Genomic DNA, 72,089 nt, shown 5'->3' on the forward strand with positions numbered 1-72,089 from the left:
TAAAAATAGTAAAATATAATTTTAAAAAGTAAAGGTGTCACACCTAGAACAAGGTAAAGAATATTTCCCCATTCTCTGATTAGATGACAACCTTTATTACTTATCTATGTGTGCCCTTATTGCCCTAACTGCATTGAGTGGGGGAGGAGAGCAAGAAGAGATGTTGCTCACCACAGAGAATTGTGGAGACATTCCTCAACTCCAGTATAACAATACGATGGCTGCTTGTGTTCTAGAAGTTCATACTCTTCTTTGGACCTAATACATAGATAGGCTAAAGAGCAGATACCTTATATAATTTCCCTAACTTGTAACTTCCTCCCCCATGAGAGTATTTGTAAAAAAATATTGCACAAATTCTTTAAACAATTGTCAGAGCTAAGCTTGTTTATAAAGTCCAGGCCACAGCTGAACTTGAGGTTAATGGATAGAAGAAGTTTTCTACTTTCATTTGCTAAAATCATGAACTTGGATTTGGTCCTGGGCAGAGAAGGTGTTTTTTACAATGACATCTATAAGAGGAGTTTGCTGGCTGGCTGGCTGGCTGGTTGGCTTGATTGATGTTGATTGACGGTTTGCCAAAAGTCTATCAGCTGGCATCAGATAGGCTCTCTGATTAGTCATCTTATAAAGTTTGCAGTCATTCTTTGTTTCCTCCCTCCCTCCCTTCCTCCTTTCCTCCCTCACCTCCCTCTACCTTTCTTTTTTTTTGTCTGTCCCCCTCCGCTGCCCCTCTACCTCTCTCTCCCCTCTCTCTTTTTTCCTCTTCCCTCCCTTTCTTTCTCCCTATCATCTTTCTATAGAGTTGGAATGCTAAGCATAAAATAGTTGGTGACTGATAGTAATAGCCCCAATCTTTATATAACTGTGGCCCCCAGGCCAGCCTAAACTACTGCAAATCCAAACATGCTTAGCAAGGTTCCAGATCCAGGAGTATTTTATGAGGCTGAGGACTCCCCTGGGAAAGAAAACTCCCATGGTGGGACAGTCAAGGCCAGAGGCTTGGTCAAAAGATAATGTGCTAGACCAGACTTCGACCCTCCCTCCGCCAAGGACACGCAGCAGCAGAGTTAACTTCACGGGGCACAGGGCCACCTAGAGGCAGCTGGAGGAAATGCGTGTGGGAGCCTGCGCTGCAGGAATAGCAGACTCCCAGAGGGACACAGGAGGCTGCTCCTGGAGAACTGGCTCCGAGCCCTGTAATTCTGCAGGTGGGAGTAAAGCCAGCGGGAAACGGTGTGGTCTAGGGAATCAGAGTGTTTTGAACTATTATGAAAAATCTGAAAAGAAATGAGAGGCACTTCAATGAACATAGTTTCTTCTCATTCATCGTGAGGAAATAGTGATGAAAGGCAACTCACCTGTGCTATAGTAATATCCTCTGTTTCAAACACCACCTGTTTATTAGAGAGAACCTACACATTATTCATTCTAAAGCTACTAACATGGGCATTCGAAAGGAAGACTTTCTTCCTAAAAGTGCACCACTAAATCTTACAAATCTCTCCCATAAAGAAATCGGAGCACAAGGTTTGCCTAATCGAAATAAGCATGTTTTCCAAAACATAATTAAATCTATGTTATAAATACTTCTTGTATTTGACAAAAATGTATGTGCTTGTTGAAATGTCTCTCTTATAATTACTATCTTCTCCAGCCCAAAGTTAACAAGAAAAGAAGTAAGCAGATTTGAGGAAAGATTTTATTGCCATTATTATTATTATTATTATTATTATTATTGTAAATATATAAAATGGATTCTTTGTAGTATGTGTGGGCTTAGTGGGTCATGGGCAGGCATTTCTAGTACTTTAATAATATTTGACTTCAATAAGCTTTTTAGTAGCATATCTGTACATCAGTGAGCACACCCCCAAGCTTCAGCTCAGGCCCTATCTGACCCTGCTGTGGGCATTAAAAGCCCATGGTTTATCGTTGACCAAAAAAAAATGCATACTGTTGGGTTCTATAATGTTTTCCAGGTGTTTTGTTTTTTTCTATTTCCTAGACCAAGAAAGGAGAAAAACATGTAAATTGTACATGGCATAAAATTATTGTCTTCCGCGGATCATGGCTTGCCTTATCATTCATCGTGAGGAATTTGTCTCTAGTACTCAGAACATGTACTGATTTTAATGTTTATAAGAGCTATTATTAGGAAACATAGAATAATAAAACATGAAATGAGGCAAAGGGTAAGAATTTGGTTTTTACTTTGCCTTTGGTAAAGCGATTTTGTCTCGATCTTAGAATGAACTTGAAATAGAGATTGTTAAGCTAGGCTGGAAACAATTTTTAAGCAAGAGCAGGGCCCATATTCAACTTTCTGGAACTATGCAAATGAAACCTGCTAGGAGGATAGGAAGGGATGGAAAAGATTAGTCCATGGCCTTAGAGGAGCCCTTTCAGCAGTTTTTAAACATGCACACACACACACACACACACACACACACACACACTGGCTGGTGTGGCCCAGTGGTTGAATGTTGTTCTATGAACCAGGAGGTCGTGGTTCGATTCACCATCAGGGCACATGCCCGGGTTGTGGGCTTGATCCCCAGTGTGGGGCAGGAGGCAGCCAATGAATGATTCTCTCTCATCATTGATGTTTCTATTTCTCTATCCCTCTCTCTTCATCTCTGAAATCAATAAAAATATATTAAAACACACACACACAGCACCACCGCCCCGCCCCCCCCCTGCCCCCCGCAACTTTGGTCAATTTAGCATTAAGAAAACCAAAGGTAAGCATTTTATGATTTGTGTACGTGTGTGTATGTGTGTGTGTGTGTGTGTGTAAATGGTAAGCCTATTTTCAAAGCCCTTAGTATGTCTTACTCCCTACACACACCCCCATAGACGTACCTAGCCGAGGTCCCTATAGAAGTGGGTCTGACTAAAGACGGCAGAAACTCGCTCAGGCTACCACTCTGTGCTTCTCCTTACTGCCACTGGTTAAACACTGATTTCCAAACGGAGTCTTTCAAAAATTCTCCCCCCTTTATAGGAAATAAACAATTCTCTTAACACATAAACACCTCACCCCAAGTTTACAAGAACATGGATCAGGAATTTGACCCATCACTTTAGAAAAGTTGCCCACTTTACTATGGAGCTTAACAAAAGACAGGCCAAAATAACAGTGATTACTACTTTACATTATCATTGAAGGAGAACCTCTGTGAAGAGAGAATTGGAAGAAAAAGTAGGGCTCGCCCTGTGTTTAAATATCCTAAGTGAATATGGTATAAAAACCACAAAGCATAGCTGTATCCTCAAAGGATGTAAAGGAAATAGAATCTTTAGAAAGAAGGTCTGTGTTTGTGCTGGAGAGAGAGGTGAAAAGAACATTTTGTAAGAAAGTCACACTTCAGGCAAGTACTTAGCTCTTTCAGCCTGAGACCAAAACTATCAAAATTAGAAGAAACCTTCTCTTTGGGACCAGATTGAAGGTCTATGGCAGCGATTTTCAACAGGTGTGCCCCGGCACACTGGTGTGCCACAAGAATTGTTAAACATGCAATACCTGACTATTTAGTCAGGGGCATTGACCTCTTTTCCCTTAGATTGTCAAATTCAAAAATGACAACAAGCCAACACAACAATCGTCATCACGTGTGAATGAAAAAATTATACCTTTTAGTTTTTTTTCTGAGATTGGCAAAAGATATATTTTTTGGTGTGCTACAAAATTTTAGTAATTAGTTTATGTGTGCCATGAGACAAAGAAAGGTTGAAGATCATTGGTTTACATTATAGATCCTCGCCGCTAACTTTGCATTAATTATTTCTTTCTCTTTACTCTAAGCTCTGTAGTGTGGTTACGATGCTCCCACTCTGGGGTTCAGTCTCTACTTCCCTTTCTGCTAAAAACTTGGAACTGCTATCAGCATCATTGCTTGATTATTGGTATTACAAATAGTTATTGATAAAACAAACAAACAAACAAAAATAGCATGTTTGGCAACAATATGCTAGACATTGTTTCTTTACACATATTCAGAAGATTTTAAACTCAATAAAACATGATTATAACATATGTGACTTGTAGAATGTGAACAATTATGCTGAGCTTATACTAAATTGTATCCAAGTTGAAAGAACCGAGTAATGACGTTAAAGATTTAAACTTAACAGCTGAACTTTATGTCCTAGATACTTAAATGTGAATTAAAAAACTTGCCCTCTTCCTAAAGTACAAAGGTCTTGAAGCATGACCTGTTTCCCCCTGTGGTGTTATCATTCAGCTTGTGAACTACAGAACTAATCTAAGGAATGACTCATCTGTCACTAGAGGGGGTTAGAGCATTTCCGTCCGTCCGTCCTCCGTTGCCATGGGGAAAGAAAGGTTCTAGAAAGTTGTCCTTTCTCCCACGTGGTCTGTGTGGGAGCATTAAACCCTCAATAGAACAGTGCTAAACTTTTTTTTCATATTTTGTTTTTCTATAAACAAGCTTTATCTGTGGCCTTGGAACAGACAGCCAGTTCCAGGAAACACACAGCTAACAATGTCATTCCCCTTGCACTGCGCATAACATAAAAACAGAGTTTAAGTAAATATTTGAATTAGGACAACTTGAAAAATTTAACTTTGGGGTCGCCTTTCCCTGGCATGTATTGATCACCTCTTTCCAGAGCAGCTGTGTCAGTGGCTTCAGTATGCCCTGCCTACACCATTTAAAAGAAGTTAGTTCAATGAAACATGTAATATTCCAGCAGATTATAATATTTAAAAAAATAAACAACTCTGCATTTGCAGAATAGAACACAAATTAGGAGGCTCAGCTCCTGTTGCATATCAAAGAGACGCTTGTCTATAAATAGCAGAAGAGCAGCACCTAGTGCTAAACGCAGATATAGCAGAAAGATCTCGCGTCCCAACTGGCTTATTACATTTTAGGTTAATGTTACCATTAAATGCCCCCCCCCCGACCCCCCTTGGTATTTTAACCACAGAATTATTCTGTGAAATGACAGGTATGGACTGGCTGATCTTTCAGGTCCTTTCAGCTCCGTTTGTAATTCTCCATTTGGGTTATTACCGTGTACTTTTCATTCTCATTGCCCCACAGTCTTTTTAAGTGAACGTGTCCATTAGATATTGGGAACTTGCTTAGGCCTAGCTTTTATCTTATATGTCAACTAGAGGCCCAGTGCACGAAATTCGTGCACGGGGGTGGGGATGGGGAGGGAAGGGGGCCCCTCAGTCTGGCCTGCACCCTATCCAATCCGGGACCCCTCAGAGAATGTCTGACTGTGGGTTTGTACCCGCACTTTTAACAGATGACAGCTCCATTGTTGTTTCCTTCTTTTCATGCTTAAACCCATTGGAATTAGTTAGTATTCAAAGTGTGTATACATTTTGGGGGATACCCTGTATATCTCTAGTCCGCGGTGAAAAGAACCAATGGTGGATTTGGAAACCCCCAACAGGGAACCTAGCTCACTCCCTGCATGTCTCCCCACTCCACTTTCCACCTCCGCGGGCAGTGGGAGAATCAATGTTTTCTCTCATTAACTCGGAAAAGCAGGTCCTGTCACCTACTGCCTGGCAGGAGTGCCCTAGGCCCCAAGCAAGCAAGGCTCAGTCAGGGCAGCCTTTGTTCATGGGTACTGGCACCCAAAGTACACATTCCTACTCTGCAGTTTCCCCGACTATCCCACCATTTCACTGAGAGGACAGAACTCCTCGCCTCTGGGTTCCTGATCTTGAACACTGACCGAAGACACCTGAGCAAGGGCCACCCGCGCCCACCAGGTGTGTCTGTCTGCACCTGCTCCAGCCTCAGCACCTGTATTAGTCCCACGGAGGTGATCTCGTCGCTGCACTGGCCTCTGCAAGAACAGGGCATCACCACTCCGCCCTCTCACTGTCATCTCACAGGCGCCCAGCCTCAGCACCCACACCCAGACACTCTCCAAAGGATGTGAGCATGCCAGAGGGGACGTGTGCATGTCCTGTGGGGGACATAGGCATGCTGGGGTTGATGGAAGTCCGGCGGAGGAGTGGGGGGAACTTGCGCGCGCCTTGGTCCAGGACTGTTGCAGGTGCGCAAGGGTGGCAGCACACTGGGGGATGTTCACATGCCAGGGTGGGAGGAGAGGATGTGCGCACTGGAGGCCTGTGGCTTCACAGATCCATAAACCCCTGTGGCACAGCCAGGAGGACGTCAATCTGGCCCACCACGGTGGCTGTCCCTGTGATCCTGTATCTTCTGGGCCAGGAGGTGGGACTTGCCCAGCCACTCCTCTGGATCGATGGCCTGCAGGCGCTACTTCAGCTCGGCCCGCAGGCTCCGCTTGACGTGCTCACGGCTGCCACCATGAGCCATGTGGGGAGTACAGGTCGCCCTCTGCTGGCCCGCCTCCCCTGCCCAGAGGCTCTCTGCGCATGCTACCCACAGGTCTGGAACAGCCTGGGCGGAGCGGGACGCCAGCGCACGCTGCTCACCTGCCCGGAGTGACAGGGGCAGGGTGGAAGCCAGGCATCCCGCCCCGCCCCAGCCGCTCCTTGCCTCAGTGCCTGTGCACATGCGCGCTGCCCGCAGGCCTGCCATCTTTTGTTGGGTTAATTTGCATACTCACTCCTGATTGGCTGGTGAGCACAACAGAGGGACAGTCAATTTACATGTTTCTCTTTTATTATATAGGATTAGCTTTTTGTGGATTGTGAGGAAGAAGTAGAAAAGGCTTCTGGGACAATGTGATGGGAAGTCCTGAGAAAGTTCCTTCTCTCCTATTGTGTCTCTTTAACAAAATCTCTCTATATAAAAGCCTAAACAACCAGCTGACTGGCCGACTGTTCAACCATCCGAACAGTAGCTATGACACACACTGACCACCAAGGGGTAGATGCTCAATGCAGGAGTGGAAACCACAGGCATGGAAACATGGAACAGACTGATGAATCTGGAGGAAAAGTGGCAGTGGGGAGGGTGGAAAGAGTTTAACCAAAGATCTTACATGCATACTAGAGGCCTGGTGCATGGATTTGTGCACCAGTGGGGTCCCTCGGCCTGGCCTGAACCCTCTTGCAATCTGGGACCCATCAGGGGATGTCAGAGAGCCAGTTTTGGCCCAATCCCTGCAGGCCAGACTGAGGGACCCCACCAGTGCACGAATCCATGCACTGGGCCTCTAGTAAGTAAATAAGTATATCTGCATATCTGTGTTGTTAAAAAGGGAAATGAGACTGTGGGCCTTTATATAAAAATTATACCATTGATCTAACAATAGGTGATATTTATACTATGCTACCCCACTCTTTATGTCTTAAGGATGCACTTCATTTATAAGTTGTCTTATCTCAGAAAAATCAATATCTGTATGGAAATACAATAGGAGCATGGTCAAGTTCTCCCAAGTAAAACTGTTAATATCTTTATTATTTCATTTTTCTACAGATTAGGGGGAAATACTTATTATCTATGGAAAGTGGTCAGATAAAGAAGTAGATAAAAATTTTAGATATGCAGAGACACATGAAAAAAATTACTAAATTAGGTAGATCACCATAAACATGAACTTCTTCGAAAGTTAGCACTGCCAGTAAATTTAAAAGGTGCATATCAGAGCTTTCTCCCATAGGCGGAAGTTCTTGCTGGTCTCATGCGGTTAGTCTGTGACCTGGTGTCTTCCTCTTGTTATCAGAGAGTCCTGCGGCAGTGTGTCACAGGCAAGTCCAAGATAATCCAGAGTGGGTGACTTGAATGCACTTCTCCCATATCTGCACACAAGGCACATGCATTTACAGCACAATCTCCCAGCTTGTTAACCTAACCTGGAAAACCTTCCTTGTGTTTCTGTGTGGATTTTCATGGAAAGATTTAAGGTATAAAGATATTACATGTTTCTAAGTGAAGGCCTGAGGAGATAGCTTTCACAGCAAAATGGTCCAGGTAAACTAGAGGTTGTGATAAGCAGTGACCTCATAAATTCATTCATTCATTCATTCATTCATTCATTCATTCATTCATCAATAATACCTAGGCCAGGCATTGCTCTTGGCTCTGGGACATAGCTGTGAACAACAACAAAAAAGTCCTTGCCTTCATTCTGGTTGAGAAGACATAGTAAGCAAATAGCCAAGCGCTATGCAGAATCAAGTCAAGTAGCCAGTGGTCGGCAAACTGCGGCTCGCGAGCCACATGCGGACCTTTGGCCCCTTGAGTGTGGCTCTTCCACAAAATACCGACTTCTGCACATGGGCCACGAAGTTTCAATTGCACTGTACGTTGCACACCTGCACGTGATATTTTAACCATTGCTTGTAAAACACAGAGTACAGACTTTGTTTCCTAACAAATCAGATACTGGTTTGGAGAGGCTCGCGCTACCTAGTCATTTCTGGCCAGTGGATAGGGATTTCTTTGTCTGTGAATTCTCTGCTGTGTCAAATCCTCATTGAGGCCTCACCTCTCCATTCATCTGTACCAGGAGCTCCATGCCTACAAATGCTACTAGCTCCCTCCCAGCTTTTCATGCCTTTTCAAGAAGCTAGGTAAGAAGAGGAGTTCATTTTTATCTTCCTTCCATTCTTGCCTTCCTTGGCCTCTGCTGTGTCTGTTGACAAGTTTTAATTATTTTATGACACAGTCACCAGAGCTGGGCTGAGATCACCAATTTGTTATTCAGAAGCTGTTAATTATCCAGCCTGTGGATGCTGGCTCCCAGTTAGTGCCGATCTGTGCCACGAGAGTCCAAGTAAGGCCTTCTTAGAGGAGCTGTAGGTGAAATCTCTCCAGCAAGAATTCAACTGGCCGATACCCAGTGTGAAAGTGCTTATTATGTGCCCGTTCATGTACCAGATGGAGGGAGGTCTAGTTGGCGGTTCCTGGCCCTCCAGGACATAACATTCTTACTGATAAAGGCTTCCTGGGAACAGGCATTTTGGCTACAGAGGCACGTTTGTTCTTTAGGAATTTAAGTCATGGAATTATAGATAGGGAAGGAGTCTTAGAAATTATCTAGTCTAACCTCCATATGTTGCTGAGAAGGACAACGAGATTATGAGAGGTTTGGATTTACTCAAGGCCACACAGCCCTGGTCTCTTTCTACTGCACCAGGCTCTTTCTCATCTTAATCGTTTTGTTTTAACCCACGCCTCCTGAAGCAGCCATTTAGCTTGGGACAACCATCCATCCCAGTCCATCTCCACATTAAGGGCAAGAGCCCACACAGGAAGCACTGAAAAATGGAAAAATAGCCACCGCAATTCACTAGTTAGGAATTCTGGGATTTTTACATCAATACTCAGAAATGAAACTTTGGTTTAGCTCTCCCCTTTGTTCTAATTTTAAAATAGAAATAGCAAGAAATCTCTGTGATGTTGTTGTTTTCTTTTCTTTGCAACTGGGAGTAGAATCAGCAGTTCTAATAATGTCTCCTTTGTGCATATGCAGCATCATCTCCCTTCCTGTTATGTCCTTGGTTTGAGTTCAGCCCTGTATGCTTTGGTATACTTTGTGGTTTTCAGATGTATGTATGTTTTAAAAGACATAGTACACCTGTATACTGATCTAGTAGAGAAAAACATTACAAACTTTGAAGTCAAGCATTCCTAGGTTTAAAATCAGGATCCAACACTAGCTGTGTTGCTTTTGTTATTGAACATCTTAAAACCTCAGTTTTGGCTCCAGCCAGTTTGGCTCAGTGGATAGAGGCAACCAATCAATGTTTCTCTCTCTCTCTCTGTCTCTCCCCTCCACTCTTTCTAAAACTCAATGACAAAATAAAAACTATAAAAAAAACAACAACACTCAGTTTTGTCATCTGTAAAATGGGAATAATGTTGACAACTGTGGGGGGCTTCTGTGAATGCATCCTACCATTCTTCCCTCCCTTTGCCTTTTACATAACTGGATCTCTGAACAACGGCAGCCTCATTGTTCTCAATAATTCTCAAGGCTTATTGAGCCAGCATGACTGCATATCTGATTAAAAGGTAGGCCTTCATTTTATGCAGTTAATAAAGCTAAATCTGTTTTTCCTTTTTTTCTCCCACTTGTTAATTTGAAATTTTTAAACCTACAGAAAAGTTGAAAGAAAGCAACTTTTGGTTCTTTTCTTTTCCAAGAATGCCTAGAGAAGGAACTAAATGAATATACATTTTCTGTTTAAGAGGACTTTAAGGTTTGTCCCTAAAAGGGACTTAAAATAAGCACAATTTGAGAGCATTTCAGGATACTTAGAGCTTCTTTCTCATTCTGCTTTTTTTTTTTTTGCCCTCTTCCTCTATTTATTTCCCTTTTGTTCTTCCTACAAACATCTTTCATAAAATGTACACGAACAGCCCATAGCTTCCATCGCTCCTCTGTCCCAGAATCAACTCTGTCCAGACCCAGGCTTTGGATCTGGGAGTGACGCAAGAAGCTGTTTTTGGCTTCAGAAATGTTTTCCTCTGTGTTCTGACTGCTCTCTTGTTGTTCTTCTTTTCTCTCCATCTTTTCTTCACTCCTCTTCCTCAGATACCCCCACTGTTTCTCTCTTCCTGTTTGCTTAGTTTCTTCTCCTCTCCTTGGTGGCCAATGCACCAATCAATCACAGCCACTGTCACCATCACAGTTCTATCCGTGGCTCCTCAGTCTCCAGGATAAAACAAGATAGGAGTGAGTGGCCCTTCCAAAAAAGACAGACAGTAGCCTGTGGGAGGCTGCCTGGCGCAGGCAAGCCTGCCAATAAGAGCATTTCCCTGCAGCTGCAAGGCTAGGGAGGGGGGACCGACAGCTAGCTGCACAAGTTTGCCGGTGACACACTTAAGTTGTTTTGCTTTGCAAAAACATGGGAAAATTCTGATAAATTCCAGATGATTTCAAAACACATTTGAGGGTCAGCTTTACAAAAGGCAGATAAAATCTGAATTAGGTAAGTCCAAGTTGATGCACAAATCTCTATGTAGGCCCAAACATCTTGCAGATGGGAAGGCTTTAAAATTGACAATTCCCAGTGAAGGGTGATAAAAATTGAACTTCACTCTCTTTAAACCCAAGCCATTATGAGAAGAGAGTGTTCACTCCACGTTGAAGTCTAACAGCTAGTAAAAAGCTTGGGGAAATGTGCATTATGAAAGAGCCTTGGAAAGGTTTTTATCCAGTGAAGAAACTGGAATATTTAGAAAGGCAAAGAAAAATATTTTTGTGTCTGCATAAGTGGTGTATCTGCACAGTATAACTTCACACACCTGTTCCATCATTCCTATTCTAGGGAGGCAATTTCTATCTGGTGCTAAAGGAGAGTAGAGCAGTGTTCGCCTCACATTCCTTCCGCTGTGACCTACATTCGGCAATATTCTCAAGGATTATTGAGCCATCATGGCTGTGTGATTGAGTAAAAGTTAGGCCATTCACTTTATGCCATTAATAAAGGTAAATCTTCCCCCCTCCCCCGTTTTGTTCTCCCACCTTTTAATTTGAAATTTTCAAACATACAGAAAAGTTGAAAGAACGCTTAAAGAACATTAACTTACCTACTTTTGCCAATAGGACATTCTCTTACATCACTATAATGGCATTCATACTCTCAAGGTACTTAACATTGATACACTAGTGTTGTCTAACATAAATGTCAGATTTAAATTTTCCCAATCATGCCAGTAACTTTTTTATTATCTTTCATGGCATGGATAATTTGGACTAGTCCAGGCTAGTGAGTTGTAAAATGTCCCTGTAATCTGAATTTGTCTGATTGTTTTTTGGGGATTGGATTCAGGCTAAACATTTTTGCCAAAAACATAATATGGGTGACAGTTTGTATCTCCATTGCATGACATCGGAAGGCAATGGTGTCAGTTCAACCCGATATTAGTGATATCAAGTTTGATCACTTGGTGAGGGTGGTGACTGCCATATTTTCCATTGCGAAGGCATCCTTTTCCATTGTGTTTGAATCAGTTGCTGTATTGAGGTTAGCAAAGTATTGATATATCAGTTGTAATCCTCACTATCAAACCCAGGTTTTTGTGATGCCAAAGCTCACACTCTTTCTACTACAAGTACCACCTCTCTGATGTGTGAACAAATGACGCTAGCCATCTGAAGCTGTTGGGAAAACAAAGCATCTAAATTTTATTTCTTGTTTATAGCTTTATTTTCTTTTATCTTGGCAAAAACAATGGACCCCTTTGAAACCTAATGAAAACAACAACAACAAAAACACCCAAGACTATCGCACACCCAGAGTTGTTATTCTAGGGTTTCCATGTGAAGGGAAGTGAACAGGTAGAGGTGGTCCATATCAGCTTCTCTCCCTCAGCGTCACTGACATTATCCCAGTTCTTTGGAGGGGCAGGTACATTTTTTTTGCAGGGGATGGATGGGTGAGTGTTGGCATCAAAATGTCAGTTTGTTGGGGCAGAGGGAGTTATTTTTTTGTGTGCGGCAAAGCTGGATTGAAGAGTTTGGTGGAACTTCTACCATTCTTCCCTGAGCCAAGAGTGGGAGTCCCTGGGTAAGGGGGAAAGTAGGGTCTACAAAGCAGCCTGCAAAGACCAGGACTCCACCACTTCTACCACCGAGAGTACAGACCCACCTTCCAGTAACTTCCTGCCAAGTGGGGAGGAAGGGCCCAGAAGAGGGTGGAGGAGGGGCTGTGAACCTGCTGGCTGCTGGACACTGAAAACACAGAGATGAGAGAGGAAGGCCCGCCAGGATCAGAACTACACTTTCTCCTCTTTCCCAGTAGCCGCCCTCCCTGACACCCTGCTTGCTTTAGTGCAGTGGTTCTCAACCTTCCTAATGCCGTGACCCTTTAATACAGTTCCTCATGTTGTGGTGACCCCCAACCATAAAATTATTTTCGTTGCTACTTCATAACTGTAATTTTACTACTGTTACGAATCGTAATGTAAATATCTGATATGCAGGATGTATTTTCATTGTTACAAATTGAACATAATTAAAGCATAGTGATTAATCACAATAAGTAATTATATATTCAATATGTGTTTTCCAATGGTCTTAGGCGACCCCTGTGAAAGGGTCGTTCTACCCCCAAAGGGGTCGCGACCCACAGGTTGAGAACCACTGCTTTAGGGGAAATCGTGTGGAAAGGTTCCTGCAGAAAGGTGCAGCTGGAAAAACACAGAGAGAAATCCCTGGTCCCACCTGTCCCTTCTCTTGGTTATATGAAGTGGCAACGACTCTTCTAATCACTGATAAATTCAGGTTTATAAGTCACACTGGCAGTGTCAGGGTTAGCCTGTCAGTGTTATAAACACTACAAGAGCCCCCGCCCCCCCCCCCGCCCCCCGCCATTAAAACAAAAATATTCTCTCTGTTTGCCATCTTTGTACTGTTTAACATGAGTATTTCAACAGTCTTTATTTTCCAAACATGCAAACAGGAGAGAGTGGTCTGACCCGCAGTATATTGACATACCATGTAGCTATAACCTTGAGATAAAAGTAAAGGGAGAAGTCAAAACAGCTCAAACCAAATACTAACACAAACGAGTCTGTCTTCAGAACAGACCCCTTCCCTCTGTATCAGGGGAACACACTAACATTAGCATACCCTGGCAACATTGGGCACACAAAGATAGAGCCATACTTGGCAGACCCCTCGGGCCCCAAATGCATAGCTAAAAGTCTTCTGTATTAATTAGCTAATTCAACAAATGTATACCACCCAGGGCCAGACATGCTTCTAGGTGTTGGAAATGTCTTATACATCTAAGGGATAGATTTTCAACTGGTGTGCCATGCCAGGCACACTGATGTGCCACAAGAATTTTTAAAACATGCTGCAATACCAGACTATTTAGCCAGGGGCGTTGACCTCATTTCCTTTAGATTGTCAAATAATAATAATAATAAAATGACAACAGCCAATACAATAGCCATCCAATATGAGTGAATCAAAATCATACCTATTTTTTTTTTCAGATCAGCAAAAAATATAATACATTTTTTGGTGTGTCACAGAATTTTAGTAATTGGTTTATGTGTGCCGTGAGAAGAAAAGGGTTTATGTGTGCTGATTTAGGGGATGTATCAGGCTTGCAAGCATCTGCCCTTATGGAATTGATCTAGAGATATTAAAAAAAAATCAGAGAATATACTCCTACAGTGTTGAGAGAAGATGGGGAATAGCAGCTACAGCAGAAAGCCTGAGCTGGTTTCCTGGACTCTGTATATCCAGGAATGCAACTGTTTCAAAATCAGGGTCACACTGTGGACTGGCTATTACAGACAGAAAGAGAGAAAAAGGGCAGCGAATCTGAGAGAAGCTCCTCTCCTCACCATACATGGGAGGGTCCTTTGGGAGCTTTTACCAAATTGATCAGGAAGAGTCAAACCTAATGTACATTAGGTGATGGATAAAAGCAACAATCATGATTGTGCCCCTGTCCCATGCTGAGCCATCCCCAAAGATGAAATGTCCCAACGTAAGAACAGGCAACGAACTACTGGGCATCTTTGCTATGCGGAGCTCAGTGCTGAGCATTTTACATGTATTGTCTCATTTAATCCTCTCAATCACCACCTGGTGAGATAAACACTAATTTAGTCCCACTTCCCATATGAAGAAATAGACCTAGAAAGTTATGTAACTTGACCTTGCCCAAGGACACATACCTGATACTAGCAGAACAGGATCCTAGCTCTGTCTGATGGCAAAATCCATGTTCTGAACCACTGCATTTCCACCCATAAAATTATTTTTCATCATTTTATGTAAGAAAAAAGCTATTAATATTGAATAGGATAATTATTCTGATAGCTTCAGAATGAAATCGGTGTTTTCAAGATATTATCTTGGAAGAGACAGTCTAACATGTCTTATCCGTCAAAAGCCCATATGTGCCACTTTCTCAAAGGCAAAAGATGAATTTGGCAATTGCTTAAATGTACATAAGCCTGACTGCTAAAATTTAAAATATGATTCAAGAATAAATGGCAAATCAGTATTTTTTTCAACTAATAAATTCCTCCCCAAAGTTTATTTTACAAATGCATACATTTCTATCTTTGCACTTGATCATTGAATTACTAATAAAAGGACTAACATAAAGCCAGTTTAGTGAAAACAATGCCTAACTCCAGAAGGAAGCATATGCCTATTTAGGAATAAGTTCATATAAAAAAAATTTTATTACAAAAATAAAAAAATACTTGTAATAGAATTGAACTTTGAAAGGGGGAGAGGTCTTGGTTTTTTGCTTTAAATCACTTAAATTAAATGGAATAAGAACTGATCAGAGTGCTTATTTTTCTTTGTTTTGTGGGAAATTGTGCTGGGAATGTGGATCTATTGTGCACAGAGGATGTTGGCTTTATGCTGGAACCACCAGGCAGGTTGAGTTGAGAAACAATTAGCTCAGTCAGCAAGGCTTTGAATCTGATTAAGCCAGGAAGTGGTCACTCCCCGGGACAGGGCAGAATGAAGGGAATGAAGGCGGTAACCCAAAATGAGGACTGATTTCTCTCTCTCTCTCTCTCTCTCTCTCTCTCTCTCTCTCTCTCTCCCTAAAGTAAACTAGTATGAGAATTTATTTGTCAAATCTATGTCAAAAGATTATTTCATCACGTTTTATTATCAGGGGTCAAACAAATTAGGATCTTGTTTCCAAGTAGATCAACAGTCCACATGTGTCATGGCTACTGTCTCTAAGAAACTTGTGTTTGTTGAGGCCTGACATACTCTCATGTTTTAGTAACAGAACATATTTGAGATTAAGGACCCAAGTCACAGAGGAAAATGCAGGGCCTATACCAGGCTGCTGGCCGGATTCTCATGACTTTAGGGGCTCTCAGTGTTTTCTCTGGAGTTATTGCTTTCTTCCCAGTCTTTTCTTACAAGCTTTGGTTCACAGGATGGAGTGTCTGGATTGCTTGTCCCATTTGGAATGGAGCTTTGGTATGTAAACATTTTATTACCTATATTGAGAGATTACAGGAAGGAGGGAGGGAAAGAGGAAACAGAATAACATATTCTTTTTAAGTTTCCCAACAATACAAAAAAATCAACATTCTACAGAACTCACCTTAGAACATTATTTTCTAAAAGACTCCTGGTACACAAAAATTTGTGCACTCGGGGGGGGGGGGTCCCTCAGCCCGGCCTGTGCCCTCTCGCAGTCTGGGACCCCTCGAGGGATGTCCACCTGCTGGCTTAGGCCCGCTCCCCAGGAGATGGGGCCTAAGCTGGCAGTCAGACATCACTCTGGCAGCCTGGGGGCCCTCAGGGATGTCCACTTGCCAGTGGAGAGCAGGTCTAAGCTGCAGTCAGACATCCTTAGCACTTCTGAGGAGGTGGGAGAGGCTCCTGCCACCACCGCTGTGCTGGCAGCCATCAACCTGGCTTGTGGCTGAGCAGAGCTCCCCCTGGTGGTCAGTGTGTGTCATAGTGACCAGTCATTCCCAGTTGTTCTGGTGTTAGGGTCAATTTGCATATTACCCTTTTATTATATAGGATAGAGGCCTGGTGCACCAATGGGAACCGGCTGGTTTGCCCTGAAGGGTGTCCCGGATCAGGGTAGGGGTCCCACTGGGGTGCCTTGCCAGCCTGGGTGAGGGGCTGAGGGCCGTTTTCAGGCTGGCCACACCCCCTTCAGGGTGGGGGTCCCCAATGGGGTGCCTGGCCAGCCTGTGTGAGGGCTGATGGCTGTTTGCAGGCTGGTCAAGCCCCCCAGTGGGAACCCTCACCTCATGGGCGTGTGGCAAGCCTGGGTGAAGGGCTGAGGGCTGTTTTCAGGCTGCCCACACCCCCTTCAGGGTGGGGGGTCTCATTGGGGTGCCTGGTCAGCCTGGATGAGGGGCTGATGGCCATTTTCAGGCTGGCCATGCCCCTCAGCGATCCAAGCTCCTAGCCTCTCCTTTTTTTTCCAGGGTGGCCTGAAAGCAGGTATCTGGGATTAATTTATCTTCTATAATTGAAACTTTGTAGCCTTGAGCAGAGCCCAGAGCCGGCCAGGGCAGGCAGGAAGCTTGGCTTTCTCTATCACCGGGGGGCAACTCAAGCCTCCTGCTCGCTCCAGCTCCGTGTCCCCGGCCAGCTTAGTTGGGTTAATTTGCATATTGGCTCCTGATTGGCTGGTGGGCGTGGCTTGTGGGTGTAGTGGAGTGATGATTAATTTGCATCTTTCTCTTTTATTAGTGTAGATTATTTGCATTTTAAATGTAGGATTTTTCTTAAAATCATTTTATCATGTATACTGTATCTTATGTAAACTATAACAGAAATACTGTTCAAGAAATTTCTTAAAAAGTTATTTTATTTTAATCTCACCTTGATATTCTGAGAAACTGAAATATCTTGAAGTTGGAATTAAAAGTATATATATCAGGGGTGTGGGGGAGGTAGAAGAGGGTAAAGAGGAGATAAATGATGATAAAAGGAAACTTGATTTGGGGTGGTGAGTACACAATATAATATCCAGATGATATATTATAGAATTGTACACCTGAAACCTATATAATTTTATTAACCAATTAGAGGCCCAGTGCATGAATTTCTACATGGGTGGGGTCCCTCCCGGCTGATTGGGGCCTTCTTACCCAGTCCCAATTGGGGCCAGCCTGGGGGAGGGACCATGGGAAGTTGGCCCACCATGGGAGGTTGGCTGTGGGAACTCACTGACCACCAGGGGGCAGCTCCTGTGTTGAGCATCTGCCCCCTGGTGGTCAGTGCATGTCAAAGCCACCAGCCGGTTATCCGGTCATCCAGTCGTAATGGTTGCTTAGGCTTTTATATATATACTAGAGGCCCGATGCATGAAAATCATGCAAGGGGCTTGACTCTCGCAGCCCCTGCTTCATCCAGAAGGTCATCTGGAAGGAGCTCCAGGAGGTCGTTTGGCTATCCAGTCTTATTAGTATATTATGCTTTTATTATTAAAGATAGATGTCTCCCCAATAAATTCAATAGAAAATATCAACCATGAAAAATAATTTTAAGAAGGAAAACAGGTGAAATAACTTTCAGACTAACATTTTTATTAGAAATGCTGACATGTGTCTACATCACCCAGATTTGCAAGCCAAAAATCTTAGTTCTCTCTCCTTTTTCTCTCCACACAATTGTTTGACCTGAAAATAATTCAAGAAGTTGGGTGATGGCCCAGCCAGCATGACTCAGTGGTTGAGTGTCAACCCATGAACCAGAAAATCACCTTTCAATTCCTGGTCAGGGCACATGCCCAGGTTGTGGGCTCGATCCCCAGGAGGGGGCTTGCAGGAGGCAGCTGATCAATAATTCTCTTTCATCATTGATATTTCTATTTCTCTCTCCCTTCCTCTCTGAAATCAATAGAAATAGATTTTTTAAAAAATGTTGTGTGATGAACTTCACAAACTTCCCAGTTCCCTAGGGGGGGTGGGCATGAGCCAAGTACAAATTGGCACCAACTAGGTGCTCAGTGTCTGCTCTTTGGCTGATTGACAGATGAAGGATCAAACCAGTACGTCAGCTTCATGGGTCAAAGAAGTGAGCATGTCTTACACTAAATTCAGGGTGGTGTGACTTAGGAGTTACAGAGGCCCACAAGCACAACAAATCCTTCTCTCATTATTTCCCAAGTTACCTGACATTCACCACTGAAGACTAGAGAATTCAATTTTGAAGCTTTTTGATCCTAAGAAGTTTTCTATTAAAATGTAGCCACCCTGAGGAGGGGCAACACTTTAAGTCTTTTTTAAAAATCAGACTTTAACTGGGGTAGTACTTAAAAGTGAGATTCTAGGAAATATAATTTTAATCTAGCTATTAAATAAATATGTGTTGATAGTCTCCTACATGCTTGAGTTACAATGGAGCATAATGCAAGGTCCAGATGCTAATGGAACTTGGTCCAGCCAGGTTTAACTATTGTGTGTGTTCAGGGGCAAGCCGGGTGGTGGGAGTATGGAACTGAATAAGGAGACCATTTGGTGAATTTTTTCTTTTTAAGTACATTATTTTACATTTACCACTCTGGTCTTAGCCTATAAAATGGGGTATTGTACAGGTAAAGAGAGCCTATGTGAAATGTCTAACCTTAAGATATTCAGAAAGAGTAAATGCAACTTGAACAAAGAGCCTATATAATAAAGAGCTAATATGCTAATTAGACTGAACAGCAGAACAACCATCCGGACAACCTTCCAGACGAAGCCAGGGCTGTGAGGGCCGGCCAAGGCAGGCAGGGCTGCGAGGGCCGAGCCCCTTGCACGAATTTCATGCATCGGCCCTCTAGTTGTATAATAAAGAGCTTTGCCAATATTGAAGCCCTCTACAAGTGCTTTAATACCATGACTTTCACTATCCAAACCCTGTGTTCCTAATCCCTTGCCATCCAACTCACTCTTCTAACCCATTCCCTGATGACTTGCTGAGTTCCCCATCCTGTTACCTCCTGGTCTTCATCTCCTGCCACTCTCCCTTAACTAATTTCTTTCCCATCACACTAGCTTCTTGTTGTTCTAAAAAATGCCAAGGGTGTGTTTCTGTCTCAGGGCCTTTGTACTGTGTGTTTCTGACTCAGGGCCTTTGTACTGTACAGCCTGTTTTCTGCCTGAAGCCTCTTCCCACACACAACTCATTTCCTAATCTTTAATTCCTTGAACAAATGTCGCTTTCTCACTAATGCCTAGAACCTCCCCCCAATTGGCATTCCCTGCTCTATTTTCCCCCATACCCCTTATCACCATCTAATCTATATATATATAAAACACTAATATGCAAATAGACCAAACGGCAGAACAACTGAAGAACCAAACAACTGGTCGGTATGACATGTGCTGACCACCAGAGGGTGTGTGCACAGAACGTGGCAGGCGTTGGCCACAGAGGGATGGTGGAGCAGGTGAGCAAGATGCCAGACCAAGGTAGGATGTTGGTTGCTGTCATTCAGGCGAGCCTCTGGTGGTTACTGAAAATTTTTTGCTCCTGTGTGCTGTGGTCGTGCTAGGCGCTTGCACCAATGCCAGCGCCCAGCGCCAGTCCTGATCGCTCAGCGCCATCAGTGGATGCGAGCAGGGCCAGTGCTGTCAGTGCGTGGGAGCGGCAGCAGCAGGAGCAGAGGTGCGGGCAGAAGGGGACCAGGGGCCACGGCAAGAGAGGCTGGGCAGAGGCACAGAGGATGGGCCAAGACCTGTCCCTGTGCCCACTGCAGCCTCTCGGCCCACCGCTCCTTTCAAGGTGCACAAACTCATGCACTGGGCCCCTAGTATACCATATAATTTTACTTATTTATTATTTGTTTGTCCTCCTCCAATGTTTATTACACAAGGGCAGGGATTTTTTCTATTTTGTTTATTGCTGTATTCCCAGCACTTGGAACAGAGTGAGCCACATACTAGATGTTCAATAAACATTGTTCAATAAACATTGTCGAATAAGTGAATAAATCTCATACTGGTGGCACAGAATTCCTTATATAGTTGAACTCTAATTAGGTTGCAAAAACTAAAGGTCAAGCTGGTATTTATACTAAAGCAGGAAAAAAATCCTCATGAAAAGGAAAGCAATGAGATTGTTCACTCTCTTGATAATATTTAAATTTGAAACATAATTTTTTTTTCCTAGTTGATTTTTCTATTGAACCATAGCTCTGCCTGATCAGGGTCAACTTCAAAAGATCTCTGACTCATTTCACAACCTTCTTTGCCAGTCATTTCTCAACTTGCCTACAAAGTGTATCTTCCCCTGGTGAAAAGATAATTTATACACTTCAATCATATTGACATTTCCCTTTGTAAAGAATACATATCTCTTTGGAGACTTGTAAGAGATAGGTTTTTACAAGTGGCTCAGCACTTTGTATTTGTTCAGTGCCTTTCATTCAAGGCTTTCTAAGTTCTTCACAAATATTGGTCCTCAGACTCTCCTACTTCTATTCTGCCAGCCATATGATAAACAGCTTTCCTAGATTTTCTGAGCCAGTTATTTAAAGGCATCGTCTGACAGAAAGTAGGCAGCAAGGAGATCATAGCACCTTACACACTGAGCGCTACTTAAATCCCAGAAAACCTGCCTTGTAGATAAAGTTCAAATGAAGAAACCAAAGTACAATGAGTTTCACAAGATCTGAAGCCTAGAGGGTTCAGTGGCTTGGCCAATAGTGAGCAAAAGTGCTTCACCCAGAACCCTGCTTGGAGAAGGGAACTTGGGAGGAAGGTAGGGCTAGACCTACCCATGCAACTCCAGGCTCCTTCTCTGTTACAGGAGGGACTCAATTTCACCATGGCTCAAGCCTCTTAAGCTTCAACAGTCCTGTGATTTCTAACTACCTGATGGTCAATTTTCCCTTAGATATCCTACGCTTCTTTAAGTTCAGCTTGTCCAAAACAAATTAATTATCTATCACCAAAAACAATAGTTTCTTCTCCTGACTTCCTTGTCTTTTTCTTGGAGCAATGTTTGACTCTCCTTTTATCTAAACTAGTGCTTCTCAAACTGTCATGTGCCTATGAATCACCCGGGGATCGTGTCAACATGCAAACTCTGGTCCTGGTCAGTGTGGCTCTGCTGGTTGAACATCTTCTCATGCACCAAGAGGTTGCAGGTTGGATTCCTGTGTTGTGGGCTCAATATTCAGTAGGGGTGTACAGGAGGCAGCCAATGGATGTTTCCTCTGTCATTGATGTTTCTCTCCCTCTCCCTTCGTTTTTCTAAAATCAATAAAAACATATTTTTAAAAAAATGCAAACTCTGACTCAATAAGTATAGGATGAGGCCTGAGATTCTGCATGTCTGACAAGTTCCTAAGGACCTGTCCTGCTGGTCTAAGGACTGTGTTTGGGTTTTACTGCCCAAATTCAGCCCACCCTCAGCCCCATTCCCACCTGATCACGTCCAGTTGTTACCGGAGCCCAATAATTAAGTTCATTCTATCTGTACGCTCTGGCAAAAAATTCACGGAAGTTGGGGGTTTGCAGCAAAGAAAGCAAATTGTTGATTAGAATTGGCAAATCTGGAGATGAGCAAGCTTGTGTCCTGAAAGCCTACTCCTCCATGGCACATAGGTTGCAGAGTATATAGAGCAAAATCACAAGACACCGGGGGTTAGGAATTCCAGGTCTGTTGAGAGCTGATTGGTCAGAGGTGAAATAAGGGTAATAAATCATTTCTTCAGGTCCTGGGCAATGTTTTTGTTGTTCTTTTTTTTAATTGATTGATTGATTTTTAGAGAAAGAGAGGAAGGGAGAGAAACATTGATTTGTTGTTCCACTTACTTTATGCATTTGTTGGTTGATTTTATTTTTTTTAAATATATTTGTATTGATTTCGGAGAGGAAGGAAGAGGGAGAGAGAGATGGAAACATCAATGATGAGAAAGAATCATTGATAGGTTGCCTCCTGCACGCCCATTAGGGATCAATCCCACAATCTGGCCATGTGTCCTTGACTGGAATCGAACCTGGGATCCTTTAGTCTGAAGGCCAACACTCTATCCACTGAGCCAAACCGGCTAGGGCCACTGATTTGGTTCTTACATGTGCACTGACCAGGGATCGAACCTGCAATGTTTGCGCATTGGGAGGAAGCTCTAACCAACTGAGCTACCCGACCAGGGCCTATTTCTTCTGGTCTTGAGGACACCTCCCATGGTCAGCTCCGGAATCCGGAACCCGGAACCAGTTTCGAGAAGAGGTAGCCAAGGGGGTCATCATGTCTTCCTGGCACAGTAGTTGAAACATAACAGATTAAGATGTTATCTTTTTTAGCCTGCCAGGGGCTTAAACCTTGTGACCATTAGTCAGAACCAAGGCATTGTTTTCTGCTGCCTCAGGGGTGAGAGACTAAGGTCAGGTCAGTAAAGTGTGCTGAGAAAGAGAGGAGGGGAAAAATTATTGTTTTAAAATTACAGTTTAAATCAAATCAGAGTTATGAGGACCCTCAGTTTCACAATCAGTTGCCCAGTAACTTTAATTTTTTCCTATGAGGTGCACCCCTATGCCTTCCTTCCTCCTGTTCTCACTGTGTACCTCACTACTACCACCAACAACAACTTCTTACCACTTCCCACCCCTCCCCAGGTTTTATTCCTGGATAACTTTGATAGCTCAGCTGTGGGACTCTCTCCATCAGTGGATTATAAAATCAATCTGTTATGTAGCTAACAGAATTTAGAAAACATGAATCAAATAGAATAGGAATAGAAATAGAATAGAGTAGAGTAGAGTAGAGTAGAATAGAATAGAATAGAATAGAATAGAATAGAATAGAATAGGATAGAATAGAATAGAATAGAGAATGAGACTTAGAGTATATCACACAAAATAAGGATATTATTATTATTTTGGTTAGCTATAAAAATATTTATTTCTTGGCCATGAAGCAAAATATATTTCTTACTGTGGATAGTGGTTAAAAGCCAAAACAAACAAACAAAAAACCCACACACAAAAACAAACAAACAAAAAACATTTGAAGACCAAGGCCCTCCAGAGACCTCTCGTCCTCACTCCATTCCATTCCAACATGCATGCAACAATGGGCTCATCTTTCTAAACCTCTGCTGTGTCAGTCTATCTCCTTGATCAAAAACCTTCAGTGTTGCTTCACTGTCCAAAGTTTGGATATGTCAGCCTGAACTGTGAGGCCCTCCTCAACCTGGCCTCGTGTGATTTTGAGCCTGATTTCCTACTCTTGTCCGCTAAGAACCAATCCTCCCGCAGGGCGGGGCTCCTCTCTCACTGTTCCCCAAGAGTGACTGCCACTTTCCTGCCTGTGCACCTGCTGCTCCGGCTGCCTGGACACCCTTCCCTCTGATTCCCACTGAAATCACATCTCTCTTTCAAATCTGCTTCAGGTTGTGGGGGCTAAAAAATAATAGTACTTTTCCTCTCACTAAGTTCTTCTAGCTGGGCTAGTAATCAAATTAATAGAGGCAGTGTAACAGGAGAAAATAAAATTTTAATGCATGCCCATGGAAATTAACATAGGCATAAAAATTTCAAAGACAGTGAGGCAACATTGGGTATATATGATATTTTAGACAAAGGAGCAAAAGGGCAGGGGGAACAGGGCTATAGATTTCCAAAGAGAATGGGCAATTTACAGGTAGTTGAGGAAGAGCAGAACACACAGGGCAGGCAAATTCTTGCTAGGCATCCACACAAACATCATGCAGCCAAAGAGTACGTTGGGATCATAGTACTGGTCTGGTGTTATCTCATTGGACATAATTTACCACTGGCCAGCCTCCAAATTCCCACACAGAACTTTGGGAATAGAAATACTGTATATTTTTTGGAAATTTAATGTTAAGATATCTATAATAACTCACTACATTAAAAAAAACAACAACATTGCTAGGCAACCCAGAACTAGTGGGACACGGGGGGTTCTAGTAACAGGCCGCTGACTAAAGCCTTCCTATTCACCATACTTAACTCAAGGTAGGCTACGGAGGAAATCTTAAGACCTTCTTCCTAAAGCAGGTTTTCCTATCAGAATCTCTTGAGCAGAAAGAAAGGGGGATGGCGGGGCAAAGATTCTTTCTGAATCTTTTGTTTCTCAATAAGCACCGTAAAATCAATATCCCAAAGGGCAGCTGGTAGCAAAGCTTTGGTCCCCTTGCAGGTCCTCTCCTCCACGGTGACTTCATCAGTGATTGTTCCCCCTGGAAATGGTGTCTTGTCATTGAGCTCTTCTCACACAGAAAGCACCCACGCTTTTACCTAATTTTGTGGACATTCTCATATTTGCATTATTTTCCTATCTAGGCTGTAAATTGCACTGAGAATTGGAGCTGTTGTTTGTAGAATTATTACTTGGTGAGCTTACTCATCTTATTTAGCTTCTCTGTGCTTCATTTAAAAAGTACGGTGAGCCCTGGCTGGTGTTGCTAAGTGGTTAGAGCTTCGGCCCTCGCACCAAAGGGTTAAGGTTTGATTCCCAATCAAGGGCATGTACCTGTGTTGCAGGTTTGATCCACAGCCCTCGTCAGGCAAGTGTGGGAGGCAACCAATTAATGTATCTCTCTCACATCGATATTTTTCTCTCTCCCCCCTTGCCTCCCTCCCGTCCACCCTCTCTAAAAAAATAAATGGAAATAATATCCCCAGGTGATGATTAACAACAACAACAAAAGGTAGTGATTCTTTTTTAATTAATCACCAAGACAATTACGATTGACTGGGGTAAGGGGTGGAGAGAGAGAAGTTTAATGATACAAAATTGGATAAAATTAAGATTATTTTAACTTATAGTTATGGAAAAGTTATAGGAATTATAATATTATAGTAAAATAAGTGCCATAGCTTCTAAAAAATAAAATAAAAATAAAAAGTAGCAGATCTACATCATAGGGTCATAATGAGTGAACACATATGAAGTGCTTAGGCTAGTGCCTGGCATAGAGTAAGTGCTCAATAAATATTAGCTGTCATCATTCTATCTGCAAAGTATCTATCACATCCCTTGTTCATAACAGACCCATAATCTATATATATAAAAAGCCAGCAACTGGAACCCCATAATGACCAGAATGACTGGTTGCTATGATGCCCACTGCCGCCAGCGAATGGGCCCTATCAGGGGGTGGGGCCGGCTGGTCAACCTCCCGCAGCCCCTCCCCCCACCCAGCCCCACCCCTGATTGCTCCCCCCACCCCAATAGGGGGCAGGGCCAGCCGGCCCACCTCCCACAGTCCCTCCCCACAGTCAGCCCCACCCCCATCAGCCTCCACCACCTCGATAGGCCTGTGGCCCCTCCTCCCAGCCAGTTCCGCCCATGATCACCCCCCCCCCCACTTTGATCAGGGGCAGGGTTGGCTGGCCAACCACCCACAGACCCTCCCCCAGGCCACTGGCCTCTAATTGGACCCCCACCCCAATCTGGGGCTGGGCCTGCCGGCTAATTGCCTGGGGCCCTTCTCCCCAGCCAGCCTAGCCCTGATTGGGCCCTGATCGGGGAGGGCTGGCGGCCAACCTGCCACCATCTCCTCCTCCCAACAGACCCAGCCCCAATCCTCTAATTGGGCCTGAGCTGGCCGGACCCCACCCAAGCACAAATTTGTGCACTGGGCCTCTAGTAGATGTTCCTAAGTGAGTAAATTAGCCCACATTAAAATTATTTTTCTAAAAGTTTCTATTTCCGTTGTGACTGCTCCCTGCTTCCTTCCTCTGCTTCTGGGAACTGCATCATTTACTTGAACAATTTAAAGAATAAGTGGGAGGGTTCACAATTATCATGCAACCAAAGTGTTAGCAACAACCATTGCAAAATCCAAGTACTGTCCCTAGAACTGCCCATAGAGCACGTCAACATAACAGCCCGTAGAACATGTCAACAGCCTGTCAAGAAAAGCTGAGGGAGAGTGCACGTCCCCAAGCACCGCTCCCTCCTTCCTCACAACCTTCCTCACGCCCTGCTCTATCCAACTTTGTGCCACTCAGACACTCCCTCCTTCACCTTTCCTTTTCCCACTTGACCTCTCCCCTACCTCAAATCTTTCTTTTTTATTCTTTTCCCCTCTCTCTCTAAAAACAAAATTTTAAAAAAAGAAATAAGAGGGGAAGGCTGTGACTCCTGAAGGCACACTCCCACTCTACCTCCTATGCACAGTAGGGGGGTTGGGAGGGGGGCGGGTGAGAGGTCACGAGGGGGGCGGGGGGGGGGGCGGGGGGGGGGGATGGAAAGATGAGTGTGCTGGGCTCCTGAGCCACATCCTGCAGGGTGGATTTAACAAGTCACTGGTATTCACACGCCAGCCTGCTCCATGAAAGATCTTTTTCAAAGTTTTGTGTAAACAAAGTAAAATTCAAGCTGGCAGCTACAACAGCATTTTTCAACGTTAGAAAAGGCAAGAAACAGTTGGTGCCAAAGTAGTTACGGCAACCTGGAATCTAAGCAGCTGATAGTGTCAGCTATCTATTTGGAGCTAAACCAGCAGAGGGGCATCGCTCTGCTTCATCTCCTTTGCTCACAGAGGAGTGACGTGTCATTTGAGCGCCTTGCCTCTGAAAGCACAGACTGGCCGAGGGCTTAGCCCGCCAGTGTTACAGTTGCTCTTAATAATTCTCCTGTTTTGTTGTACTATTTATGCTGGCTCGACCTCCATAGGGTCCCTTGGAAACTTTCCTCCTGCAGAATCAAGCCAACCTCTTTTGACTACAGATGGTTCTGTTTTTATCCATGGGAGTTTTATGGTATGGCGATGCCAAGTCTGGAATTTCAGGCTTAGCTACATGAGAAGTTTTGTGTGAGTGCATGTGTGTGTGTGTGCTCTCCCACCACCCTCCCCCCCTCTCAAATTCTCTAAATCCAACATTCAAAATAAAATATGCCAGGAAAATGAAAAGCTGGGTCTCAAAATAATAAATATGCCAGACCCGGGGCTACAAAAGCAGCATACCACAAAACCACATTGGTAAAAGCTCTGATTTTTCTCCCCCTTAAATTTGTTGATACTATATATACATTCATGTTTATTTTTCTGTCAAAAACCTAAATGGTACTATTTTTAGGCCTGTTCTTGTTCTATATCTTATTTCAGGCACATCTCTTCCTGGCTTTCTCTCTCCATCTCAAAATGTTTCTTGACTAGGAACAAATGATTTATGGGTTGGGAATAAGTGATTTCCAGGCTCAATGACCACAAAGGTCTCCTTTATCAGACCCGGTGCTGCATCAAAGATGAGCCCAGATTTTTTTTTTTTTTCATTATCTATTGCTCAGTTCTGGTGACACCATTCCCTCCTTTGTTTAACTATTTTTATTCTGCACTTTGGGCCTTTTTCCTTCAATGAAGACTATAAAGAACTCTCTTTTGAAAAGCTGGACACCACTGCACCCAGAACAATAAATGCCCCATCATGCATTCATTCTAATGATAATCTTTGTCACTTGAGAAACAGGGATCACGTACTTGTATCCCACCAGCAGGCTTTCAAGAGGAAGCAGATAGTAAAACATAGTGCTGCTGCTGAGGGTTTTCAGGGTTTTGTGACACATTTTCCATTCCGGTTCTTCCCATGTGCAATTTTAGCAATTTGTAAGAGAGATGAACAATAAGCAATTCATCAAAACAGAACATATGGCAAGGGTTATAAAGCCAAGCTTCTATTGCAATGACAGCCTACTATAGCAAAGCTTATCATCTCGATGGCAAAGGCAACACAGGAAAATCAAAAAATGAGCTTGTATGAATCATGTCTTTATGACACTTATGGCTTCTCTTCCTCATTGTCATCACGGATGAAGAGGAGGTCGGAGCTATACATCCACTTAGCCATTTGCTGTTCCTTCCAGTTCATGGTAAAGTTGTCAAATGGTGAGACAGATTGAACTCTTTCCAGAGGTACATTCTATCATGGATGTTGTTTTCCCATCTTCCTTTCACAGGCCATCACAGCTGGTGTACTCCTAGTGTTGGCTCACAAAGCGTGGACCCAGAGATACTTGGTAAATATGTGGACATTGTTGATGTGAGAAATATCCAAGCCTGTAAAGATTTGATTTGAGCCAAAATGACAACAACTGCCAAGAAGCAAGATCTAAACTTTTCAGAGAGGGACAGTTTTTCAGTTTCTTTTACTCATTTGAAATTAAGGAGAGAACATAAGGGAGATTACAGGAGGTGGGAAAAAGCAAGGTGGGGATTGGGTTACAGGATAGTGAACAAGATTATGTCATCTCTTGAGAATGGTTATGTCTTAGAAGGAGGGGTCTGAAAAGGGACATTTCAATGGTGCGTTAATCTAGATACACAAGAACAATAGACAGGATTTGCTTAAGGCAAAGATAAACTTTTACTAAAGAAGTTATGTGCCTGGAAGGTGACTACCCACCATAATCTGCCCATTTAGGAATTTATGATCAGATTACCCTGTGAGGCTACTTTCTGTCACTGGATGTGTCAGTTTTATTATAGAACCCCTTTTATTTCAAGGAGGATTGTTTGAAGATCAAATCTCTCCTAGTTCAGGATAGAACATAGAGACTGTGATTTCCAATTATAGTTAAACTAGAGGCTGGATGCACCAAGATTCGTGCAAGAATGGGCCTTCCTTCCCCTGGCTGCCGGCACCGCCTTCACTCTGGCCAGAGCTGCCTTTCCTCCTTCCCATGCTGCCCAGAGGCCCAGAGCAGCTGGGGCGGTGTGGAACGCCTGTGTCCTGCCCTGCCCTGCCCCCTCGGCACCTGCATATGCAAATTGACCAGCCATCTTTGTTGGATTAATTTGCATGTTCACTCCTGATTGCCTGGTGGGTGTTGCAAAGGTACAATCAATTTGCATATTTCTCTTTTATTAGTGTAGATTCTGTCTAATCAATGCCTTACTATGATGAATTTTAAGTAATAAACTATGTTTTCAATTAAAATTTTGTATTTGATTCCTGCCCCAAACATTTTCTACAAGTTCCTGTGGTTATTATAAGTGCTGTCATTTGGGGAGGACAGAACCAGGGTTAGTGCTACTGGGTTTCAATCTTGAAGAAAGAGATCTATAGGCTCCTCTGCTTTCAATGTTGCATTTTCAAGTCTCAACTCCTCAATTTGCTATCTCCTTCCAATTTGGTATCTCCCTGTATTCTTTGCCCTTAAAGAAAGAATGAGGCCTGGCCGGTTTTTCTCAGTGGTTACAACATTGGCCTGTGGACCGAAGGGTCTCAGGTTCAAGTCCTGGTCAAGGGAGTACCTCAGTTGCAGGTTCAATCCCCAGCCCTGGAGGCAACCAACTAATATGTGTCTCTCATGTCAATGTTTTTTTTCTCTCTCCCTCTCTCTGTCTCTCTCTTTCTCTGTCTCTCTCTCTCTCTCTCTTTCTCCTCCCTTCCTTCTGCTCTCTCTAAAAAATTCAATGAAAAAAATATCCTCAGGTGAGGATAAAAAAAAAAGAATGAAAAGTCATAATAATTTGAATTTTAATAGCATGAAGCCAAGTAATCCCACAATATAGATCAATACCTTGATCTCATTAAAAACTTTTCTCCGATGGCTACAGCAGTGCTTCTCAAGCTTTAATGTACTACTAGGTGTAAATCACCCGGGGATCTGGTTAACAGGCAGTTTCTGATTCAGTAGATCTTGGAGAGACCTGAGAGTCTACATTTCTAACAATGTACCAGGGGGTGTCAGTGGACCATGGACCACTCCCTGATTGGCGAGGTCCTAGGATAGATAAGGCAGGGATTCTGTTTACTCATCTGTTTTTCCCACCCCAGACTGGTTCTCAACACATGACAGCAGATAAATAAATATTTGTTGGATGGAATTGATTTCATTTTTTGCCCCAGTTGGCGGATGTTATTCTTCCATAATGGAGATAGAAGAGGAGGACACAAGGGCCTAAGGGAAGGTTGTGACCCATTTCTCCTTCACTTCCCAGTAGGAGAGATGAAGACCTGGCATCTCTTTCTTCCGATTGCTAAGAAGCTTTTGGAAACTATAGTTCCCAAAGTAACTATTTGTTTCTGCTTTATTTTCAGTGGGAAGCTAGTTTCACTTTTGTGATTCTGAGCCTTATAGGATGTCCACTTCATTTTGCAGTAGCCTTGGAATCGGCTCTCCTCGGCCCATATTGCTTCTACTCATTATCAGGGGTTGCAGGCACCAATTATCTTGGTTATGTGGTTGCCTTTCCTTTTCCGTATGCAAAATTCCCATCAGTGTGTGTGGATCCACCACACTATGAAGAGTACCACCTGACGCTTCAAACCTTTGACCTCTGCCTGAGCTTTGCCATGTTCTGCGCATCCCTGACAGTTTTCCTCAAGCTCTCTGCAAGACTTCTTTGGAACGGACACATAAATGTAAGTTTCAAGAAACAGGGGGCTGGTTCTTATTCCATCCTGAATACTAAAATGAGAAGCCTTGTATGTTAACATTTAATTTTTCTCTTTTATTCACCACTGTATCCTGTATAATCATGTCATCCAGTGGCTGGCACATAATAAATGGTCAATAATTGTTTTTGTAAGAATGGATGGAAATATGTTGATGTGATAACTAAAGGTGTGGCAGTAGGTAGCACCAGCTAATTTTTAATCTCAATGTGCTGTTTAAAAAATTACTAATTGAGATAAATATTAAGAACTTTGTGTGGAAATTGAAAGCAGCACCCTTCATATTTTTAATATTAGTCAAATACAGATATCTTAATTTGGCTTCTATCCCCTTCAGAAAGATATACATGCTCCTTGACTAAAGAAGACATATGAAATTCTCCCACTCTTTCTACTCCTACTCCAGCAGAAAGGCTGATATAAGATAACATCAAATTTAGTTTCCTAACTTTTTCCAGGAGGGCTAACCATATTAACTGTATGAAATAATAGCAAAGTGAACTGTATGCTTACTGTGTCTCAGTGTACTTCCCATTTTACAGATAGTAAACTGAGACTAAAGAGTTTCTATAACTTTCCCAAGGTCACCCTAATGCTTCTAGATTCAGAACCCAGAGCCATTTCTCTTAATCAGGCCAGATTGATTCTGTGCCTCCTTGTCACTGAACCTTTCCTCCTCTGCCAGACCATTAATATGCATGGCTCTGACCCCCAGGAGGATTACAGCAGGGTCATTGGGAGAAGAGCACAGTGATTCCTGATTCTAAATTTCTACAGGTATTGATCCTGGGTCACTGCTTTGTGAGTTGAACAGCTTCTTTCTGGAAAGAGCTATTTTCCAGGGAAAACTCTCATACTGGCTGTATGATTCAAGCCAGTATTATATTAGGATCAGGTGAATTTAAAATATATTTTTATTGATTTCAGAGAGGAAGGGAAAGGGAGAGAGAGCTAGAAACATCGATTATGAGAGAGAATCATTGATTGGCTGCCTTCTACACGCCCCACACTGGGAATTGAGCCTGCAACCCAGGCATGTGCCCTGACCAGGAATCGAACCAGTGACTTTCTAGTTCATAGGTCAACGCTCAACCACTGAGCCACACTAGCCAGGCAGAATTGGGTGAATTTAAGTAATGTTAGCCAATTCTCTCCCTCCCTCCAATTTGATCCTATCAATAGCAACCATCAAAGCTAAAAAGATAAGAATTGACATTCTCAATGCCTTTTGTGGTCATTCTTGTCCTCTTAAAGTTCTACATAAGTCTGCAAAGGAAATCCGTACATTCTTCAGAACAGAATTGATTGTATAAGGAGGCTTGCCCAGGGTTGAGATGAACAGACCAAAATTACCTCCCCTATTGGATTGCCAGGGCATCTAGAAGTTTAGTATTTGAGATTTATCCCTTCTGGTAAACATCCTAAATTTCTAAAGCCCTTTGCCCCAAATTTCTAAAGCCCTTTGCTAAAAGGAACATATGCCTAAGAGAAACACACATTTAAGTGTTGGCAGCCATAACCCCTCGGCATAGATAGTTAATCAGATACCTGATTCATTGTAGGCATGACACTCATAGCATCTAGGTTTAACATAGATAGAATGCAGGGAGAAAAAAAAATTAAACATTTACAAAGAACTGGGTAAGTCAGTCCCATGGAGACCCAATAGGGAGGCCACCTAAAGTGCCTGGGAAAAAAGAAAACTAATTGAAAACAGCAAAGTTCTCCAACTTCAGAGTTTTGCCTTGGCCCATCTTGCTCAGGGTAAAGTTCTTGGTGTGTGCTTTCTAAGCTAGGTGTAGAATCCAACACAACTACAGAGTGGGGCAACAGTAGGTTTACAGTTGTTCATATGGAAAATAATACAAAGATTAATAAATCATAGTTCAAGAATAAAGCCTTTTTGTGTACTCACAACTGTGAACCTACTTTCGTCCCACCCTGTACAACATGTTCCTCCAAGTGGATCAGTGGCATCAGAATCTTATTAAACCAGATTTTTGGATCTAATCCAAGACTATTCTTACTAGGTCAAAAACTCTGGGCTTGGAGGCAGGGAATGTGCATTTTTAACATATGACCCAAGAGATTCTGATGAAAATTCTCTTCCTAACACAAAATTATCTTAGTGTCACTTCTGGACAGAATCTCCGTTTTCCCATCTGCATAGAATGCAGCACTAGTTTGGGGGAAAGTTCCAGATAAATTTAATAAGAGCATGTCTTTAGTGAGTGTTTTTGGATAACTTGACACCACACACTCCACAGTGTTGGCAGATCATGTTTCATTAGGGAGGATGAGTAGCTGACATAGGGGGGATGATGTTAGGTATTAATAACTAGCACTGCCCTGAGCCCACAAGGAGCACAGGCAGCTTGAGCAAACCTTTGTTACTGTGTAGAAATCTGGGCTATATTACGCACCATTTCTAGCATTGAAATGAATGTATTAATTTCTCAAAATTCTGGAAGCCACACAACTTTCTTAGAAGGAAAGGTGGGTCATTTGTTGGGATACAGAATTCTATATAGTGATTCTATTTTAATGAACCTCCATATAATTACATTGTTAGATTCCTCACATGCTAAAGGGAATAAGTAATATTTTAAAATTTAATTGAAAACTATACTGAATATTGTAAAATATGCTGCTGATTCATGCTTCTTTTATATATAAACAAAACACCGAAAATGCTTGTTTTTATTTTTTAAATATATTTTATTGATTTTTTACAGAGAAGAAGGGAGAGGGATAGAGAGTTAGAAACATCGATGAGAGAGATTGATCAGCTGCTTCCTGCACGCCCCCCAGTGGGGATGTGCCCGCAACCAAGGTACAGGCCCTTGACCCGAGTCGAACCTGGGACCTTGAGTCAGAAGGCCGAAGCTCTATCTATCCACTGAGCCAAACCAGTTGGGCCCAAAAATGCTTTTAAAAGCTGTACTTTTAAGTGTCTGTCTGAAAATTAAAATTCTCTTACATGAATATAATACATATCAGGAAACTAAAGAACTATAAAAATTTGTAAAAAAGAAATAAATGATGGCTTGAAGGAAGATTTGGAAAAAATTGTAGTTGTACTTTATTTTACTGTAGCACAAAATACATTTTTTAGATACATTTGTCACGATCAATATTTTAGAAAATATCTTTCTAAGAGTTTTTTCTGTAAGTTCAAAAAGTTTTCAGAAATGAATCAAACACCCCTTAGGATTTACCACATTCATTATTTCTTAGCATTGAAGTCATCTTGCATCCCAGTCAGCTCGAGCTGCTATAACAAAATACCATAGATGGAATGGTTTAACCAGCACACCTTTATTTCTCACAGTTCTGAATACAGGAGGTCCAGGATCATGGTTGGTTTTTGGTGAGGCCTCTCTTCCTGGCTTATGGATGGCTATATTCTCATTGTGTGCTCACATGGCCTTTCCTGTGCCTGCTCCCAGAGAGAGGAAGACCTCTCTCTTCTTATACGGGCACTAATCCTATTTTGGGGGCTCCATCCTCATGACCTCATCTAAACTTTATTACCTCTCAAATGACACACCTCCAGATATCATCACAGTGGAGATTAGAGCTTCAACATATGGATTTGGCAGGGCGATGGGGCACAAACATTTGATAACATCCTGCTGAAGGCCACACAGTGATGGTGTATGAGCGTGCAGTCGATTGGTACCCAACCAAAACCACAGGGAGAAATGCTTGAGTCACAAAGGGTTTGGTGATTTTGATAAATACTTATAAAGGTATTGGGTGAGTGCTGCAGACTAAATGTCTGGCCCGACCAGCGTGGGTCAGTGGTTGAGCTTTGACCTATGAACCAGGAGGTCATTGTTTGATTCCCGGTCAGGGCATATTCCCTGGGCTGTGGGCTTGATTCCCAGTGGGGTACGTGCAGGAGGCAGCCAATCAATGATTCTCTCTCATAATTGATGTTTCTAGCTCTCTCTCCCTCCCTCTCTGAAATCAATTTAAAAATGTCCGTGTCACCCTCCCCAAATTCATCCTGAAGCCCTTACTCCGGCTGTGATGGCATTAGGAGGTGGGGCCTTTGGGAGCTAATTAGGCTTAGATGAGGTCAGAAGGGTAGAGTCCCATGATGAGATTAGTGCCCTTAAAAGAAGATGAGGAGACCAGAGATTTCTCTCTGTTCACCAAATAAGGAGAGATAGCCAGCACCTTGATCTTGGACTTCCACCCTCCAGAACTATGAGAAATAAATGCTTGTTGTATAAGCCACCTAGTTTATGGTAGTCTGTTATAGTAGCTGAGCTGGCTAAGACAGTGAGCCCTTCTAAATTTTAAGGCCCTCAGGGGAAGGGGTGGAGCTGGGAAAGGAGTAGGAGCTCCCTGCCTGTGCGGCTCCTTGCACGCGGGCTGAAGTGACCCTGTCGGCTTAGGACACAACACAGGAAGCAAATGAGCACAACACAGAATTTAAGTCGAGAAACTAAACCATAGCCAGAATTGTCTACATTCTTGGTTCAGTAAGTCATCGAGTGATGGGAAAGAAAAGAATTGGGACAGCAGACGCACTGCAGCTGTCCCCTGCAGCTACTCTGCCCATGGAATGGAATGGCTTCATTTGTTTTCCTTTCATTATTCATTGTTATGTTTGGGGGTTTTGTGTGTGTGTTTTTAATGAAAGGGGGAAAGAAAATATTTTCCCCCTTATCCTGTGAGATGATTTTTTTTCAATGAATTGAGAAACGCTTGCTTTCCATAAAAGATGTAGATAAACCCTTTAAATGCAGTTTGAAAACATATGGGGACAGAATATTTATCAGTGGAGGACTCTCTTCTTCCAAAATGAAGACAAATTAGCAAGCAGCAATATCCTGGCTTAAAATCTTCCAGTGGACCTGCACTGCACCGTTAGCAGTATAAATACAATATAACAACATAAATATGTTTTGAAATAAGTTTACCTGTGACTCTCATCTTCAAGGTCGGAGGCCTCCTGTTGGGCTATAATAGGTCTTTCTGGTGTCTCTGGGAACTAAATCCCCTTGGGCTAACCTCAAGTAAAACTCAAGCAGGATCACGGAACAGTGAGAATCCCTTGTACTTCTTCCTCACAAATTCCATTATCTGGTCTCTTCAAATTGGTCAGTAGAAAAATAAAACTCTAGGGGGAGAGAATAGGAGGGGGGTGTCAAATGGGAGATATCTGTAATACCATCAACAATAAAAATATATTAAAAATAAATAAATAAATAAAATAACCATCTAGAAAAATATCACAATTCAGGGCATTACGATCACTGTGATCTCATCATTTTCTCTGGAATAATTATAGCAGTGGCATAAAACTGGATAATAGGAGAATAATTGTAGGTGCTATTTATTGGGCAATTACTATTTTTCAGGTGTGTTACCTCTTTATTCCTCACAAAACTTCAAAGCTCATTATTCCCATTTGCAGATGAGGATGTTAAGGAGCCAGGATTCTCTCCCAGGTCTTGCAGGGAAAGGAACCTAGGTTTCTTACAGCTGGGCCACACCTCTCAGGTGATACATCTTCATCACCACCTATGCCAAGTGACCTTGCATAGTCGTGCTTTTCATGAACAATCTTTCTCACAGACAAAAACAAAAACAACTCATATTTTAGAATTGGAAGCTATTTTTTCCAGGATATTTTTACTTTATTTAATCAGTGGAACCATGCCAAGGGTGACAGCCACTTACTAAGAGAAGGGATGAGACTGAAGTAATGTATTAAAATATACTTGATTTTTTAAAAAATATATTTTTATTGATTTTTTACAGAGAGGAAGGGAGAGGGATAGAGAGTCAAAAACATTGATGAGAGAAAGACATCAACCAGCTGCCTCCTTCACACCTCCCACTGGGGATGTGCCCACAACCAAGGTACATGCCCTTGACTGGAATCAAACCTGGGACCCTTCAGTCCGCAAGCCAGATGCTCTATCCACTGAGCCAAACCGTTAGGGCTTGATTTTTTTTTTTTTTTTTTAAGAGAGAGCAATAGGTGGGGAGGGATTAGTAACCCGAGAATAGCTTTTTGTCAAGTTTTACTTTATAAATTATTATCAGCACATTTTCCTTTTGACATGAAGTCAATTTAGTCTTTTAATATAAAATATTGCTCCTTATTCTTTTTTTTAAATTTTTTTTTATTGATTTCAGAGAGGAAGTGAGAGGGAGAGAGAGATAGAAGCATCAATGATGAGAGAGAATCATTGATCGGCTGCCTCTTGCATGCCCCATACTGGGGATCGAGCCAGCAACCTGGGCTTGTGTCCTTGACGGAAATCAAACGTTTGACTCTTCAGTTTGCAGGCCAACACTCTATCCACAGAACGAAATCAGCTAGGGAGCCCCTTATTCTTAATGCAAAATGTTATTATTAATATATTTAAAATCAAAATGTGTTATACTTAAAACAAATAAATATATTTTAAACAAAAAAATGTTGTTTTCTAAAAAGGCAGAAATTTGAGTAGAAATCAGAAACATCCATTCTCTATAATCACATAAATTAAGTTTTCAACAAAGAAAACTGAATTTATACTAGTAAATATTTCAGAATGATCATAGTGGTGCTAATATGGGAGCACAAAACCCTTTAGAAATGTAACAATGTTAGAGACTTTAAATTTTGTTAACTAAAGAGGAGAATACTTGATGGCTATTATTGGGTGCCTGAGTTAACCCAACCCTCCCCTCACCCCCCCCCCCCCTCCCCATAGGAAAGAAGGTAGAGAAACAGAGGAAGTAATTAGGGTGAAAAACAATGGGGTTGTGTAGGGTGGGGAATGACATAATGATACTTCCCCTCCCAAACTGACCCTGGGAGCAGTGGGGACTGTGGACAAGGCACACATCAGTAGGTGAACTTTGGCTTCCTCATCTCTAAGACCATGCAGTGGTTCTCAACCTTCTGGCCCTTTAAAACAGTTCCTCATGTTGTGACCCCCAACCATAAAAATTATTTTTGTTGCTACTTCATAACTGTAATGTTGCTCCTGTTATGAATTGTAATGTAAATATCTGATATGCAGGATGGTCTTAGGCAACCCCTGTGAAAAGGTCTTTCGACAGCCAAAGGGGTCGCGACCCACAGGTTGAGAACCGCTGCCTTAGAGCATGGCCAGCCAGATCTTAAGATCGTTCCAGATCTGTCTCAGCCTGTGACTTCTATTCCATGAAAAAGATTAACATTCAGAAGGGAGAAATGTGAGCAGCAATGGCTGGCTCTTTACCTGCCCATGCCACTCTGATACGTTGCTGGGCGACACCACATGGCCTTACTATGTTAGCTCAAGAAGTCGTATACGCCAGCAATATTATTCATGAGAGATGGTATGAGAGTTGTTACAGATTCCTAGATCACTTTAACCATTTTAGAAAAAAAGCTTTCTTTGCTTGATATTCAATTTGTCATATTGAACCAACCAAAATTGTCTTGTTGGCTGTCTTAAAAAAAACACACAAATAACATACCATTATATTATTGAATAAGTAAGAAACTCCAATTTATTTGCAAAAAAAAATTATTTTAAAATGTTTTTCTTCTCTTACATCACATAACTAACCTTGATGAAAAGGAAAGCTGCCAGTTAAAGAAATGAATTATGAGGTACCTATTTAATAAAAGGAGTATCTTCTCTTCATTAGAACTATATTAGTACATGACTTTTCTCTTGTCATGTGTCAAAGAGTATGAACCCAAAGCCCTAAATATAATATTCGTTACTTGTACTTGTTCCTCTACATTTATTGAGCATATATTAAGTGGAAAATATTACACTAAAGGCTAGAGCAGGGGTGGGCAAACTTTTTGACTCGAGGGCCACAATGGGTTCTTAAACTGGACCGGAGGGCCGGAACAAAAGCATGGATGGAGTGTTTGTGTGAACTAATATAAATTCAAAGTAAACATCATTACATAAAAGGGTACGGTCTTTTTTTTTTTTTTTTTTTTTTTAGTTTTATTCATTTCAAACGGGCCGAATCCGGCCCGCGGGCCATAGTTTGCCCACGGCTGGGCTAGAAGGTAGAGACAGAAAGATGCGCAACACACATTCAGGTCCTCCATTGACTTATAGGGACGGAGAGGAAATGAGACTTGAGCCAGGAGGACCAATAACCTAAATGAAGAACAAGATCTAATTTAGGGAGTGGTGATGGACATGGAGAAGAGGTGCTGCACATGAGAGGTATTTGGGGGGTAGACTCAATGGGACTTAATAACAGTTAGGCTGTGGGGCAAGGGAGAGGCCCAGGAAGTTGCAAAAGCATTTCTTGACCATGAGAAACAGGACAGAGCGATTGAATTCAATGTGTGAGTCCAACTCTTTTCATTTAGGGTAAATTTTCAGTTTCATATCTCATCATTAATTAAAAGCCATTGTGAAAATTTAGAAGAAATCAGAGGACTTTGGCCAATGAGGTACTAGATCTTGCCATTGGACACTCCATGACTTTTGTTGGTCACACATCAGATGAAAATGATAACTTGCTTTGAGTTTATAATACACCTAGTGCTAAGACAGTTTCAATCTAGCCCATATTTATTCAACAACTTTTCTTTTCCTGAATCTCCCATGACAAGGATTGCCCATGAATGACCTGTAGATAGCGAAGCCCAATGAACTCCTCAGTCTTCCTTGACCTCTCCACAGCCTTTGAAACTATGGACCACTTTCTCCATGAAATCCTCTTCCCTTTGACTTCCATGGATCTTTTGCTTTGGTTCTCTTCCATATTTATGGTTTTTCCTCCTCTAAGCACCTTCTTAGAAGGTTCTTTTGCCTTGCTCACCCTTAAAGGCTGGTGGCCTTAGTTACCACCTTTGGACTGATGGCCCACACATCTATATCTGTAGCCTAGTTTCCTCTCCTGCTCTAATGAGCTCTACATCTGATCATTTTTGGACACTCTCCTGGGTGTCTGCAAACACATCAAACTGAAGATATTCATAATGGAGCTGATCATCTCCTTATCCCCAACACCTGCTCTTCTTCCTGTATCTCCAGCTCAGCTGCTAACACTCGGGACACTCAGGGCAAGCCTAACACTTGGGGTCATCCTTGACTCCTCACACCTGAGTCAATCACCATATTCTGACAACTGCACCTCTTAAATATTTCTTCACCGTGTTCCTCTTTCTCTGTACTATCTGTGATGGCCCTGGTTCAGGCGTCCAACTTCTCTCATTAAGACTTCCGTGCCTCTGGTCTTGCAGCTTTAGTTTTCTTTAGAAGTATCCTCCACATGAGCTCTAGAATGAGCTCTCTACAGTTCAAATCTGCTGTTAATATTCCTCTGGCTCGCATCCTTCTGTGGCTCCCCTTCACACTCAGCTTACAGCCAACTTCCTTCATGTGACATCCATAGGCGTTCAGCTCCTCTCCAAGAATGTGAGTTCCTTGAGGACAGGGACTGTCTAAGGTAAGCAGGATATGTGGGACTAAGAATGTAGAAATCAAGAGTAACAGAGTCATGGATTGCAATACTTGATGTCATTTTTATGCTTCCTAGCCATAGCTAAAATCTTACCTAAACCTACAGCGGGAGTATTTCAAGTTTTAAAACAATTTACATGAAGGAATTTACTACGGTCACTGGAATCCAAGGAAAAGCTCCAAGAAGGAATACAAGGAAAAAAGTAGATTTGAATTCTCATACCAAAGAGCAGTGGTTTATTGAAGAAAAATTGCTTTTAGCATTATTTATGACACATGGAGGACCTGATATGCCCTGGTACTTTTTGAGTCGGACAGTTTGAAGTGTAATTATTTCCTCTATCACCTACTATCTGAGTAGCCTTGTGCAAATCAATATTGGACCTCTCTGAGCCTAAGGTTCCTCATTTATAAACTGAAGGTAACACCTACCTCACATGTTGCAAAATGAAATGATGTAATTACTACTAAGAGCCTTACACTGGCATGGAACTTGATAAGTGCTCAAGAAATGTTGGCTATCTTCCCCTTCCTTCTAATCAGATTTAAATTCTTGGCTGCCATTCAGAAAGTGCTCTTTTCCCTTTCTGTTAATTTTCGAAAAGCCCTGAACCAATCCAAACCAGACAAAACAAACAGCAAATGACCAAAAGAGATATTCAACAGCGATTCCCCACATCCTTAGACAACCCCTGACCACAAAAGTAACAGTTCTTCTAGACTGTTTTATGCTTACGCCAGATATTTCATTACACATATATTTCTTTTTTATTTCTTTCTTCCAGTATAACCAATTCTGTTCTCTCTGGTGGTTCCTCTTAAATTCTTAAGTGGTACCATGATGCTATTACTTGAATCATCCTTCATTGGGTTCCTGTGACATAAAAAAGGGGCTAAATTAAATGTCAGAAGTGACACACTATTCTCTTTGATAAATTGTAGAAATAAATACTACTTTATTTTTCTTTTCTTCCTAGGGTCAAAAGAATGGACAATAAATTTGAAGCAATGTTCCTCTTAAATTTGTTATATCTGTGGCCATGATTTTGAAATATTTGCCAAAGGATTTTTATATTTGAACATTTTTCCTCTATGGGTTTATAAAATAAAAATTGAAATTATTGTACATTTTAGTTCTTTTTTATTGTTAACCTTGTTTTTTCTGATTTACATGTTATGATTTCTAAAAATTGAAATTTCATCATTGTTGGCATCACAATTTTAAAACCTTAAATATAAATTTGCATCAAATTAATGTTTTCTTTAAATTCCTCTTATTCCTGATTGGTTTCATTAAGCTGTGATTCCTTCCTACCTAAATTAAGGAAATATTTTTCTTAGCATTTCTTCATTGCCATTAATTACCAAAGTGACTTTAGATCTTCAAACACAATTGGAACCTTGAATAGTGGCCATATGAGAACGATCCCCTGCAGGGAGAGTATAACCCTTCCCTCCTGGCCTCTCTGTAGCTCATCTCATGACAAACAATTTAATAGTTAGAAGGGATCTTAGGGGCCCTTTAGGCCAACTTCTCATGAAATGTCCCAAGATCTATATGCCCCCAACAGCTCAACCATTCCCAAGAGGCAACCCCACCCAACTGTTGAGAGACTGTAAATGTAAGAAGTCTTTCTTAATTTGGTCAGAGATCTGCTTCTTACCTTCTCTATGCTTTGGGCCCACCTGTAGCTCCTAACAGCACAGTGGGTGGGTTTCAAATGTGATACCCAGACCAGTAGCATTAGCATCACTTGGGAACTCATAAGATCTGGAGGCTCTGGGGCTGGGTCCCAACAATCTGTTTTAGAAAGCCCTCTTCCAGCTAATTCTGATGCACTGGTGTAGTGTAACAGAAAGTGGGTGGGACTTTGAAATAAGAACACCCTGGATTCAGATCCTTGTCCTCTGTCATTTCAGGCAATAGCTTCAGTTCCTCCCTCATCAAATGGAGCTATTGTAATTCCCAGGCTTGCTGAGGGAATTCAGTGAAATGATAAAGGCAAAGCATATAGCAGAAAATCTAACGCAACTTACCCACTCAAAAATGGTGTCTAGTGTTATGGATTCATTCAGCACACTTATCAGACGCCTTTGAACGTCAGTCTTTATAAAGTCCATTCATTTGAGAATGGACAAGTACAGAATGAAAATTTTAGATATAACATGTTAGGCATATCATGAAAAATATGATCCTCAAAGAAGCTAAGTCCCATATTCAAGGACACACAGATCAACTATTGGTGTCTGGGGGTCCTTAGGTGCTTCCCAGGCCTCAGCTCTTCAATCAGTACATTATCTGTCACCTAATGCAGCAACATGATATCTAGTCCTGGCCTGGTGATTACACTAGTAGGGGCTGGAAATTTATCAGTATTGAGTCTGAATTAGTTTTAATATTATTTGAGCATTCCCATACAATATTGAGCATCTTGGCTATTTACTTATTTACTTACATTTTGCTTTCTTATTCATATTCCACTCTGTTCTGAAAGGATTTAAGGTGACTGTTGGGCATTTTATTAAGAACTGAAGTTCCAGCTGCTATGGCACCAACTGTAGGACCAGTGAAGTCCAATAGCTGCTTCCCGGAACTTTAGCAAGAGGCAAACGTGCAAAATTCTGGGGATCTCAAATGGACACTAGGTGAAGTAGCCCAGTATCAGGTGCTTTAGGTTTAACTGGAATACTATGTGTAACCTGTTCAAAAGTACAGTCAGATATCAGGAACTGTGAGGAGTTGTTTCCTGCCTTTTCGTGCACAAAGAAATAATCAGGCATTTGGCTATGCCCTTGCCTAAAGGAAATGAAATGGTTAACGCTCACCATCCTGTGCCAAGAAGTCTGCTTTACAGACCAGAAGGAATACGGCACCTTTACTTTTAACAGCCTGTTTCCAGTTTTGTTTGGCTGTTAATATTACTGGAGTAGTGACAGAGGCCAAGGCAGGAAAATGGGCTGGGTTACTTATAATTCTTTGAATGTGGACACATCAGCTTGTGGGAAGGAAACTATTTAAAATGGGGCTTAGGGAAAAGGGGAAAAAAAAATCCCCTTTCCCCATATGAGATTCTTCCACGGTGTTGTCATGCAATCGTGAAAACCTCCATAGAACAGTAGATCACTCTTATTGGCTATATGCAAATTATCTGAGACCCAGTGGTTTCCGGCCAGGGAAAACTTATAATAACAGAGCAAGAGTGCAATCTGAGCCCTTGTTCGCTGAAATCCCTGAAAGAACAGAGTCGTTCTTGACAGGGCAATTTCAGCCCTTGACATTCCAGGAAATAGCTTAATAATATCGTTTAGGCTGAGGTTGTAACCAATTCTAAGACACAGAGACACAAATGCAGTATGTAAGATGTAAGATATCAGTTTGGGACCACTCTTTATTTTTACAGAGAGTTTAACACCAAAAAACATCACCAAAAGAAACCAAACAAGGCATCCTAATTAAACTGAACATTGTCCCTACTAATTAAACTCAATATAGGGAAAGGAAGGGTTTCTGCCAAGAAATTACAAATGCATCCTGAATACTATTTCCTTCCCCTTTGCTTTCCTAGGTACTGGGTCCATGCCATATCCAGGATGTGACACCCAAACAAAGCTGTATTTTAATCATTAATCCTTACGCAGACGTTAACCCCACCCTGGGGCCTCAAAGGCCTTTATGAGACACGCTGGCCTTTACATTTCAATGTGTTTCATTTTCTCTGGGAGCAGTACAGCTGAAAAAGGTTACAAGACTCAGGTTAAAAGTCAGGAAATGGATCAGGGCCCCACACTATGACATCATTTTCTTGCAATGCAATGAAGCAATGACATTTCCTGTAGGAAAAATCATTAGAACTGACAGGCAGCCTCAGTGAGTGCAGTCAGGCCTGCCTCCCTCCAGCCCCTTTCTTCCTCCCTCCTGGTCCTTGGCTGGGGTTTTCAGGGGTCAGAGGGAGAGACCCAGGCCATTTTATTTTATGATAGTCCTAAGAAATTTAAAATGAACGTATGCTAAGCTTAGTTACAAAAACTGTGGAATTTTGATAATTGTTAAAACAATGAACCCTTTAAGACAAAAAGTCTTAAATTTTATATAATTTAACTTTGCTGCTTACAAAATAATTTTCAGATTTATTTTTTAAAGTGGTGTATAGGTAGCGCCACCAGGAATGAATGTGCAAGTCGGCCAAGGGGAAGAGCAGGGATTTAAATCTGGCTCATTCTCTGTTGCCATCATGTTTGCTGGTACAGGACTGCTTTTCTCAGATTCACATAAAGGTCTCATGACCAGAGATAGGTGGTCTTGTTTTGGCACACGATCTAAGTTGAATGATGAATCAGTCTTCTGCCTTCAATCCAAGGTGCTGTCTCTATAGCTATAGGTATAACATCTTTTGGAGGTATCTCCAGAAATGTATATGTGAGGACCTGTCTGTAAGTTTTGGGCCAAAACAACCTCCTGGCATGGTCATCCCAGCACTTAGACTTTTGGGGGAATTGACAAAGAGGTGGTGCCAAGGAGCCAAGGCTGTGTGAGACACATGGCTTGGAGAGCAGGGGCTCAAGGTTACGTTTCAGTCTGGTCATGTGATTCTGTGTGCAAATTGCATAACTGTAGTGGCACTCCTGGTCCCCCACACGGTAGACCCTGCTCTGGATTCCACATGCAGACAGGCCTGCTCCAGAGCAACGTGGAGCCCTGAATCAAGGCAAGAAGGATTTGCAGGGGTGGGCAAACTTTTTGACTCGAGGGCCACAATGGGTTCTTAAACTGGACCGGAGGGTCGGAACAAAAGCATGGATGGAGTGTTTGTGTGAACTAATATAAATTCAAAGTAAACATCATTACATAAAAGGGTACGGTCTTTTTTTTTTTTAGTTTTATTCATTTCAAACTGGCGGGATCCAGCCCGCGGGCCGTAGTTTGCCCACGGCTGATTTAGGGGCTTGAGCCAATACAATGGGACTCTACATCAAACAGCCCTTGCTTCTTCATATGTGGCCTTGTGATCCGGTTTGGATAACTGGGTTTCTGCCCTGTAATGGGTTCCAGTGACTAGGTGGCAGGTGAGTGGATCTACTCGCTTGAGTTACCATTAGAGACAGTGGAATGAGGGGTCTAGTGTTAGAACCTTCTGTCATTTTGCTGCTTCTGGTCACCCTGCTTGGATTCTCCTGGGAGTTATCAGAATCTGCCAAGCAATGACTGTGACTGCAGATGTGACCGAAGAGAACAGCTTCCTGATGCTTCTTCTGTCCATTTCAAAACAAAATCAATACTAAGTCACTTTCCATCAGTGAAGGAGAGTGAGCAGGAGTGAGAAGTTTCTACTACAAAAACATTTTCAAAATCAAACCGGTAAGACTTCAGAAAGGTGAAATCCTAGTATCCATGATGAGTTTATCCCCTAGAAGCAATGTTTCAAAATATTGTGCTGTGTTTGCCAAACAGATTTAAGCTCTCTTTGGAAGTTGAGTGGGTGGGTGCCACAGATGTTCCCAGGCACTATCTACACAACACTCACATATCAGCAGTGTTTCCACAAATCATTGCACAGTAACTGGATGAACCTTGCAGAGACAAATATGCTATCTCCGGGAAAATTGGCAAATATCCGAAGGGCTCAACATTTCCCAGGAATGAGTCAAAACACAAGCAAAGCTGTCACACCTTTCCTTCAGTGCCCTGTGGTGACCTCTCAAATGTGGGGGCCTCCATAAATGAGTCACTATTTCCCAGGTCTGTCAAAAGTATCAGTGGTTACAAGTCCAAGAAGCATAACAAGTCCAGAAAGAACCATTGAACTTTAAATTAAGAACAAGAACAGAAACTGTCCGAAATTACTGGGTTTTTATTACTCTGAATTATCATAGTACCTAATCACTCCCTTTTAAGAACTAATTATTTCCAATTGTTAAACCTATTTTTTAAAAAATTTATTTTACAATTGGTATTTGTATAGTCACAAGCTCTGCAGCCTGTATTTTTTGCCATTTGAGTAACCCTACCATTTGTCCATACATGTTGAAACTGTCATTCACCTTAAATACACAGATCAGACTTCTTTATGCTCTACCCTTTCACCTTGCTCAAGGCAAGGAAAAAGATCAAAGCTTCCTGTGTTTTTAGGAGATGACCCCTTCTTTGTTCTGAACATGGCTCACATCTCCTGTTTGTAGAAGCTCCTGCAAAGACTGAACTGTTTTCTATTCTATAAATCCACTTCTTATATGCAAGACCCTCACTGACCATTTGGCATTCCAGAAGAGGGGATTTACCTATGTGGATAAAGTCTTTCCATTATGATGATCTGTAAAATTCCTAATATTAAAGCAGATATTTGTAGTAGAAGGAATTGTCAGAATTAGATTTTTTTAAAGGTATTTATAATTCATATGCTGTAATAAGGCTGAAATAGGACAATGAAGAAACTCATGTTATCAATTCTGCCATAAAATAACATGACTGAAAGTTCTTATGAATTTTATTTTTACTTTAAAGTGACCCTATTGTACTTATTAATTCATTAATCCTTTTTTCAGTTGAAATAGAGTGTAAAACAAATGATGATGTTATTTTACTTAGATCATTCATTTATTATCAGTTGAAAATATGTAGAGTGCCCTCCAGGGTACAAGGTACAATGAATTGGGAAATGAAATCTTCTAGATCACAAAACAAGGATGATACAGACATAAACACCATAAAAAAAAGCTTTAAAGGGTTCAATACTTACCAGGCTAAGGACTGCGAAGCAAATCATTTTACCTTTTTTGGCTTTTAGTTTTCTCATGTGTAAAATGAAGGAGCCAAAATTAATTGTAGGGTCCCTTTAGATCTAAAATTCTGGAACTGAACGAAATACTTGTCAGTGTGAAGAGTGAATTTAAAGTGCACCAACCCTCACATGCTCTGTTTGGCAAATAGCATGAGGAAGATAAGCTCATATTTGAATGATGACTGCAGATAAAGCGATGGGTGCTATTATAGACATAGCAAACAACAGGAAGAAAATTATGGAGCTTGGCCATAAATAGGAGAAAATATCTAAATGGAATAGACAGACTAGTCAGGAGGGAGCCAGAGCAGAGAGCTGTAAGTGAACTGTGAGTCTCAGATCAATCAATCACCAAGGATTTTATTCTACTCAGGTTACTTTATTTGTAAAGGGATTCTTAAGGGGGTGCCTGAGATAACTGTGGCCAAGGATTATAAGCCCTGCTAAGTATAGCAGACTGCAAAAATATCCTAGCATCTACCCTATAATACTAGTGGAGGAAGGGCATTTGTAAGTAAGAGGAGCTAGAAAATATTTTAAGAATGCTCTGGGGCTCAGCTTCAAACAGTGGGTCCTGGCTGAGGACTGTGCAGAAACAACAGTTACAGGCAGACAGGCGGTGGTAACGAAAACGAAGTTACTCTCTTAAAACAGAGACTTTGGACAACCACCACTTGAAAGGGTTATTATCAATCTGTTGCAAACAATCACTTTGGCTGCAAACCAAGGAAGGACCTTTGCATGTCCTCAGGACATAAATGGCAGAAATAGGAAAGCATATGACACCCTGGAATTCTGTGTTCTCTTCCACAAGGAGAACTAGGTGAAGCCCACTGCATTGCCTTTTTGCCTTGCTTGCCAGGAAGCTGGAAACAGAATCTAGACATCAATTTCAGGACTTACATTTAAATAGGAATCCAATTTTTATTTTATTATTATTTTTTTAAAATCCTCACCTGAGGATATTTTTCCATTGATTTTTAGAGAGAGTGGAAGAGAGAGGGAAAGACAGAGAGAAATATTGATGTGAGAGAAACACATCAATTGGTTGCTTCCTGCAGGAGCCCTGACCAGGGCCTGGGCCAGGGAGAAGCCTGCAACTGAGGTATGTGCCTTTGACTGGAATCAAATCCTGGACATTTCTGTCTTAAGACTGACACTCTATCCATTGAGCCAAACCAGCTAGGGCGGAACCCTGTTTTTAATTTTTAACTTCTCACTTGATCTTTTGCTTTTAACAATTTCACTCTATTTGTGACTTTCATTACGTATATATCATTCATTCATTCATTTCACAGATTATTTATTAAGCATTTACTATGTGCCAGGCATATCCAGTCCTTTTGGAGGGCAGGTGGAATGTGGCCTGGCCCGGCAGAAGACTCTGTCTCTGGCGTGTGCTCTGTTTAAGTCGTAGGGCTTGATGTTTATGTTGGGGATACAGTTCAAAGCATTTTCCAGATGAACAAGGGTTCTGGGGCATATAGCTGATTTTCCTAATAACTCATCCCATCTTTATCTCAGTTAAGAGTGGATTTTTCCCCCGAGGGTCTTTGATCTTACAGCTGCAGACATGCTGGCACCAGGGAGCCTTACAGGTCAAGGCTCTAGGACACACAGAGGTCAATGAAATCAGGGGACTTCTTAGCAACGGCTGAGAACCTGTGGGGATGAGCACCATAGCTTCCAAGATGAATGGATGATGTCGTTTTTGGTATAAATAAGTGTGCACTTACTAAGCTCTGACTAGGATCCAACTGCATGTTGCAGAACAGTGTTGTTTGGAAGAAACCCTCTGAGGAAAAACAGTCAATAAACTTTGTGCTTCCTTTAACCTGTGAAGTCTCCTTTTTTATGCCAGGCTCCCAGAAATTGAGCATCCTCAACTATGAAGGCAAAGATGTGGACCTGAACTTGTGTTTCCCCATTTATAGAATAAAGGAGCTGGATTCACTAGTCTTCTAGCCTCTTCTAGCTCGAATCGCTTGACACTTTATGACTATCAATTTTACTTCTTGCATTTGGCCCCACCACTCCACACACAGTCATCATATCATCCTCTTCAAAAGTAACAAAAAATAATATGCAAACAAGTACAGCAGAAACACAGTATAATGGCAGTACTGAAGGACAAGACTGAGACCTACTTCAGAATTATTGAATTATAGTAAAGGCTTATTGCTAAATGTGGTTATTTTTTAGGCTAGATCACTTCCTTTATAGCATATCCAAATCCATGGCAAACTGTGTTTACACAGACTTTTTCCCCTCATTGGTTTTTAGAGAGTGGAAGGAAGGTTGGGGGAGAGAGAGAGAGTGAGAGAGAGAGAGAACATCACTGTGTCTCACACATTGATTGGTTGCTTCCTCAATGCACCCCAACCGGCTGGAGATAGAACCTGCAACCCAGGTACATGCTCTTGACTGGAAATCAAACCCATGACTCTCTGGTGCCCTTGCCAATACTCTAATCACTGAGCCAGGCCAGCCAGGTCAACACAGCCTTTTAATATATATGTATACTAGAGGCACGGTGCACAAATTCATGCACAGGTGGGGTCCAGCTGGCCTGCCCTGATCAGGGCCAATCAGACCAAGTCAGCCAGGGGGAGGGGACACGAGAGGCTGGCCAGCTGGCCTAGCCCCCAATGAAGGGGGGTGGCCATCAAGGTTGGGGCTGGCTGGAGGGAGAGGCCATGGCAGTTTGCCGGCCAGCCCTGGCTCCTGGTCAAACTCCTGGTTGAACTCCCAGTTGAGGGAACAACTTGCATATTAGCTTTTTATTATATAGGATGTGCACCCCTATTTACATATTGCTTAGCACAGTGATGTCTGTATAATAAATGTGAAAATAATAATTTTTGAACTTAAAAATAGTTTACAAGCATTTTTAATTTCATTTTAGTGATTTATATATAAAACAAGTATCTGGAAGTATAAAAGACACAAATGTAGGGAAAACACATTTCTTATCCCAAAGAATTTATAACTTAATGGAAGTACTTAAAAAAGTAAGCAACATTACCCAGCTGGTGTGGCTCAGTGGTTGAATGTTGACCTATGAACCAGGTCATGGTTTGATTCTCAGTGAGGGCACATGCCCAGGTTGCAGGCTTGATCCCCAGTAGGGGGCATGCAGGAGGCATCCGATCAATGATTCCCTCTCATCATTGATGTTTCTATCTCTCTCTCCCTCTCCCTTCCTCTCTGAAATCAATAAAAAAAACAACAACAAAAAAAAAACAACTTTTTTTTTTAAAGTTAGCAACATGTGTACAAAACATTTTGGTTCAGTGGTATTTAAAATACGTACTTATGGAAGCTACAAGCTTTTTTATACTCAAAAATCAATATTGGGTATGTCAACCTATGGTAGTTGGTGCCAATTCAACACCATCAGGAATCTCCAATTTGGGGTGCAGTGAAGAAGGAAACTTTATGCAAAACAATTCAATTGTGATACAGCCTGGATGGGAAAACTGCTCAGCTGTGAAGCAACCCCTCTCCAGGCACACAGCTCTGCTGTGCTCCTCCAGGTCTGCTCTGCTCTGTGTGGATCTGCTTTGCACTGCTGGTCTGCTTCACTCTGCTCTGGTGGGACATCGCACTCTTCAACCTTGGGTAGAAAGGGAAAGTGTGCTCTCCAAGCTCGAGGGGAGCTGGCTTATAATGGACAGAAGTCCTCACCCCAGCCCCTGGTTGGTCCATCCATGCAAAGGAGGACTCCAAATCTTCACAGCTTGATTGATCCAAAAGGCACTGTCCTGCTTGGCCAGAATAGAGCTGCTCTGATTGGTCAGAGTTGTACAGTTCCAATTGGATGATGAAAGCCTCAGTTCAATTGGTTGAAATAGGATTCCAGGAATTCCTTTTAAAAGGGCTGGTTCAGATGGCAGAAGCACAGTACAGGCAGACAGTTCAGTGCAGGCTGTGCAGAAATGGCTACTAGTCTCTGCTTTATTTTTTTCCTCAGGGTTCACAGGTTCTACCCACCATACTAAATGCGAAATATATAAAAAGGTAGCAAAAGTCACTATACTTCATAGCCCTATAATCTGATAAAAATGGTATATTCATTATGCAAACAATTATAACAATTATTGAATGTTTATTATGGGGAAAGTGCTATGATGATAGGCACTTTTGAAAACAAAGGCATGATTTCTTAATGGTTTTGGCCTTCATGGATCTCAACATTTAATGGGAGTGAGGAAGCAGCTAACAAAGCAGAATGGGAAAGGATTCTCAGTAAAGGGCTACCCAGAACACGTGGAGGATAGAGTCATTATGCCCAGGGATTAGGAAAGGCTTCATAATGGAGGTGACCCTTGACCACAAGCTGGAAAAATAAAAAGCATTTTAAGGGTAGAGACAAAAGGAAAGGTCATCTCAGAAAGAGAACTTAGTGAGAACAAAGATCAGATGCCTGGAAATTAATTCATGCCCTGGGAATACCAAGTAGACTGGTATGGCTGGAGAATGGAATCCAAAAAGGCATGAGGTGATGAGGCCAGGACGTTAGGATGGAGCCAGTGTAGGAAGGGCCTCCAATGCCATCTTAAACCTACTGATTCAGCTAAGAGCAGGGAGCCAATGCAAGTTCATTAGGGCAAGAACAAATAGGAGGCTGGGGATATGTTTAATGTCAACATGCAGCTTCTGAAATGAACAACTCCTAAGGAGCAGTCAAGTAGGGTAGAAAGTAAGGGTCTTCTAAATGAGGAGATTTAGGGGCAACAGAGCAACCAGAGAAAGTCTTGAGTGGAGATGTATTGATACCCTTCACCTAGACAACTTCAACACATTCTGTAGATCTCAAAGTAAACATTTCTTCCTAAGGGAAGACACCCGACACCTTGATTAAGGCATGTCCCTCTGTGGTGGCACCATAGAGATCCTTGTATCTTTCCTTAGTAGCACTTAGTGGAATTTATAATTAAACTAGAGGCATGGTCTATGAAATTCATGCACAGGTAGGGTCCCTAGGCCTGGCTGGTGATCAGGACCCATAGGGGCTTTCCAGCTGCCGGCTGGGGCCTTCCTTCATTCCACGCCACTCCCTGGTGGTCAGTGCATGTCATAGTGGACAATCGAACTCTTGGTCTCCCAGTCAAACTCCCGAGGGGAGACTTTGTATATTAGCCTTTTATATATATAGATAGATACTTACCTGCATTTGATCAGTGTGTGTCCTTCATTGCACTATAAACTCCATGCTTCTGTTTGTTCTTCGGTTTTACTATAGGCTACCCAATATGTCTGGCCAGAGTAGGGACTAAAATATTTGATGAGAAAAAGAGAAAGAAAGAAAAGAAGGAAGGAAGGAAGGAAGGAAGGAAGGAAGGAAGGAAGGAAGGAAGAAAGAAAGAAAGAAAGAAAGAAAGAAAGAAAGAAAGAAAGAAGAAAGAAAGAAAGAAAGAAAGAAAGAAAGAAAGAAAGAAAGAAAGAAAGGAAGGAAGGAAGGAAGGAAGGAAGGAAGGAAGGAAGGAAGGAAGGAAGAAAGAAAGAAAGAAAGAAAGAAAGAAAGAAAGAAAGAAAGAAGAAAGAAAGAAGGAAGATGAGAGGAAGGGAGGAAGGGAGAGAGGAAGGAAGAAGGAAATGGACATACTGTTGGAAAAGAATAATAGAAATACTATTTGGGATCTGATAAATAGGTGTAATAGTTTTAAAATATAATCTCAAAATCCTGTGACATTGCTCTCATCAAAAGGTGGGATCCGTATCTTTTGCCCTTGAATCTGGACAGTCTTGTGACAAAATGCAGTGAGAATGGTGGTGTGTGATTTCCAAGGCTAGGCTGCAAGCACTTGGGTCTCCTGGTATGCTTGCTCTGGGAGAATTCAGCTACTCTGTAGGAAGTTTGACTGCCTTGGGACCACCAGACTGAAAAAATCGCCATGATGGACAAGCCAGGTGCAGGTGCTCCAGTCCACAGACTGAGCTTCTCTCTGTCAAGAAATGTAACTAAGGTTGTCTTGAACCCTCCAGACCATCTGATCTGCCAGCTGAGCACCTTTGCGTGGCCTTAGTAATTGCTTCTGGAAGCAAAACAGTTGGCCAGCTGAGCCCTGCCTGGATATCTAACCCATGGATAGAATCTGTTTGCACAGTAAAATGGTTGTTGTTTTATGTCAGTAAATGTGGGGTGATTTGTTACATGGCAATAGCAACAGACATTAACCAAAGTCTCAATAGAATCCTCCCCAATAACCCTTGTAACAGCTGAGGAAACTGAGATCCAGAGAGATTAGCTAATTTATCCATGATTCTAAATTGGTAGCAGTAAAGTGAGACTTAAGAACCAATCCTCTGACCCCCCCCCCCCCCCCGCCCCAGGCCATTGCCTTTTTCTTTCTAACATATGATAATGTATTAAGAAAATTTCTGTATAATTGCAGGCAGGGACCAAAGAGCAACTCTTCATCATGCCACAATTTTCTCCCCATTTATTCCTTATTCCCATTGGTAATGAAATGGCTTAGTCAAACTCCTTGACATATAAACAAAAAGTGAACCGTGGTCCTACATGTGTGGAGCTTACAAATGCTGTAGAGGATTTAAACATTTCAGTGCAACTACCTTCCAATTAGAGGAAGAAGCATGCTCGAGTATATAAAACACAATAACATTTCTTCTTGAGTTTGTGGCATTCACATTCTTAGCTGACTAGGTTTTCAAGGCTGTCAGTTTCAAATTCACTGAAAGATCTTTTCTGCTGAAAGAAAAATGCTGCCTCTGTTAATATCAACCTTTCCCTCCTCAGAACACTTGCTTGCTGGTGATTTATTATGGACAAGCTACTTCCTGCTCCTTTTGAAAGTTAGATTAAAAAAAAAAAAAATTCTCCAAGTGGAAGAATTCCTCCTCTCTTGTCCCCAGGGCAATTTTGTTAAGGCTAATCTTCAGGGGAGAGTTGGGTATTTACAACTCACAGATTGATGCTGCCCGAACCACACAAAAGAGAAAAGGGTTGTGCCGCTGTGTCTGATGTCAATTGGGAACTAATCCAAAAACAAATAAGGAAGACCAGCTCATGCAGCGTGTGTGGGAAAAGATTCTTTCAGATTGTGGAACTTTGCAATTATATCATAAAAATGGAAAATTTCTCCCTTAAAAAGATCAAAGATAATACTTATCCTTTGTTAGTGGCAATGCCATTAATTTTTTTTTAAAGACTCCATTTGAGGAAAACAACTAAATAATCTCCTGCATATGTTTCCCATAACTAAATCTCAAAGAAAACTGTGTACACTGATGACTCAAAAGTTAATGTTTGTCTTATTACATTTTTCCTACAATGAAACCCATCAAAAATCTAAAGAAAGACAAATGTTCAATTCAATTCTATTCAAAATTTCTCATAATCACAGCTTCACAGGTTTTAACACATGTTAATTTCTTTAAAATCTCACTTGTGATGTAGAAGGTGCTTGCAGTGGATGTATGTATGTGGCTTTAGGAGTCTCTTAATACAAATGACAGAACACCCAACTCAAACTAGTTTTAATAAAAAATGAGATGGATTGGCTTACATAGCAGAAATGTACAATTTAGAACTTGCTTCCAGGCACAGCTAGAAGACGGGGCACATTGGGGCTAGGCGTCTGCCCTCAGACTGTTTTCCTCAGTGTTGGCATCTTTCTCAAGCAGGCTTAGCCCATTTAATGGAAAATGGCCACTGGCAGCTCTCTCTTACATTTGGCCAGTTTCCAAAGCCAGTAGAAGAATTCTGGATCACTGCAGACATGTCCTGGGACTGATTCTGTCTTGTCCCCCTTGAGTCATGTACCACCCTTGTGGAATTTTCCTTGGCCACACCTATAAGGCACTGAGGATGTAGAGCTTACCAAGAGTTATAGTTAGATTTTAACACTATTTATTTATTTATTTATTTTTATTTTTATTTTTTGGTTAATCCTCACCTGAGGATATTTTTTCCCATTGCTTTTCAGGAAGAGTAGAAAGAAGGGAAGGAGTGGGAGAGAAAAGGGGAGACACACATTGACTGGTTGCCTCCCGCACATACCCCATACATGCCCCGACCAGGGGTGGGGAGTGAATCCAAAATGAAGATTCATACCCTTGATTGGGAATCCAACCTGAGACCCTTCAGTGAGTGGGATGATGCTCTAACCATTGAGAAACACTGTCTAGGTCAACAAAATTTATTTTTAATTAAAACCTTGCACTAAAGAAAGTGCATATGATGGAATGCTTATACAGCTAAGCGTTCTGGAAACTTTCTCTTAAGCTATTTCCCCACACACAGCTCACCTTCTTTTTAGTCACAAACTGAATTTACCAAAAGCATAATCTACATTTGCTTGCTCCTTTTTGCCGCCCTCCTCCTGCTGTGTAATCTCGCTTCTTTACTAAAATGGCTTTCCCGAACATCACTCATTGCCTCTCAACAGCCAAGTCCACTGGTGTCTTTTTGGTGCTCCTTCTGCTTGTCCTCTTGGCACTAGGGGCACTATGAGCCACTCCCCTTCTTTTTGGCTCTCTCTATTCCTGAAGCTTGTTCTCCTCTGTCTCCGACAGAGTTCTCTTGGTTTTCTTTACTGGTGCCTGTTCTGTTTGGCATGCTCCCTAAAGGTAAATGTTTTCCAAAGTTCAGTCTTCATTATTCTTTCCTTCTAACTTTATCGTCTCTCATTGAGCAACTTTATCCAGTTCCATGTTGACTTTTGGATCTATAAGTTCACTCTTCTCTCTGCTAGACAATACATTTCAATGATCCTCTACACTAGAATGTCTATGTTAGTTCGTTCAGGCTACTATAAAGAATACCATAGGCTGGCGGCTTATAAGCAACAGTTCTAAAGGCTGGAATTCTAAGGTCAAAGTGCTGGCAGATTTGGTGTCTGGTGAAGACTGGCTTCCTGGTTCATAGACAGCTGTTTTTTTGTTGTGTCCTCACTTGGCAGAAAAAGGTAAAGAAGCTCTCTGGGGTCTCTTTTAAATTAAATCTTTATTGTTCAGATTATTACAGTTGTTCCTCTTTCCCCCCCCCCCCCCCCCCATAGGTCTCCTCCACCCAGTTCCCACCCCACCCTCTGCCCTTACCCATCCCACTGTCCTCATCCATAGGTGTATGATTTTTGTCCAGTCTCTTCCTGCACCACCACACCCCTTTCCCCCCAAGAATTGTCAGTCCACTCCCTTTCTATGCCCCTGGTTCTATTATATTCACCAGTTTACTCTCTGGGGTCTCTTTTAAAAGGGAACTAATCCCACTTATGAGAGGGCTCCGTGATTATGACCTAGTCACCTCCTAAAGGCCCCACCTCCTAAGGCCATCACTTGGGCGTTAGAATTTCTACATATGTACTAATATTTGGGGGAGGATACAAACATTCAGCCAATAATAATGTCCTTTCATCATCTTAAACTCAGTATTTTTAGAAGAAATTTTATTAATTTACCCCTGTTGTCCTCTGTGCCCTATGAAATGTCACCACTATTCTGCCAGTTATCCAGGACAGAATGGAATAATTTTCACTATCCATTCTCACTTCATATCCAATTGGACCTCCGCCCAACCTCCACTTTTCTATCCTCACTGCCACTATCCTAGTTCAAATCTTCATCCACTCTTCACCTATTACAATAACGTCCCAACTTCTTATTTTATCGAAACCATCTTACTGAAAATACATGTCCAATATCCTCAAAATTGTACATTGCAACCCATGCCACAAGTCCAAAATGCTTAATTTTTGAGTCTTTTTTTTCTTCTTCTTCTTCTTTTTTTTTTTTTTTTTACTAAACTCTATCCTTCTTTCTCATCTCAGGTGCCACATGTTCATTTTAGGCATTCTCTAAGTGAGCCACACCACCCAACCTTCCACATCTCTACTCATGTTATTCTTTCAGTTTCAACAGTGTTCTTTCTTCACCTATCAATGCTCTGTGGTAGACAAGAGTTCACTCAAGTACTTCTGGTTCTCCTCCTGCTAATTGCATGGTAGATGGCACTCTTCTTACCCCTTTGTGAACAGCAGAATCATGTGACTTGCTTTGAGGGGTGAGGCTTGAAAGATGTCAGCATTCCAACATCAAAAAATGAAGTCAGACTTTTAATTACATGAAGATAACCTACGTTTATGTTTTGTTCCTACTACTTATTCATCATGGTTTGAAAGGGTGCTCCGATCCATGACATCTTTACTCTAGACCAGTGATGGTGAGCCTTTTGAGCTCGGCGTGTCAGCATTTTGAAAAACCCTAACTTAACTCGGGTGCCACGTCACATATAGAAATTTTTTGATATTTGCAACCATAGTAAAACAAAGATTTATATTTTTGATATTTATTTTATATATTTAAATGCCATTTAACAAATAAAAATCAACCAAAAAAATGAGTTCACGTGTCACCTCTGACACACGTGTCATAGGTTCGCCATCACTGCTCTAGACTGTCCAAGCAACGACGGGGAAAGTCAGTCTTACTAAATTGTAAAGCTTCTGCGCAGAAGTGGTCAGAGAAAAGGTGGCATTTCTGGAAGCATATCATTTAGGGTAGGCGAGATTCTGCCGCAATAGCATTATCTTGATTTCCATCACCATTGCTCTTAATAAATCTTGCCTGTCTTTTAACTTCATGTAAAGAAAAATCTTGTGGTATGTATTCTTTTGCGTCTAACTTCTCTCCCACAACATTATATTTATGAGATTCATTCATTTTGCTGCATGTAGTACATTTCTTCTTATTGCTCTGTAGTATGCCATTGTATAGATATACCCACAATTCATTTCTCCATTTTCCTGTTGATAGTCAATTGAGCTGTTCTTCATTTTTGGCTATGATGAATAATGTTGGTATAAATATGTCTTTTGTAAACATATAAATGCATCTCTATTGTGTATATGTCTAGGAGTGAAATCATAGCACTCACATATGTCCTGTTTTAGGAGATACTTCCACACTGTCGTCTAAAGAGATTGTAGTTCGAGCCAGTTTGGCTCAGTGGATAGAGCATTGGCCTACAGACTGAACAGTCCCAGGTTTGATTCCGGTCAAGGGCATGTACCTTGGTTGCAGGCACATCCCCAGTAGGGGGTGTGCAGGAGGCAGCTGATCGATGTTTCTCTCTCATCGATGTTTCTAACTCTCTATCCTTCTCCCTTCCTCTCTGTGAAAATCAATAAAATATATTTTTTTTAAAATAAAGAGATTGTACCATCCTAGCCAGTTTGGGTCAGTGGTTAGAGCATCTGCCCTTGGACTAAAAGGGTCCCAGGTTTGATTCCAGTCAAGGCCTTGTACCCCAGTTGCAGGCTCAGTCCTGGTCCTGGTCGGGACGTGTGCCGGAGGTAAACAACCAATGTGTTTCTCTCACATAGATATTTCTCCTTCTGGGTCTCTCTCCCTTCCTTCCACTCTCTATAAAAATCACCCTCAGGTGAGGATTAACAACAACAATGAAAAAATAAATCAAGTGATTGTACCAACTTACATTCCTACAAGCAATTGTGTACTACTCTATATCTTTGCCAGTTCTTCGTATCATCAGTCTTTTCAATTTTAGCCATTCCAGTAAAGGTGTAGTGGAATTACATTGGTATTTTCCTGATGTCTAATAATATTTATTGGCCATTTGAGTATCTTCTTTTGTGATATCTCTGCTCTAGTCTTTTGCACACACTTTTCTACTGGGTTGTCTATTTCTTATTGATTTATAGAAGTTTTTTAAATATTCTGGTTAGGAGCCATTTCTGAGTTTTGTGTATTGCAAATATATTCTATTTTGTGGCTTGCTTTTTTACTATTAATGGTTCCTTTTGATGGCTCTTAATTTTATCAAAGTCCAATATGCCAGTCTTTTCCTTTATTGTTAGTATTTTTTGTGCCTTGTTTAAGAAATATGTTTCTACTCCAAAGTTATAAACATATTTTCCTATGTTAAGTTCTAGAAGCGCTATTGTTTTTTCCTCTCACATTTTGTTCTACAATTCTTCTGAAAATACTATTTTTGGTGTGGTGTGAGGTAAGAGGTCAAGATTCATTTTTCACACATATATAAAATGTAATTTGACCCATTGTATGCATTAATTCTTTCTCAAATCTCAACTTCCCTAAGGTTATTATATCATTCTTGGGGTTCCTAAACCACTTACTGTTAGGTGGCAGCTCCTGTTAACAACTCCTCATGGCTTCCTGAAATAATTTTACTGGTAGGGGATGGGGAGAGACCATTATGCCTCTTTCTACTAGATATTGGCAGACTGGCACTTCCTAAGCAGCAATTTCAAGGTTTTGAGAAAAGAATTTTCGTCCACAAAAATAAAGAAACTCTGCCCTACTATTTTGGTCTTTTCAGCATTCATATGTTCTTCATCATAAATTAAATTTCATTCTTTGGATTTTTTTTCATGTGTTTAGGAGTTTTAGTACTCTACATAGAGGGAGTGCTCAACATATAGTGAGCTACAGCCTATTAGCTATGGGAAGATGTTCTCCTATCTGCACGAATGTTGACCAGATAGATGTAGCTCATGGAAGGGCCAAGGACCAGCCTCTGGATAAAACTGCTCAGGTTCTGGTTCCAGTTCTATTTCCCATGACCACATGCAATTCCCTTACCTATCCTAAGCTCACTCTCATTCATCTGCTCACTGAAGATGATATTACCTCAGTAGTAGCATAAGCTTTCTATTAGTATTTCATAGTGTTGTTGTGCAGATGATTACATGTAAAGTAGTGGTCTCACTGCCTCTCATATGGACCACACTTAATGAATGTCACCTATTATGATTTCTGCTATTAATGCAGAAGACAAACTAATCAGTATCCTCCATACTATGAAATTAAAAAACCTGCTACAAGGAGGTAAAATTGCTGGTTTTCATTAGTGTACACATAGCCAAATACCTTACCATAAGTGCTCAAGTTTCCTCCTCACAGCCTAAAGACACACTTTGATAAAAGAAAAAAAATATCTTAAATGTCAAGCTTTTTCCAGAGATAGACAGAGTGAAATAAATAGGTAATAAACATGCCAGCCATGAAATGAAAAAGAAATGTGTCCTGCAGTTACATTCTCCTTGGATTATCATAGTGACATTGCCTTGGAGTGTCACTTCCCAAATGACTTTTTCATTTGACTCTAAATCTCCCGGGGCAGGAAAGTCCTTTCTAATTGAATAGGCCTTTAATGATATGTAAGGGGGGGAGAATAATTATAGTCATCAAAAATAAGTCAATATTAAGATCACTAAGTCTTTCAGACATTAATTGATATATAATAACAAGGGCTACAGGCCTTATTTCTAAAGACTAGGTTGTATGAAGTCATAAGATGAATGTAGCTATTAGAAGGGCTAAAGACAACCTAGCTTATTTTTTCTTCCACATAAATTCTAGGAATTACTGTGAATTTATTTAACTAAGACAGCCAAAAAGTCTTTTCTCAGAAAGTGAAGGAGATTGAATACTTCAAATAAGAACATATCTCTTTCCTAGAAGTAACTTGAATGACTTCATAGTTTTATTGATATGACCTCTTCTTTTCTCCAAATACGTTAGGGTTTCCAACACCTACTTGATGGGAAGTTTTGTGTGTTTGTTTGTTTTTGTTTTTTAAATTTTTTTTATTGATTTGAGAGAGAGAGAAACATTGATCAGCTGTCAAGGGAAATCAAATCGGTGACCTTTTGGTGCATGGGATGACACTCAACAACTGAGCCATACCAGCCAGGGTTTGATGAACAGTTTTAAAGATGAGGCCAAGAATATCTGAGCTGTGGAGAACTTGCTAAGCATGTAAATCTCTCTTCCTTCTAAAACATTTCTTGAAAATCAGAGGAATGATAAGAGTAACTCTCCACCCAGCTTTCCCAGAGCCCCACCATAGAAGGGATCCCTTTAAAACCTAATCAAGGTGATTTTTAGCTACTGGGCTTGAAAAGGTGTGCAATTCCTTGGTTCTGTTTGGCTTGTGATACAAGAATTTAAATAATGACAGGGGCTCGATATAATGCTTCTTCAATGATGTTTAAGTTAGAGACATATAACCGTGTTCCACATGCAGGCAAGTAACAAACTGAGAACCAGGGATATATGAGCAGAGGTAGCAATTAACTTGGGTAAAAATCCATTTTATTAACAGTTACACCTCTCCAGTTGCTGTCCAAAGGAGAAACCAATCACACGAGTCCTATTAGAGCAGAATAGCACCTGACATGGCTTTCTTTGGTTGTGTGCACAGAAGCATCTATGATTCATCTAGATCAATGATTTTCAATTGGTGTGCCAAAACAGGCACACTGGTGTGCCGCAAGAATTTTTAAAACATGCAATACCTGACTATTTAGCCAGGGGCACTGACCTCTTTTCCCTTAGATCAGTGGTTCTCAATCTTCCTAATGCCGCAACCCTTTAATACAGTTCCTCATGTTGTGGTGACCCCCAACCATAAAATTATTTTCATTGCTACTTCATAACTGTAATTTTGCTACTGTTATGAATCGTAATGTAAATATCTGATATGCAGGATGTATTTTCATTGTTACAAATTGAACATAATTAAAGCATAGTGATTAACCACAAGAACAATATGTAATTATATGTGTGTTTTCCGATGGTCTTAGGCGACCCCTGTGAAAGGGTCGTTCGCCCCCCAAAGGGGTCGCGACCACCAGGTTGAGAAACACTGCCTTAGATTGTCAAATGAAAAAATGACAACTGCCAACACAATAGATGTCTGACGTGAACGAATCAAAATTATACCTCTTTTTTGTCAGATCTTTTTTGGTGTGCTGCAGAAATTTAGTAATTAATTTATGTGTGCCATGAGATGAAAAAGATTGAAAATCACTGACCTAGATGGATTTAAAGGAGAAACTATCTAAGGCTCCAGGTCATTCCAAGTCACTGACTGAGCTCAGCAGTGAGAAGTCAACAGGATGGGTCCTAGTGTTAGCCTCTAGCAATGGATCAGGTAAGACATCTGATCCACCACCCTCCACCTCATCCCAGCAGTCCAGTATTCCCTCACTTTTCTCAATGCATAAAATTATCCCACAGAAATTAGAAAGCGTGCCTAAAGAGTGTTTAGCAAAGAAGAGCTTTATTGTTAGCTTTTAAATCGAAGTTTTGACTAGTTGGCTACAGTGTTGAAAAGGTCCCATTGTAGCTTTCTATGCACCTCTTTACCACCAGATGATTTTCTTCATTCTAGAGCTTCTTTAAGTAGTTCTTATTTTGTTAAAGTTTCTTCTGATCTCTCAACAAATAAAAACCATGAATCAAATACTTCTCCTATGCTACAAACCAGTGGCTAATGGGTAGCTCTAGGATTATATTTTCTTTCAAAATTGGAAAGATAACATTTTTCACTCAGGAATTGTGGAGCATTAATACTGGAGCACTCCTAGCAACATGCTATTAAATTTCAGGCAAGCCACTTAACCTCTCGGCCCTTTCTCCATCTGGAAATTCAGAAGATAAGTAGCCCACATCAACAAAACTGTTTCAAAGGCAAACTGGTAAAAGATTGAAAAGCACTTCACAAATATTAAGTGCCCCATAATTACTGCTTGTTGTGACAAACTCTATTTTCAGACATGTCCAGGATACCGAAAAATAACCCCTGACTGTTCATCTAAGCTGAACAGTATGATCTGGACAAAACTACAGCAGGAAGGAAAATTAGTCCTAAGTAGGCCTTTGCTACTGTGGAAAATGGCGCTCCTGGAGAGAAAGGAAATGTGGATATATTGAAGGGGGGTGTGAAAACAAAAGGCTAAAGCACCAGGAACTGAGTCCTGTATTTCCTTCTAACCCTCCAACACAGATAGCCTCAAAACTTCTCTTTGTTAAGATGTATAACTTGAAATGTCTACTATAGCAAAGGTGGATACTGTGTCTATTTAATGTATGGTAATTCCTTGTCTGGCTCAGTGGCTAGAGCGTCAGCCCACAGACTGAAGGATACTTGGTTCGATTCCAGTCAAGGGCAGGTACCTTGGTTGCAGGCTCGATCCCCAGTCCCAGCCAAGGCACATGCAGGAGGCAACCAATAGATGTGTCTCTCTCACATCTCTCTCTCTCCCTCAAAAAAAAAAAAAAAAATCAATAACATCCTCAGGTGAGGATTAACAACAACAAAATTTAAACCTTGAAGGAGTTCCATTCTCCATAAAGATTTCTTGCTCATGAAGATTATTAAATCTTGTTGTTCTTTTAGCCAACCAAGTGGTCTTGAAAAACATGCTATTTTCTCAACTGTTTAATGAATCAATCAACAAACAGTGATTGGCCACCTACTGTAGTTAAAGCACTGTGCTCAGTTGCCATGCAGGATACAATTTAAAAACAAAAATCCCAAAACAAAAGATAGCAGCTCTTGCCCTTAAAAGCTCTGAATTTAATTGGACAGATAAGACATATACACGGGACAAGATAAGTGGCACCACCAGGCTGTCATGGATACGGGCCAAATGGCTAGTTCAAATAGTAAGTGAGAGACCAAGGGGCACACTGCCCTGGGCAGGGCTGCTCAGGGAAGGAAGGCTTCTGAGGACGAGCAGGCTAAGCACTGGATCTTGTTGTTTGGAGGTGGTGGGGGAGGGGGATTAGGGAGCACTAATTTAAAGATGACTGGGTGAAGTACACGAAATGAAGATTAAAATACAAGCCAATTATACCCATCATCTTTTCCTTGCCTCTCTTCCTCCTTCCCTCCTCCCCTCTCCTCTCCGGCACAGGTATGTGCACACACACACGCATGCACATAAAACATAAAGGAAGAAAGTACTCAGAGGTAAGTATGCCATACTTTCTGGCCTTTAAATATTAAACGTTTCTGTTGCCCTTGTTTTTCCTGCCCTCTTTCCTTCCTCCCTCCCCTCTGTCCCTGCCTACTTCTATTTCTTCCTCCTTTCTTAGAACCCTAATCTGTTTAGAAATCAGAGTACTGGTCACTTTGAACTGTCCTGGGGCACTATGAAAAATGCAGAAATCCTTGTGGCTGCTTCTGGGGAATCCCAAGCCTTCCAGTTCTCAGAATCACAGGATCCTATCAACAGAGAAGCTCAAAAAGACACTTGGTTCATACTCCCTTGAATCAGGCCTGACACTGATCCTTATGACAACTAGCATGAATTTCTGGGCCACTCCTAACACGGTTTTGATGCTGTTAGAAGAAATACTTCTGGGATCCTTCAACTTACTCTGTTCAGAAATTAGATCTGAGTCTCTCAGATTGTGACAGATTGTGATCTTTTTTTTTTTTTTTTTTTGCCATTCATTGTTTGTATTAAATGAATTATTACACATCAGTAAAGTATTTTGGTAAAATGCTCATAGCACACATCTGAAGATGTGATTTCTTTTAAAAAATACTTTCATTGATTTCAGAGAGGAAGGGAGAGGGAGAGAGAGATAGAAACATCAATGATGAGAAAGAATCATTGATCGGCTGCCTGCCTCTTATACGCCCCACACTGGGGATAAAGCCCACAACCCAGGAATGTGCCCTGACCAGGAATCGAACCGTGAACTCCTGGTTCACAGGTTGATTCTCAACCACTGAGCCATGCCAGCAGACCAAGTCAGCTAACTGCATCCATTGTAGTGTCTCCCCTGAGTCTGTCCAGTGGACAGCAAGGAAGAACAGGAGAGAAGGGTGAAAGGCAAGAGGAAAAACCTTTAATTAAGGTATCCTCTAAGCAATTACCCAAGAAGTAAGTTGAGGTGCCAAAGAGTCCATGTTGGAAATTTAGATTTACAGTATGTTATGCTTATAGATGACAACAGAGTTGCTGGGCTTCTGAATTAGGGGAGCAGTAAGTCTGGCTCTTCCAGATTTGACTGTCTCTCAAGTTGTAACGTGCTCTTTTTATTTCAAATAAAACAGATTACTTAGACTAGATTGACCATATCACATTTTGTCTAACCATTTTCCCTGCCCCATAAACACATACACAGGGAGGAGGGGGGGTGTGGAGAGAAGAGACCCACCACCACTACACATTATATGTATGGGAGATTCTAATTTAGAAAATGAAGAAACAGACTTATTCGTAGGATAATAGAAAAGTAGAATTCACTAAACAATAGATAAGTCCCTTTTATAATCCTTCTGTTATAATAATTGTATTCTTCAAAGTAAGAGTTTTCCATAAAAGATATCCTTAAGCAAAGCATTTCAATCCTCAAAGGGGATTTGTGGGTCCTTATGGCTTTAAGGACAATTTATAAACTGGCATAGCCCCGGAGAAAAGTTTGGAACAAAACTCAGTGATGTACAGAAGCCTTTAAAATTTAATTTTAGCCATTTGGATTTGGGTCATTTGAAAAAACAGTCTATTAAAAGCTATAATTAAGCCAGGTCATTTCCATAACCTTAAGGAAAAAACTAAGGACATTATTTTATATTATTGTTTCTGTCTAACTATTGACTTACTGAAATAAGCAGGTTTTATTCTTTTAGAAAAATTTAACACATGAAACTAAAGTTAAAACTCAAGAGATTGTTGCGTTAGATCAAGCAGTACTTTTTATTTTAAAAGCCTGGTCAAACTAATTTATTTTGAAGAATTTTCATTGTTATGTTACTGCTAAAGAATAAAAATAGTCAACATTTCAGTTCTGTGTCGGTCTTTTTATCAATTTGTTTATTTGCCTGAGTATACTCCTTATATTATTGAATAAGAATGAGATTCTCCATACATCCCAAAGAGTTTGTAAAATTGTCTTTTCTTTTTCTTTTTTTCTCTCCCCTCCCCCCCCCCCCCCTCTCTTTTTCTCTTTCAGGGCAACTCTCCTGAAATGCTTAAAGCCAAAGGGGGTTACTGATGTCTTCCAGGACTCTAATGGTAAGAACAGCTTTATCTCCTAGGCAGACAGACACTACACAAATGTTTGGTTTACTCCATATCACTAGTTAACAAGGTTCTTACAGTTTCAAGGAAAACTGATTGTATAAGACTTTGCCGGGAGGACTCAGTATTGGGGCGGGGCGGGGGGGAGGGGAGGGGGGGACGGAGGGACCGATCAGATAAGTTCGAAGAGCCTGAAACTTTAAAACAACTTCAAAGGTAAAGAATAAAGTGGGGATTTTTAGAAAGGATGAAAATAAATGTAAAAGGCAAGGAAAGAGGTTTTGTTTTTGGATTTCCATCCTAAGAAGATGGCCTATGCATTGTAATCACCGTCCTTTCTGACCTAACAATCCAATCTTATTATTCCCAATTGTTCCAACTAACTATAGGAGAATCTGATGAAAATAGCTTTTTCTTCTGACTTGAATGTTTCAGGTGAATGCTAAGTATATCCTTTCAACTAAGCTTTAAAAACGTAGTTCATCTATAAGCTGTGCAGGCTCTTTTCCGAACTCCGTCCTCCCGTGGCCACCAGTAAAAGAAGGTAATGAAGTGTCTTAACATGCTCATCAGGAGCAAACATCACGCCTGCTTTGACTTACCAACCGGCTTTGTTTGCTGGGAACTTACGGCTCTCCAGGCAAGTGGGAGCAAAAAGGAGAGATTCTGAATCTTAAAGCTGTTTACCAGCTGCTGAGAAAGGTCTGCTTTGGGCACCACAGTCCATACAAAATCCAAAGGTATTTGAGCCGTCCCTTCTCCCTTTCTCATGTCAAGCCGTAAAACACAAAAGCAGCACAATCGCCAATATATTGCCAAAGCAAATTAAGGCACGAGGAAGAAATTACATGTACTGCTGTGAGAAAAGGAGTCTGGAAAGACAAGTTCTTTGCTCAGATCCCACGAGTTAAATTGCCTTAAAGCAGACCTTGTGGTTATGGTCTCCTGCCATGTGCTGGCCGCGGGTTCTCAGTGCACGTCCTAAACACTTAAGCCGACAGGCTTTAGGATGCCTTTGGAGGCCATCATTTAGAGAAAACAACTTTATCTTTGTGGGGGACATGGGACACATACAAATGTTTGTTGGATTCCTTCTCTGTTTTTTGACAAGGAGCTTATCAACCCGTCCTCATGTGAACTGTTACGAAAGTGAGTGATTTCGTGGAGAATAACTCTTGTGGTTTAGCATTCTAAGGCTCAACGCTTTATTCAGGTGACGCTCGAGGTTTACAGGGAATGGAAGGCAAGTTGGAACATAGCTCATCAGAAGTCAAGAAGGGTCAGGTCATACACCTCGCATGGGACTTGCAGGGAGAGGCCAAGCCATTGCAGATGTGGGTATAGCACAATAGCAGAGAGGAAAACTTTCCAGCACATGGGAGAGAGGTGAGGACAGGTCAGCAGGTATCTAGAAAGGGGTTTGCTAGCCTTAGCCAGTTTGGCTCAGTGCACTGGGCCTCAGCCTGTGGACTGAAGGGTCTTGGGTTTGATTCCTGTCAAGGGCACGTACCTCGATTGCAGGCCTGGGCCCTGGTTGGGGCGTGTGCAGGAGGCAACCAATCGATGTGTTTCTCTCACATCGATATTTCTCTCTGTCTTTCCCTCTCTCTTCTACTCTCTCTAAAAATCAATGGAAAAATATCCTCGGATAAGGATTTAAAGAAAAAGGGGGGGGGGGGGGAGATTAGTTCCTAATCCAAGGACTATTCTTCAGATTGGAGAATTTTTTTCTTCTATCAAAGAGATTACATGGGCCATAAGTACCTGAAGGGGACAGTCAGAGCAGTAGAATTTCAAATGGACAGGAATGTAGAAATATTCATATACCATACATGGATCATCTCGTCTCTGCTTAAAATCCTCCAGGGCTTCCCACTGCTCTTAAATGAACCCACAGCCTGGCCTTCCCTGTCTTCGAGTTCCACAGCATTGCCCCACCCCCACCCCCGGGGGCAGCCGCTCCCACCACACCGGCCTCTGCTGTCCCCAGCTTCCCCTCTGCCATCAGTGTGCATGCTCAGCCCCCACAGCCTCAGGATCTCCCTCTGGTCATCAAGCTGCTTCAGCCTCGAGGCTCTCTCCTCACCTGTCTGTTGGACTCACTATCATTTGAAACTGTTTTAGTTGTTTGTTTTTTGTCTCCTTCCATGACACAATAAGCATCATAAAATCCAAGACGATGGCTCTCTTGTAACACGTTTCATCATCAGGATTTAGCAGGCTACCTGGCTGATAGGCACTACGTAAAAACAAAGGGAGGCACTGGTGTCATTTCCCAAAGCTCTCGCAAATTATTAATAGCAGAACTGTGCTGATGACTCAGGTTTCCTTAGAAATGCTGGTTTCCAAGGGCAGCTGGACTACTCTCAGGTAAGAGTGAGCACTGGCATTGATACAGGGGTTGTATCTCCAGTTGGCATTTATGTTTTTGGAGAGATCGCTTGAGAGAAAAGTTCTGAAGATGAGACTGAGTGAAGCCAACTGGCCTAGGGCTGTCAGGAGGGTGAGCGGGGTGATATGATCACTTACCTTTTTTCCTTGACCGCCTTGCACATCTCTGTCTTCTCTCGGTGCTGCTCCTCAAATGCTGGTCCTCACTCTCCGGTTTTTCTTCTTTCCTTATTTCAGGCGCATGTGCTGCTCTGCATTTTGGAATGTCCTATCTTTGAACCACCGCCATTGCTTTGAGGTGGAATTTCAGCTTTCAATTTCCAGTGCTTATTTGAGGAAGGGGTGGAGGGAGGAAGATGGAAGGAAGGGGCAGGATGGTTAAATAGCTTAGGTATGAAGCCAGCCATTTATCAGATGTTATCTTATGTTCAGAAGGAAAAGATCTTATCTACGTTAGGAAGAAGAAGATACTGTATTTATTTCGTTTTTTGCTAATATTTTAAAGGAAATCTCAATCCTGATTTTGTAACTCCCCCGAGAACCTTCAGTAGCACAAAGTCTAAAGTCTCAAGAAACTAAATCACTAAAACTAATAAACATGTCACACAATACTTTGTGGGGCCTAGGGAAAGGTAATATGAAATCAAGCAATGATCAGCTTTTAAAATTCCCCCAAGGACGGTCATCACAGGCTAAGTGATTTGTTGTTGGTACTAATTTTCTTTAATCTCTCCTTTCCTCCCTAATCATCTTGTTTATGCTCACAGACCCTTTTACAGGCAATACTAATAATACCTGCCATTTACTGAATTCCTATTATGTGCCAGGCACTTAACATTATCTTCAATCCTTATAACAACCTTAACAGGTAGGTATGGTTATCAATATTTCCAACGAGAAAATTAACATGTAGAGAAGTTAAGTGTCCTGCTCAAGATCATGTAACAAATAAGTTCTGTTAGATACCCCAGGTCTGTACCTAACCCCAGTGGCTGTACCCTAGTGGGGCGGGGGCAGGGAGGGGGGTGGACTTTAATCCTGCCCCACTCACCCTATCTTCACCAGCCCAAATATACAACATAAGAGAGAAAAGTTTTGTGTTTGCTGTGCAAACTTTGCTTCAGAAAAATTTGCTTGATCCCCTCACTCCCCCACCCCCTTCCAACAAGTTTGCTACATACATGTGAGGTCATTCTATATAGAAATTCTAGAATGACAGTGCTTTGCATTATGTCATATTATATTCAAACAGACTTAAGTGTCATGGAAAGTTGAACTTGAACCATTGGATTCAAAGTCTAGTGTACTAGATATGGCATTATGGCCAGACAACTAAATATTTTAGAAAGCAAACTGAGTCTTTTTACTTGTTACCTCCAGCTTTCTGTGTATCCAAATGCTTCTATTTAATGCTATCCATTCGATTGTGAACTGTATTAGAATACGGGGAACATAGTTGGTCTTCCAGAAAGAATAAGGCTCTCGGGGGAGCACATAAGTGTAGAACTTTGTTAAATATTAACAGGAATAGAAATCTAAATAAAACATGTCTAATTTATGTCCATATCTCTCAAGTATGAATCCTAGCAGCAATAAGAAGCTGCTGAGGATCCCAAAGTCATCTTGGAAACAGACCCCTCTCCCGCTGCCCTCTCTTCAAGCCAACCCCAGTACAGCTCACTCAACTGCCTCACACGCAAGAGAACACAGCAAACCCCATTCCTCATGGAATTTAAGCAATATGTTAGGCAAGTACTCAGAATTACAATTTTGAACACTATGTAATAATATTTGGTCTGCTTATGGTCAATAAAAAAAAGCAGAAAAAAATTTTATCCATGCTCTTGTGTCAGGAGAGTACTTTTGAAATATAACAATTCCCCCGGTTTTTCTTTTTCTGCCTTGACTCTGCCCTCTGTTCAAACACCAGGCTAGGCCTTCTTTGTCTCAGAAAAGGTTAGGATAGCACCAAGCAGAGAAGGTTAGTCTTTTCAGATGTGAGTCCAGTTCCTTGGGAGAAAAGAAAGGACCTAGACTAGAAAAACACTAGGAAAGGAGAGTTGGACAAGCACAGAGAGCAGAGACACTGTCAGGCATCAGAGAGAGGGGCCTACACTTCACTCCACAGGCTGAGCTCTGGAGAGGAGGCAAGACCCTGGGGAAGGAGTGGTGACATGGGAAATGGCTGAGACCCCCAGCCCGGTCATGGTTTTAGAGATAAACAATGAGCCCTCCACACTCCAAACTGGCACAGAGGGGACCCTGAAGTCAGACAGGGCCACAGGGGTTGTTCCAATGGGGCTCCCTTCAGCGGCTGGCATGAAACAGGGCTCAAGGGACAATCAGGGCAATCTGCATCTCAGCCAATGCCAGTGTGGCTAGATGACATTGAGAATCCAACGCAAGCCCCTGCGGACACAGGCACAACCCAGGGAAAGGGGGAAAGGTATGGGAGATTGAAGAAATTTCCTCCACAATCAGGAGAATGGGGTGTGAAGCAGAAATGAATATATTGAGTCAGAGAAAAGTAAAGAAAGTTAGGTATTTTGCTCTTCTGAATTTAAGGACTAAATTTCGTACCTTTTAACCTGTGATTAAAATCATAAGTGAGATCTGTGAAGTTCCATTTAAAAAATGAGGAAACTTGTCATGATGTCTCTAAACCTTTAATTCTCCTTCGAAGGGGGAATGATAAAAGTGCCTGTGACTTACAACTAGTTGCACCGTAAAGAAATAATTACTACTAAATGATACTAAAGTAAGTTATGTGTTGGGATGATTGGATTGTGAACCTTTCTCTTTTTTTCATTTTTATTTCCTATGTTTATGGGGTTTGATGCTTTTGTTACTATTGTTTTAAGAAATAAAGATGAAAAGATGAGAATGAGAAGAGAGAGAAAAGGAAGGAAAGAAAAAAAGGATTAAGAAAAGAGGGACCTTTAAGTATTATTTCTGTAGCTTGAACACGGAGCCAGTGGTAAAGGATGAAGTGGGAAATGAGGATGGGGAGAAATTTTAGAGGGTCTTAAACCTCAGACTAAGACATTTAGAGTGTATCCTGTCATCAGTGAAGAGCCACAAGAGGTTTAAAATATGGGAGTGGCATGGTCAAATCCATTTAAAAGCACCACTCTGCTGATTTGAGAGTGGGATTTCTAAGACCAGAGGCAGGGGAGTCAATCAATTCCCAGGCTATTGCAGAAATGTAGGCATAAAATCATGGAGCAGTGCAGGCCACGGTAGTAGGAATGGAGAAGCAGGGGAGGATGAGAGCAGCAGTGGTAACAACGTAGTAAACAGTTGGTTCTGGGGTGGAAAGAAGTCATTCCTGAGAATATCAAATCTTCGATCTCGTCTTGAAGGAGTGGAGCAACACAGGGGTCCTTTTGAAACTGGACAGAACTGGAGACTGCTAAGAAAGCTGATCACTTATTAGCAACGGCAAAGTTGGCAAACTGAGACCACAGCTACAGACGTGCTATCCTGGGGCTCGTGGCCTCCTACTCCCCGACTACTCCAAGCTGCTTGGCAGCTGGTGGGAAATGCCCAAAATCTGAGCAAAAACAAAGCACTGAAGCCTCCAGATCCTCACTGGGGGAACAGGCTCCCCGACTGGGAAAGGAACAGCGGAGTTGAACGCTCCCTGCTCCATTTCTGTAAGATTCGTCTTCACCTTGTAGTTTCTCCTTGTGCTGCCTTCTAGCCCGGGGAGCATGGCTCTCCCCAAGAATGGCCACAGCAAGCAGTAATAAGGCCAGTGTGTTTGAACAAGACTTTATTAAAGGCTTGGGGATTCAAAAAGTCAATACATTCAGAGAATAACATGAATCCCCAAATTCACAAGGTACAGGTTACTCTCCAAGGTCACACAACCCGGCTCCTCCTCATGAGTCCCCCAAAAAGCAGGAGCCCCCTGCACCCTTCATCCTTGGCCTCAAC

The 72,089-nt window shown here is 41.7% G+C and overlaps 1 protein-coding gene across 1 annotated transcript; it reads left to right on the forward strand.

Annotated features, from left to right (window-relative positions):
• Nucleotides 1-15,679: 15,679 nt before the first annotated feature.
• On the forward strand, nt 15,680-41,406 carry TMEM212 (transmembrane protein 212). Its single transcript, XM_081087962.1, has 4 exons — nt 15,680-15,855; nt 28,270-28,329; nt 30,357-30,680; nt 41,131-41,406. Exons 1-4 carry the CDS (start codon nt 15,697-15,699, stop codon nt 41,149-41,151), a joined length of 564 nt encoding a protein of 187 aa, XP_080944088.1. The 5' UTR covers nt 15,680-15,696; the 3' UTR covers nt 41,152-41,406.
• The last annotated feature ends 30,683 nt before the right edge of the window (nt 41,407-72,089 follow it).

This window comes from Myotis nattereri (genome assembly GCF_964212035.1).
Source record: "Myotis nattereri genome assembly, chromosome: 3".
NCBI classification, from domain to species: domain Eukaryota; kingdom Metazoa; phylum Chordata; class Mammalia; order Chiroptera; family Vespertilionidae; genus Myotis; species Myotis nattereri.

Bases quoted from the DNA above. Each gene is read 5' to 3' on its own strand.
- TMEM212 (XM_081087962.1), top strand. From the start codon at position 15,697: ATGCAGGGCCTATACCAGGCTGCTGGCCGGATTCTCATGACTTTAGGG. The intron at 28,330-30,356 runs GTAAATATGTGG...CTTTATTTTCAG, and splicing joins CGTGGACCCAGAGATACTTG to TGGGAAGCTAGTTTCACTTT. The intron at 30,681-41,130 runs GTAAGTTTCAAG...TTTTCTTCCTAG, and splicing joins TTTGGAACGGACACATAAAT to GGTCAAAAGAATGGACAATA.